This window comes from Lathamus discolor, chromosome Z (genome assembly GCF_037157495.1).
Source record: "Lathamus discolor isolate bLatDis1 chromosome Z, bLatDis1.hap1, whole genome shotgun sequence".
Lineage (NCBI taxonomy): Eukaryota > Metazoa > Chordata > Aves > Psittaciformes > Psittacidae > Lathamus > Lathamus discolor.
Genome location: NC_088909.1, coordinates 11,215,516 through 11,280,523, shown reverse-complemented (window position 1 = coordinate 11,280,523; position 65,008 = coordinate 11,215,516). Strand labels below are relative to the sequence as shown.

At 39.0% G+C, this 65,008-nt stretch overlaps 1 protein-coding gene across 1 annotated transcript; it reads right to left on the bottom strand.

The window, feature by feature from the left end:
- Positions 1-4,277: 4,277 nt before the first annotated feature.
- BEAN1 (brain expressed associated with NEDD4 1) lies at positions 4,278-59,355 on the bottom strand. Its single transcript, XM_065661878.1, has 7 exons — positions 59,217-59,355; positions 58,168-58,241; positions 47,709-47,846; positions 34,913-35,005; positions 22,454-22,660; positions 19,801-19,945; positions 4,278-6,756 (listed from the first exon to the last, which is right to left on the bottom strand). The coding sequence occupies exons 3-7, from the start codon at positions 47,731-47,733 to the stop codon at positions 6,417-6,419; spliced, it is 810 nt and encodes a 269-aa protein (XP_065517950.1). The 5' UTR covers positions 47,734-47,846; positions 58,168-58,241; positions 59,217-59,355; the 3' UTR covers positions 4,278-6,416.
- Positions 59,356-65,008: the final 5,653 nt, after the last annotated feature.

Below are 65,008 nucleotides of genomic sequence, written 5' to 3'. Positions count from 1 at the left end.
GGGTTGGCTGTGCTCTTAGCAGGGTGCCTGGAGGCAGCTGTGATCTCTTCTGGCCGTCTGCAAAACTTTACTGACCCAAACGAGAAGGGTGCATTTTATGTTTCTGCTCGAACCCTTCCACAGGGGCAGGATTGCATCCTTTCAACTTTGCAGTTTTTGTTAACATACAGAATAGCTGTGTTTTGTTAAAGCCTGGTGCGGTACAGCAGAATGATGTAAGGCATCTTGCTTTGTTACTGGTTGTTTTGCTTCTCAGTCAAGTGTATTTACATAAACAGTAAATACTGAGTTGTCTCATCTGTCTAGCTATTGCTTTACTGTTATTCTCTGAATTAGTTCCCTAGTACAGCTACCAAGGGTGGAATTTTTTTGTGTTTTGAAAGCTTGCTTTGTGAGAGGGGAGCTTAATCAAGTCCTCGGCATGCGTGTGTGTGTGGTACTAAGCTCCTCACTGTTAGTGGGGCAGGGATTTTGCCCATGACCCAAGTCCCCGGAAGTCCCCTGGCAGTACCCTGAGCTATGGGGTTTTCCATCTTCCTCCTTCCTTCTTCAGCACTATTTCTGAAATGCTTTGCAAGAAATTTTGCCCTTTTCCGAGTGCATTAATTTTGTTTATTACTGATTTCAATCTCCTGCAGAAATCCTGCTAGGAGCCATGACAAAATACTTTTAATTTTTACGGTGTTCTTCCACTGCTCTGTTATTTGAGTTTAAATTAAAACAAAAAAGTCCTTTGTGAATGTATTGGGTTCATTTGGAGTGTAAGAGAAGACAGAATCTATCAAAATTATTATTTTTTTTTCCTAAAAGATTACAGCAAAGCAAAAACCTGGTCATTCATCCTAGAAGAGAAGAAGAATTCCATAGAAAGGAATGGCCACTTCCAGGTGTGTATGAAACCTGTTGCCGTTTCCCTAGGATTCAGAAGTTCACAATGTCAATACCTGGTGAATTGCATCAGGCTATATACCTGACTCTGTTTCATTGCAGTTGGGCAGAGGAGGGTTATTGAAACCATATTAATAGGAGATACAGAAGAACAAATAAGGGAATCAAGACACTGGACCCAAAACACAAATGGACCATCCTGGGTACTTCTAGGTTCCTTAAAGCTTTAATTTTATTTGTGACTCTCCTGGACATGGAAGCTATTTTTCTTGTTACTTTTTCTTGCTTTAATGGAAGTGAGGTTATATATGCATATGGACCTGTCTGAAATCTGAGCTATGAATTTGTTGTATTATGAGTTCAGCAGCCAGTGTTCAAGCATTCATTACTGTGAGCTAAGTAAAAGGGAAATGAGTATGAACTTTGCTGCCTGAGAAGTTTAAATTCATGAGATGCTGTTGGGAACTCAGAAAACATGGATTTAGTTTCTGATCTATTTACAATTCCCACTTCACATGAAGCTAGAGCTATAGGTGCTTGGATTTAATTGTGATGAAAGTTTTCACTGAAAGCTTTTTGCTGTGACAACAGTATGGTGTTAGAAATGACGTAGTTCTCAGTGGGTCACTAATGTGGTGTGGGCTAAGAGAACTCTCTTTTCCCAGACGGTATTTGCAGATCATCTAGGATTTGGAAAGCCGCTAATATTCAGTGACAGAAGTACAACTGCCAGTTCCCAGGCTGTGAAGCAGTGTTAGACACTGACAGACAGTCTTAAAGAGAGGACATGGAAAGCTGCACTAGGACAGGACTGAAACTTGGCCTTTCCCTTCCCAGTGACATGTGGAATCTTTCTTTCTCTACAGTGTATAAAATAACCAAGTCTTCATTTCCCTTCAGTTCTAGTATCTCATTTCTACATGACAATGGAGAACAGCTTTCTATTCACTGTCATGCAAAACCAAGAAAAATAACACCTTTTTCCTTTACTCTAGGCAGTTGGGTTTGTCAGCCTCCTTGACCTGTAGACCTTTGGTCTGGATTCTGTTTCCTAATGGAGCAGTAGTGAGTGGAGAGCTATTTTGAATGGTTTAGCACAAATAGTGCTGTTTATATGCCTAGGCTGCAGTTACTCACTTTTCTTCATTTCTTTTCCTTGGAGTGTGACATTACTGGCAGCTAGTTAGCCCCTGTTGGTCTCAGTGTAGTTCTCAGACATTCTCCTGCAGTCTAGCAGGTTGCTTCGTATTGTGTGCTTATGAATTTGAACCTGCATTTCTCAAGTGCAGGAACTGTGTTTGTTTCACTGAACTGTACCTTGTTCTTTCCAGGCTATTTCTGTCTCTTCAAATCCCAGTCCTGCCCTCCTGCATACTCCTGCCTCTCCTATTTTAATGTAATTTGCTGATTTTAATAGGTCCCCATTCTCTTTCAAAGCTCTGAAAACCAGCAACATTCAGTATTTTCATTAGGGCATAGGTGATCTCAACTGATGCATTGTTTAAAAGTAACACAGAGCATCCTGTGTGATAATTATTAATTTACAGAAGTCTGTGGTTATAATTTTATGCAGAGAGTATTTAACCAGTTTAAGAAGGGCAATGGTTTGTCAGACTGTACTGTGACCAGTTAGATCATTTTGATGTGGTTTCAATTCAGGAAATACACTATTACTCACCTTGCTGAGCTCTCAAATTATCTGTTTGAATATTTCTGGGAATATTGGCCTGTTATTTCCTTTTTTTTACTCTTTTTCCTAGGTGGTATGTTGCCATTTTCCAGTCTTCTGACCATAGTAATTTTCAGAGGTACTAATGAATGTGTTTGTGAGGGTTTCTGATGCTTTTTGAAATGCCTGAGAGTACTTCAAGGGTAATAATTTTCACTGCAGCAGCATTGCAGAGTCTTCTCTTTCTGCTTTTGCTGAGCTGGGCTGATCCTGCCTTACTGGTCTCCCTGAGCAGGAGAGACCTGACTGTTCTTATTGCTGCTTATTCCTGTGATTTCTGACAAATGTAAGATCCAAATTTCAGTGGCTGAAGCATGATGTTGTGTAGTCAACAGTTGCTCAGTTGCCCAACTAACAGGAAGCTAAAGGCTATGGGTAGTACCAAAGTCATACTGACACAATAGAAAGCACAGAAGCTGTGTCAAATACACATACATTCTTTACTAAAAGCTTTGTGTAAAGATCAGTACACTAAAAATCTAAGCAAAAGAGTTTACAGAAATACAGTACTGTTACCACATAGCAAGAAACAGCATATCCAAACAGTTTTCTTTCCAATACTAGTGATGTAATGCATGAAAGGCCCATGTTAAGCCTGTTTTAGCAGTTGTATTAAAATTATGCAACAGTTTACAATAGAATCACAGACTAGTTAGGGTTAGGGACCTTAAAGCTCATCTAGCTCCCAGCCTCTGCCACGGGCAGGGACACCTTCCACTAGACCAGTTTGCTCAAAGCCATATAATCTGATAGAAAGGAGTTTCTTGAAAGGGGCATCAGAAAACATTCTTGTCAACTGTGCTGAGATTTATCCAGGATCTTAATTATTTTCCAAGAAATGAAAACATTTTCTTTTTGCATCATTACAAGAAATCTTAACACTTTTCCAGTAGTAGCATTGGAAGCTGTTAGACCAGCTTTAGAGGTGTGAACTTCTTTCTAGCATCGTCTATTTGCAGAGGTATATGGGTTGGATTTAGAAGCCTTTTTCCCTACAACTTTGTTGGATATCACCTAGTTAAAAAGATTAACAAGAGCAGAAAATTCTAAGCTACTCTTGCAAGTGATTGTAGTAAGATACAGCTCAAGGTAGTATGTTCTACTTTAAAATCACAGTTTGTTTTTTCAAGACTTTTTCATAATGAATGACAAGACATACACATTTAGTGCTAAATTGGAAAAATGTTACAGTATGGAAGTGTATGTTTTGTTTGGTTTCCAAATTTTGATGTATTGGTCCCTCATTGTGAACTAGAAGGCTTCACTTTCCAATGTGGTATACCACAAGAGGGAGTAGATGGCTGTTTGTAAGCTATGCTGCTACATACAATGTAGATCACAATGCTAAGGATGCTTAATTTACAAAGTGAAGAATGACTTACATTTTTCTATAATATTAATAATGGATTTCTATCATGAGGTAAAATACAAATCCCCTATTTTCATGAGGACTACTTAAAAGCAGCTTAATTTGTAAACAACAGATAGAAAGTTAGCAGAATAGCATAAGATCCCCATCAAGTTAAAAGGCAAACAGGTTGAAAGGAGTTCCCAACATGCACAGAAACTGTAAGCATATATAACAGAATAGAGGCTTGCCTGACAGAGGTGAAAAGTCCTCGCATATATAACAGAATAGAGGCTTGCCTGACAGAGGTGAAAAGTCCTCTGCGTTAATCTTCAGAACAGCCTTCAGGTTTACTATGTTACAGTAAAACTCAAATTTTTGGAGGGGGGAAATTACATTTGCCTTCATTAATACTTACTAGATTTCTCTTTCCACCTCCCCAGTAGCAACCTGAAGTAAGCAGGTCTGGTCTCAGTGCCTTAGCCTGTTCTAGGCAGGTCTCCAAGAACTGCAGAAGACACAGCTATGAAAGCATGTTCTATCCTGCATAAATAAACCCTTGTACTTGCCTTCACTTTTTATATTCCTGCCAATAAACTGGTACATTTTTATGGCGGTTTTACTTTCTCACCCCTAATAGATGGTGTAGAGTTTTGATTCTCATTGCAGGATACTTTGCATACCACAAAACTGTGTACACTAGTACTTTACACAGAGGAATAGTTCTATTAAAGATACAAATAAGGAATACAGCCTACATTCTGGAAATCCCTGCCAGCAGTTTTGCAATGCTAAACTGTGATTTTTGTTGTTGTTGTTTTGGGTACAGTATCCTGAGAATATTGAGTATCTTGCTGAACTGCAAAAGAATTCTCTTATTTTAGAAAATACATATTCACTCTCATCTACTTAGCAAAAAATGCATCCTTATCTCATAATGTGCATATCACTCAGTAATAGCATAATCTATACAGCAGTAAGAACCATATAATTAGTTTCTATCTAAGTATTAATTATAATTGTGTCAATCTTTGGAATGTTGAACGATGATTATAGTTGAAAATTATTTGGTATTTACAGAAAATCTAAGTGCAATTTTAATAATTTGGATGATGCTTCCTTTTAAACACAATTACATGTTTACTGTACTCATTTTTACATATTCTGTAATGGGGGTAGTAAACTGAAGTCCATTTTATCAGTGTGAAATTGTTATTTTTTTTTTTAATCAGTAAAAATACCTCTGAGGGATTAGTGGCAATGATCCTCTGATAGCTCTACTAACTAGTACTGGCTGAAGGTGGATTTTAGTCCTTACGTGGGGGTACAGTTCTTGTGTACCACGCAAGATTAAACTCTCACATTTGCAGCTTACATCTGCTGTTCAAGCTAGTGTGGATCTCCAATTTGTATGCAGTTATCGAATGTGTGAGAAGTCCAGGTTTAAGAACAAAGGCCACAAAGATTTGTGGGTAGCAAAATTTCAGTGGAAAGGATCATGCCTAATAAAAGAGGTTTCTGCACGAAGTGAGGTTCTCTGTTACTGTGCATGCCAAGTCCAGCATCTATTATTTACATCATACTGATGCAACTACTAGACGCCAAGGTACTTTGTAACGCTACAGGCTCCTTTCTGAAGAAAGAGACCAGTTAGTGCCTGAAAACACAGTCATGCATAGGGATTGACATGAAGCATCTTCTGGGATTCCAGACAGTGTCCTTCCCTTGGCACTAGCAGGTTCCTGTGTAGGGCATGCAGCTTCCAGGTCTGCACAAAGCTGTAGTACAGCTTCTGTACTTCTGCCAGGTGGTGTTTTGGGGATCCACTGCCACCTTGTCATCACTTGCTTCTGGTTTCTTCTGAGGAAGCCTTACAGCAATCTTTGCAATGGTCTGTAAAGCTTGGTACTGGCCAGGCTTTTTTTTTTTTTTTTCCCCCAAAGAAAAAAATGCCAAAATAACATTCCTTTTCTCCTGTATGGTACTATTAGTCATGCTTTGCAGGCAGTGCCTCTGTCTACTCAAAATACATATTTAGACAAACAATTATTTTAAAATGCCTTGTTGCCAAGACACTGAATGAAATGTACTACAAAGACAACAAAATACTATTTCTTCCGCTTGAAAACATGCAAAGTAGCATAAAATCAACAAGTAGTCTTGAATGGGTAGCATGTATCTACATTAAGAGTGGCTGATTTGTGTTTTGAAATGCTTCAAAAAGGTCAGATGCAGATTGTCACTGGTTCTCTTTGATGCTGTGAGATGTCACAGAACTTTGAAGCCAAAAAGGGAAATTTAGGTAAACTTTCAAAGTTTTCTGTAAAAAATAAAATCTCATTGCAACCTTTTTAAAGATATAAAATAGGTAAAACTTTCAAAGGTTTTATTTTTCCATTTAAACGGGTTCTGTTGGTTCTTCAGAAGAGTTGAAGGAAAGAGCCACTTTAATTATATGACCTGATTCAGAATGGCTTGATAGGTAGGTGAAGAATTTTTCAGCACTTCAACTGGAACAAGTGATACGGGGGTATTCTGTTGACGCACCACTGTCTCGTACCGCGAAGTAGCCCCCAGAGCAAGAGGCGACAAAGAGATGGAAGAAGTGGGCCGCTGCAAGTTCTGCAGCCTGACTGGACAATTTGCAGCACATGCAGACCCACATGCTGCTTCCAGGCCAATGTTTATAGATGTTTCATTTCTTCGACAAGGGTCCGTAACAGAATATGGGGGAGGATTATCTGGGGGCATATACATTTGTCTTGCTCCTGGCCCCACGCATTCTTCATAGCTGAAAGAAAAAGAAAGAATTTTTCATTAGATTCCTGTGAAAAATGCCACAGTACATTATTTTCAGCATAACTTGGGCAGGTAAAGTGAGAAGAAAAGGATCGTCTGGTGTTTTGTTCTTCAGCCCATGTTCTTGCTTACCCTGCCGTGTGAGACACTGAAGAACACTGGCATAGCTACAGGTTAGGCAGAGAAGAGATTCAGAGCAGCCTTGCTGAGAAGGACTTGGGGATGTTGGTTGATGAGAAACTTAACATGAGCCGACAGTGTGTACTTGCAGCCCAGAAACCAGCCGTATCCTGGGCTGAATCAAAAGGAGTGCGACCAGCAGGTTGAAGGAGGTGATCCTGCCCCTCTATTCTGCTATTGTGAGACCTCACTTGGAGCATCGTGTACAGTTCTGGTGTCCTCAACATAAAAAGGACATGGAACTGTTGGAAAAAGTCAATAGGAGGGCCACAAGGATGATCACAGGGTCTGGAGCACCTCCTGTATGAAGACAGGCTGAGGAAGTTGGGGCTGTTCAAGCCTGGAGAAGAGAAGGCTGCGTGGAGAACTCATAGCAGCCTTCCAGTATCTGAAGGGGGCCTATAGGGATGCTGGTGAGGGACTGTTCTTTAGGGACTGTAGTGATAGGACAAGGGGTAATGGGTTAAAAAACAGGGGAAATTTAGATTGGATATAAGGAGGAAGTTCTTTACTGTAAGGGTGTGAGGCACTGGAATGGGTTGCCCAGGAAAGCTGTGAATGCTCCATCGCTGGCAGTGTTCAAGGCCAGGTTGGACGGAGCCTTGGGTGACGTGGTTTAGTGTGAGGTGTCCCTGCCCATGGCAGGGGGTTGGAACTTGATGATCCTGAGGTCCTTTCCAACCCTAACTATTCTATGATTCTATAATATTTAAAAGCACATCTCCAAATACCTAAAGATCATTCCAGAGGTCTTGGTGAAAGTTCAGACCACATTCTCCCACATGAAAGTAATATTTGTGGCAGGGCCATTCAGCTGAAGTACCTGGGGATAAGGCCAGTTCCTTACAGCTGATCATGTAGGAGCAAGATGACCAATGCGGTGGGCTCCCACAAACCTGTGCATGCTGAAGCTCCAGCACAGTGGGGGTTCATTCCTGCTCTCACATGCATATAAGTAACTGAGTTAAAAAAATGTCTGGGGAAGAAGGAAGTGGTGGTGCTGTTCTGGTCTGAAAAAGAGCAATGGGGAGCTTTAGATGAAGTAAAGTTGTCACATTAAATGCAGTCCTCCTGACTCAAAGGTCTCTGGTGCTCAGCCAGCTACATGTGGTGGGTTGTTTGGGTTGCAGATCTATGCTGGCAGGGTCAGCAGGATTTCTTGCTAAGGTGCAGAGCTGTGATGAATAATCTTGACAGACTCGTGCTGGTCATTCAGAAACTCTGGAGACTACCCGTTGTGTTCCTGCTGTGAAGGAGGAATGCAAGACAGACCGAATTGTGGGGTTCCTGTCAGGAGCCAGCTCAGGTCTATCCAGGCTTCATAGCTCTGTGTCACCAAGCTAGAGCCAAACTATTACCTCCTCACTCTGCTACCATGCCCAGTGCTTGCTGTTCTGCTGCGAATGCAGACAGGCACCTTAGATTGGAGTTTGGACTGCAAAAACTAGTAAAAAAATGAGCCTACATAGACCAGTTTGTCTTTATGTTTTCCCATGATCTGTGTTGCAGGAAGAGGATCGGAGTGGATGGAGTGGGCATAAGCAGGTTCTCTGTGCATTTGTACTGTGCTGCACTGGCACTGCCCAGCCCTCTGACCTAAAGGGCTCTGCTGGTATGGCACTGCGGCCCTAGGGAGGGCTGAACCAGAGCAGGTGCATCTGGTCTGTTATCTGGGTGGTCCACTGTCTGGCTATCCTAGCATCACCTGTTCACAAATTAAAGCTGACTCCAGTTCTGCTACCAAACCAGCCTAGGCCAGGTGGTATTGAGGAAGGTCCTGTGTTCCTGGCTCACGGGCTACAGGCAAAGTGAGGAAGAGTCATAACATCATGATCTTAAACGCTGGACCTGCTTTGTGGCTGCCTTTAATTGTGGCAAATCTCTCAGTTCTGAAGGAGGGAGTGTTTCCTGTAAATAACCACTGCCTACTCAGTTAACCTGAAAAACAGTTCTTCTGGAGCCAGACAAATTAAGAACCCATTTCCTCAACCACACTAACTGCAGAGCTATTAAGATCTAGGATATTTCCTGAAACTTTGGATATTTAGCATATGCCTTCCCAACAGACTGCAGGCAGTTATTCCGCCCCCTGTAATTGCATTTCTGCGAGGCTAAACCCAAGATAATAAACCTTACTTGTAGATTGTAAATGGCTTGTGGCAGGGCAGATTGCATTGGTTAGTGTGAGCTCAAATCTACTGCAAGTAGAAAAATGTTTCTGCTGTTCTCATTCACACCTTTCTCGGAGCACTCCTGAGGATTTTGATGGTATTGTTCTTAGAGTGATGGAAGTGGGTTGGAGAAGCGAAAGGCAAGAAAATGAGATCTTAGTACTAGGTTACTAAATAACTCAAATATCCTCAGGTGTGTTTATTTTTATATCCCTTTTATCTTTATATTTATGAGGACAATAGTTTTGAATTCAGACTAAAAATTTCAATTGCCCCATCAGAAAGAATACTATTTAAAACCAACTCTGTTCTAAAGATCCTGAATAGGGTTGCTAGATACTTCAGAAACAAGTCCCAGTACGTAGGAGGTTGAATTGCTTTTATCTAGCATAGATAAACGGATAAGGGAAAAGATTTGATAATTTCATAGATAATTGAAAGGATTTCAGTCCAACCTCTACTAAACCCATTGACACTTTCAAGCATACCTGATATTCCTTTAAAAGATTTTAGTCCTTAGTCAGAGATCAAGGACCTGATGTCCTTAACTCTTCATGAACTCAGTGAAGAAGAGCCACTCTTTGCAGGATTACTTACTATAAGCTGCATCTTTACTTAGGTTTTGCTGACCCAAAGCCCAGTGAACTTATTTAAAATCTTTCCACAGATTTTGACTAACTTAATCAGGCTAATGAAGAGCACCTACTGGGTCCTGTTACCACAGTAGAGTGAATTTCAGTTTTTGAAAGGCCCACAATGAAGTTCAAGGTGAAAAATGCTAAATCTTTTTGCTGAGATGTAAAAGGGAAGAAACATTTCTGTCTCCCAGTTCTGGGTTTGGGCCCAGTGCATGGGAAGTTTGCAACTCACCTAAAAAAGAAATGGGCAGAGCATGAACCTTCTACTTACTGTTATCTGATCATCTGCATTTCTTTGCCTTGCATTTACTTTAATATCTTTCATAGACTGCAGCTGAGCTCTGTAGAACTAAAATGCTCAGTGGGATAAACAGTGAAATGATCTTTTGTGAAGGAGGCTTTTAAGCATCAAGGCAAATGGGTAGCAAATTATGGTTTTCAATACCTGTCATTTTAGTGTTTAGTTCCAAATATCAATTATATTAGTATTAGGGCACTTTTTCTTCATACATAGAATCATAGAATCATAGAATAGTTAGGGCTGTAAAAGACCTCAAGATCATCTAGTTCCAACCCCCTGCCATGGGCAGGGACACCTCACACTAAACCATCTCACCCAAGGCTTCGTCCAGTATGTACGATGGATAAAAAATAATTACCTCTTTTCAACAAACTTGAATGTACGTAATATCCCCCCCCCCCCCTCATTCTTGGCAATTAAGATCACATTTTAAAATTTGGATATAGCAGTAAAGAACACATACCAGATTTTCAATTGGGTAACTTTTTGGCACCTTCACAGCTGATCATTGTGGCCAAGGAAACAACTACAAATCATTCAAGTAGTTGTTTGTTTTTTAAATAACTTCTTATATTTCATTAGCAATTTATGATCTTGATACTCAGTTTCCCATAATCTCTTCTAAGCAGGGTGTCTTTGCTTGTAATGCTCACACTGCAAATAACTATTGCTATGATACTGGTAATGGAGGCTGCAGGTAAGGTTTCTAGCATTTTCTATTCAGGATAGAAGGGAGATGAATTAAGGTTATGCAAGCCACTTTTAAGTTTGTGGGCTTTCCCCCTAGCTTCCAAGTGTTGTGTGTGTGGCTTTTTTTTCTTTCCTCTCCTCTGTTTAACAGCCTCAGTAATTTGGTTGTGCTTTGAGTGCTAGTCTAGAGGTATTCCTGTAGTATAATTAACTATAAGCATTAATTTTATTTTGCAGTCTCTCCTTCAAAGAAACCATAATATGTAAACTTAGATAGCTTTACCAGGATTCTAAGCAAGTATTATAAGAATTAATACACAGTTCTACAGGCACCCATTGTCCAGGTCTGCTGGTGGCTGGAAAATCATTCCTCAAAAGAGGAATTTAAAGAATTACTTATTAAAAAATTATAATAGGAATAATTTCTTGCAGTTGATTACCATGTATTCAAGTGACTGATACTGGACTAAAGCCTTACTGTTATCTTAAAATAAAGTTTCATGTTTAAGGAGAAGAGGCGAATGCGCTCTTGCATTTTACTGCAGTTGAGGTGTGTATCATGAACTAAGTGGTACTTGCAAAGTTGTCCTGCAGTGTGGGTTCTGCACTTTCTGGCATACCTTTTAGGTTTCTTTCCTTTGCTGCTGTCTACATATTTTATTATTTTTTTTTCGTGCCTAGTTTCTTGTCAGAATAACTTTATTGTCATTGTAGACTATGCTATTCAGTTTTTAAGGGATAATTATATGAGGAAAGGCAAGGAGGGTTGATGTCTCTTATCTGCCTATTGTCTTACCACATGTAAACGTGATCTGCAAAGAGAAGAATGTTGGTTAAAAAATATAGCAGCTCTTCAAGCTGACCTTGTTGACTCAGAAGGTTGAGGAAGGGGAAATAACTTCATGAATTTGTCAGGTCTCATTGCAATAAATATTAGGGTAAGCTTGTTGCTAAGGAAACCCAAAAGCTTATTTAACTAGTTGTCATTCAGAAATTATGACCCGCTCTGGGGAAAGAAGAAGGTTCTGCTTACAGAACTTCTTAAGATATAAACAATAGCTAGTGAAAAAAAGGCAAATCTGGGGAATTAATTCTTCTTTGTGAAATAGATGTCATTTTGTTTACTCTGTTCATTTGTTATATGTTCTGACTTTACTGAAATTGCTCCTGTTGCATTGTTTCTATTTTGCTGGTGACGGACTGTCTTCTTTTAATAATGGTAAACAGAATCACTAAATCTGGAAAATACATGTGCTGACAGATTTAAGCTTTGATGAAAACTACACAGAAGATATTTGTATGATGTTGTTACCTAAAAGAGGAAAGCTGAAACTAGAAAAATACACTCACTCTGTAGAAGAAGAATCAAAGGAAAAAAAAAATGATGTGCTTGATGCCTAAACAAATAGTTCAGCTCATGATGCCGTCTCTGATCATGCAATGTACTGATGATGCTATCTTTGATCGTGCAATCTATTAACAGCTGGTTTTGTAGGACAGCAGCTTGGGAATCTGTCAGTGTTTGAGGTGTTTTTTCTTAGAATACATCTATAGTGATGTTACACATCTTTGGTGATGTATAACTACCATGAGGAAATGTATCATTTTTGACAGAACTGGTCTTACAGAAGTCATGAGATGAGATATTTTTCTACATTTATTTTTGACACTGACAATTTCCATTTGAGAAACTAGGTGCATTTCAATTCTGTAACTTTCTGGCACCTTCACAGGCCTGCCTACAGATCATTGTGGCCAAGGAGACAACTACAAATCATTCAAGAGGCTGTTGAACTACTGACTATATTTTGAGTTTTCTTTTGCATGTTTTGTCAGTGATTAAAAAGTGATTAAAGCATTAGTTTAATATTCAAATATAATAGCAATCCATTCCATATTACTGAGTGTCTCATTCACTTAGTTCCATTCTTGAACAGTGACTTAGAATAAAGAGCCAGAACATCCTTCTTAAAAAAGAAACACCCTGAACTGTTGCGGCCTAGTAACTAGGAGAATGGTAGTACAAGAACAAGCAAATGTAGTTAAGTGGCACCTGCTTTTATGCAGTTTCAGTCTTCTTAGTTACCGTGTTAGCATGAAACCAAAATCCATTTATCTTTGGGCCTGGATAATATATGAGAATTTTCTACTATGATCCCAAAATACAGTGGGTGAGCGGCTAAGTAACAAACATGTAACACCTAGAGGAAGGAAACAGCCCCAGCATCAGCCAAGACAGGGCCCTGAGGAATGATCCAAAGCTCTGCAGTATTGTCTGGAAATGTTTGGTTGCACAAATGTGGCTATTTAAACAAGGAGGAAACTCCTCTTAAAGTAATTTGAAGGAACCTCTCTGTTTTTAACAGCTGTAAAATAACACTGATCTCCTAATTTAATTCACTTCTGAGCTCCCAGAGGTGTAGGAAATGCATCTCCAAGCTGCCCACCTTATCTTGAAATAGGTAACTATGAAATGGTTTCTTTTTTTTTCTATCTTAAAGATTTTAAATAGTAAAAATTGTAACCCAAGGTATTGTTCAAGGAAACATCTAAGGTTTGAGTAACTTAATCCTTGAAGAGACAGGAAAGCTAGAATGATTTTTTCCCTTGCTTTTTTTCTGTTCATAGTTGTTTCTGGAATTTCTGAATGCACATAACTACAATAAGACTATTTGTGTGCCTGTTTGTGTTCATGAGCACTAAAAGTCTGGGCCTTTATTCTGCACTATGTGTCAAGGTAATCTTGAGGAAGTTGTGCTCTTTGATGAATAAATATTCTAGATGAAAAATGAAATTAAATGTAAACCATGTTTTCATGAGAACATACACCAGACAGCATTTGAAACATAATTGTGCAGCTTTAAACAACTAAAATACATATTTAAAATCAAACAAGTAATTCTGTGATGAAGGTTTAGAACTAGATTATTTTAAGGTCCTTTCCAACCCTAACTTTTCTATGATTCTATGATTTTCTGTGGTACATTTTAGCCTGGCAATAATTTTATATAGTTAGAACCACTTGATCAAAAGCAGTGTTAGGTTTCTGGATTTGGGAACCATTATTCAGTAAATGACAGTGAAGCTGTGGACCTTGTTCAGTAATAATAATTAGTTAAGACAAAATAATCTCTTGTAACCTCCCAAGCCATGGAGTTAATTCACAAACAGGTTTCTAAACAAACAATAGCATTCTTTACATGTCAGCAGGAATGCTTGGCACCTGCTGATATTTGAGGGAGTTTGCCATGTGACATGTTCTAGAATCATATTCCTAGAAAGAGCTTTGCTTTAATTATTCTAGAAATGAATTCTGAGCAGGTGAAGGAATTACTAGCTGCAACATGCAACAGGCTTGTGTTGTTGTTTTTTTTTTTTTATATGTACAGCAATAGTACATAGCAATAGTTTGCACTTCTAGAGTGAAACTGGGACAGATGTAGAGAAAGGCTGGTCAAACGAGACAGCCTCCCGGCAGGTATTTTTAATGACAGAAAGTGAAGGGAATGTTGTGCCTCACAACATGCAGGCTGAGGTGTGAGAAGATTTTTGACTGAACTACAAGAAGCTTCTAAAACGAAAGATATGGGTATTTAAGATGAATGGAAATGCCACAAGCTGTCAGAAAATGGCTGTAAACAGATTTAAGCTGGAAATAAGAAGGTTGCCATAATAATTAGGAATTAGATCTGTCCATAGGTATTCTGGAATGAGCATCATGGGGACAAAAGATCTTTACAAACTCTGCAATGGAATAGGTAAATTTCTATTAAAAATGAGTACTTGCAGCAGCAGAGGTGGGATTGGGTACCTGCATAAGATCCTTTCAAGCCTATGTTCCTCTGACTGAAATGGCTTCCTGAAGGATGATCTGTTAGTAGAAAATAGCAAGATGAAGGCAATATGAGGGAAAACCTGTCCATAGAGTGGACAGAATTTGATGGTGCTGCCACTGATGTGTCATCAGCTGAGAACCTCACTAGGGCAGGGCTCTGTTTGGAGATATACCAGAGGCATCTGAAGTACCAGTCTGGATACACTTGTTGGAATCTGACCTCTCCAACGGCTGGCTTAACCTCGGGCATGAAGACAATCTACCTGTGCTCACTAGATCAGCTGTGAAATGCAGATTTGGGGTAAAAATCCCTTCACAGCAGAGAGGAACTAAGTAACCAAGAAGAAATTAACTTGTTTCTATACATAATATTAATTAGGAGTAGCTACAGGATGTGAAGAGAAAAGCTTTTGGGGATCTAGCTGCTCAGAATTTGGAGTTGAAAGAGTTGAGAGTTTTATCTCATGTCATGATTTTCAGTGGATTTAACTGTTGTATTTCCAATAGTATTTTTTACTTTACTGACCACAAATCTCAGGATGTTGAAGTGAAATCTGAACTTAACCACAAACATCCATCTTATGGTTTGCCAACTGTCATTGGAATGTGCCAAAAACTACTAACCCTGCATGCTTGTAGGAAAAGTGGCCTTGGCAAAGGAATACAGCACAACATAGCAAGTTGTAAGTTACTTTCCAGAAAGCCTAGTTCTGTCATTCAGGAAAATCTGGGAAGCTGGTTCAAGCCTTCTTCCCTCTGGTATGGGTAACTTGCATTCTCAGGAGTGGGGGAGGGAAAAAATGTCTTAGAAAGTACCTTAAGTAGTGTGTTTGTTTTTTTTTTTCTTTCACATTTTGAGAGAAATTAGGGCCTGTCTTTAAGACATGAGCATTTCCTTTCGCCACTTTAATTTTTAAATGGATTTGCCCATTTAAACAATACAGACTGAACATGGGTATTAAGGGTACTGGAATTTCTGAAACCTAAACCACAATTTTCTATGGAATTGGTCCTATATAGATTGGGCAAAATGACCAGATGAGGTAGAGTGAGCACACTTAATCTTGCAGTCTCTTCCCCCCAAAGTTTTTAATGTGAATACTAGGATAATGGGTGACTAACAGGTTTTTATCATACTGTGCCCTGCAGGACACATTTCAATGTGAAACAGAGAGGGCTTTTGTGGCTTCCATTAAAACTATTCCTGAAGCTAAATCCCTCCATCTCGCTCAGGAGTCATTCCTCAGTGATGTTCAGTATTAGACAGTCATGAGTCACAGATGAAAAACGTGATAACCTTGGTTGCCTAAAGCTCTGTACATACCATTAATATCCAATCACTAAAGAGTAAAAAAGCACTCAGTTGAGTAGGGTGAAATGCATTTCCTCTGCCCAAAAGGTGAAAAGCTGATAAAATTCCTTGTGTGCCGGGAACCTCAAATCTCGTTAGTGTTAGGATTTTAGAGACTCTCATCAAGAAAATGCAATAGTTTTTAATTTACTTGGTCCTTGGTTGGTACTGTACTTCAAGCCATTTAAAATATGTAAGATCAAATTATTTTTAAACAGCTTTCTTATTACATATGTATAAAAAGATAATTAGGAAAGCTCACTATAAGTGTCTGTGTTACAATGAGCTCTAGGCACAGTGAACATAAGCACGAGCTTGTGATTTCTATCTGTAAAGGTATTATCCACACAGTGCCAACAGCATGTGTTTGGGATATGTAAAATGACAACTAACGGCCATCTTGATCAAACTTGATCTTGAAATTGCTTAAGTTTTCATGCCCACTGTATTTTGTTTTTATATTTCCCTTTTACACCTCATATAAAATCAACCTGACAAATGCTAACACAGATCTGAGATTCATTAGGAAATCATTAGTTATCCTAAAGGGATGTTTATGGTTAGTAGCACTGTATATTTTGGGCTGTCAAGACAAATTGACCAAATAGCTTCTCTGCAGCCACCTTCCAACTGTGGCAGGCTAATGTCAAACCTCAATGCATGGTATTCCTTTAAATCCACTAAGAAAGTGGTTAGTGGAAGTGTCTATGGTGATAATCTAATTGAGCCTCAAATGAAATTTGTGATTTAGATATCAACATAGTTAAACTATTAATATCCCAAGGCATTTTTCATAACTTATTTTCCCAATTAAAGTTTTTATGTAAGTAGTATTTTGTATCGGACTTTCAACTGGAGAATCGACTCTCTCAACTGGGTAGACCTGAACAGTTGGTGCTCTCTTGGCCATAGAAATGGGTACTGTTAACTGTGACTCTCCTTCATCAGCCTTCCCATAAACTTCTTTTTTCCACTCATTTCATGGTTTAAAGCCCATCTGTAAAATCTAATGAAAATATTCAGTACTGATTATAATCACACCCTTGGCCAAATAGAGATGGTGTGCTTTCTCCTTAAATCATTTCAGAAAGTATCATTTTAGCAAAAATAGTACGCTCAAGAACACTTGGCTCTGTAGCACCTGGTACACAGTGTTGTAATACTGTGGCCTTTTGCATTAGAGCAGGATGGTTAAATGAAGTTAATGCCTTGGTGTCTGTTGCAGGACACTAGTTTTCACTCCTGAATTCCTTCACTTCAAGTATGTTCAGTGTTATTTTGCCAAGACAGTTGCTTTCCTTGCTGCTCTTCATTCGTGTTCTGTTCATGCTACAGTTGCATTATTAGCTTTTGGGAATACTAGTTTAGCTTTAAATAACGTCCTGCACTGCATGAATCTGAAGGAGGAATAGCCAGAGCTACATTTAAGTAAACATACTCTTCAAAACACATGTAACAAGATTGACCCCAGTGAGTTAATATTTTACATAGAGAAGGTAACCATGTCTTGTTTTTGCTTCAAGGCCCCGTCTGGCAGTCAGTTTTCCTGCTGTTAGCACCTATCAGTCCAGATAATCTCCATGCTCTACTAATTAGAAAAAAAACACTTTAGGTTATGCCATTGTGGGGAGCGTAAAGGTAGCTATGCCAAAATTTTTCAGGCTCTTATATAATGCAGTGTATTCATACAATGCTTTTCAACAAATGGTTTTCTGAAAGGAAAGCTACAACGGACTTTATAATGTATCATCTGTAAGTGTAAATGTGTCTCTGTATAGCTTTGCTTTCAGCCATCTGCTAAGCTCTGCTTTTCCTTACTTTTTCACCAAGTTGAATTGCTAAGATATAAACCAATAAGATTTTGGTGACTTGCCCAAACTACTTTTTCTAATATTTAACTCGGGTAGCAGTGAGAAAATAGCACATTTGACCTGTGATGCAGAACTACAATTAATTGGGTAGGTACTTCTTTGCGCATGCCAAATTGGATCTTGGGCCTCTCAAGGACTCTTGAGGAAGCAGTGGTTGGACACCTTCATGTCTCTCTGATCCCAGTATTAAGGTCCCAGAATAGTTTCTTAGAACAAGACAGGACACAAGATTTTTAACTTGTGCCAGGCTTATTGCAGAAGAAGCTGGAGAATTTATAGGGAAGCACAGATTACCTAGTGCCATCCTGTAATACTGACATACCTCCTTTCAAACAGAGAACTCCACAGAGGTGGAAAATTCTGTTTCCGTTTCAAACTGGAAATGGAAGCAACCTATAGTTTAGTCTTAGGAGACCTGTCTGCTCAAGAAATTCTCAGAGCTTGTTCTCAGAAATGTGTCTGACTACCCCTCCAAGCTGTTGCTTGGGTGGCAGCTGGCAGGCTTGTATTAGTAAAGACTTGTGGATGTGGGTCCAAAAAACAGTCTAAATTTTTAAGTGGATTTATATGAAGTTCTACAAATTTAGACGCCAGGCTCAGAATAATTTTTCACATGTGAGCTTTAAGCTAAAATATTTACACCATCTCTAAAAGCCCATTTATTATATAGTTTGACTTTGTAATAAGGGGTTGCTTCTAGACCATGCATAGAATTGAAAAAGCAAAGATCTACATGTTGTATGTTAATATTACTGACTTGCTGTATATTGCATGTGTGTATCAGTTGGGAAAACAGGTGGTCTTATGAATATATTGGTTTAACTCAAATCAGAGTCTGCTTAAAAGAAATAAAAGAAAAAAAAAATGGAGGGTGTTATGGCTGTTTAACCGTTATTTGGTGTTTGTAAGATACAGCTCTACAGAAAGCCTGAAGTGATGTTCTGTTTAAAACAATTTCTGTTGATTCTTTGGAGGGAGTAACTGAATTCCTTCATTTATTAAGCTGAAGGTGCAGCAGCCATACATAAGGGATAGAGATGGCCTGAAGTACAACTCCTATCTCTCACGATGGCCATTCTTGCATTGTGTGAATGCTGGCACCCAAATGTGGAAGGAGCTGCTATATAATTTCTGGAATAAGTGTCTTTGGAAAGAGCCTCTTACAGTGATGTTTCCTCCCAGGCAATCAGAACTGTCTGATACTTGAAGGATGCTCTTCTCTGAAGATGCTACTACAATCCTGGCAACTATGGCTCTCCAGAGCAGGTTTGGGTTAAACAGCTAAAATGGTATTTGTCATCCTTTGCAGATTACTGATACAAGATGACCAATCCCAAATAATTTCCTCCTTATCCTAAATTAGGAGATCAAGTACAGTTACTAGGTATGCTAGAAAGGTGTGTTTTCTTCGGTCCTGCTTTTTGATAGAATAGGGGAGCTAAGAAAGCTTAGAAGTCTGCCTTGCTAAAAAATATAGGAAGGTTTCTTGTACTTCTTCCTCTTCTGCCCCCCCCTTTTTTTGTTTGTGTTTTTTTGTGTGTTTTGTTTGTTTTTGTTTGCTTTTTTGTTTGTTTTGTTTTGTTTTTCCCTGATCTGAAACTGATCTGAACAGTCTCAAGGTCAGTAATAAATGTAACCTGGAAGATCCTGAAAAAAAATAGGTATTTTTTTTCCTGGAAGTGAAACTTTGACTTGTAAAATAACTTCTTTCAAGGAAATATGTTAATGAGTGGTTTTACTTGTGTGTTTCATTAGTATGCCATCAGTATGATAAATTTTAATATGAATCTTACTAAATAAGAATTGGCTGTACACACATTTTTAGTAAAGATACAGTCTGCTAAGGAAAACTCATACTCAAACTAAACAAGGTAGGTCTATATTTAGAGTTTGTGTGATCTCATTTTTGTAGTGGGTATAGGCTTAGCAGTTTTATTTTCTTCTTTAACCAGCTGTGTACATGCAGGACTGTAACACTCATCCTTAGAAAAGTGCTTACCGTGGAGGTGAATCGGAATATATGACGTTGACCACACGCTGACGTGTATCCACACTGGCACCAAGCTCAAGATTTGGGGGATACTCCTCTATGCAGGCAGCTCTCAGCTCTCCAAAGGAGCCACCGTAAGAGAAGCCATCTGGAGCTGGAAAACAAGCAAGAAATACTTGCTGCTTTTCTCCTCTGTGGTTTCTCTGAGGCAATACGACTGTTCATAACACTGCCATAAATCGGAAAATAAAATCTACCAGAGGCAGAGGAATTAGTGGAGTTCTGGAACAATCAGGTTTCGCAGGACATTTCTACTCTTTTAAGAGCAAATTAGCATAATCTGTAGACAAACTATGGTGTTTCAGCTATGGCACTAAATATTCAGTGCTGCCCTACAAGATGCAAGTGTCTAAAGCTTTTCTTGTGCCTCAAAGGTTGAAAAGGAGCATTGGTTCTGCTGCATGCAGCTTCAAACAGTAGCAGCATTGCTGAAGCTCCCAGGAGCTGCAAACATTGAAACCTTGCCAGTTCTTGCAGGTTTTTAACAGAAAGCCTGTGTGTTTGATTATAGGTCTGTTTCTTGAGAAAAAGCTTTTCTCAATAAAAACACAAAAAGTGGAAACCGTGGAAAATAGTAGAGAAAATCGTCCTCCTGCCTGCTTCAGGCCTTTCTTAATGCTTGCATGCAAGAGCTTCATAGCCCCACAAAAAACAAAAGTCAGTGCTATTTTCTGTTTTAGAGCATAGTTAGCTAACGCTCAACATTCCAGGGTAAATTTCCCTAAGAATGTCCCAAAGTGTGGAAATACAGCAGTCTCTGCTCCCCTGCCCTCTGCAATTGTCTTCCAAGTAAAGTGATCCCTCCTTTTCGCTTGATGCATTAAAATACTACCTGGAGAGGATGGCCAGCTTCTAAAATGATACTGAATTAGCAGAGTCTCTCTCAACAGAGGGCAGAGGACAGGATTCACTTAAACTGCCTATTCCTCCTTCTGGCAATTTTCATCGCTGCCAATGTGTTCTCGAGGAATTTACCAGGACTAATCCAGTCTGTCATGCACTGTGCTTTCCTCTGGCTTGATGAGTGAAGGAAGCCAACCTTGTAGTGACTCCCACTGCTCCCATGCTGGCCAGCAGACTTGTGCTGAGATACTAGGATAGCTTGTGTTAATGTAAAATTTTCACTTAGCTAGACTGGCTCAATTTATTTTCAGATAATTCTTTTGAATTTCCCTAAAAATATCACCATGGTTTTCTTTTTCCATTTCCATTTCTCTAGCATTGACAGTTCTAATGAGTAGTTTGAAAATTGTCCTTTATGTTTTCACCTGGCTTCAGGGTTTTTAAAGGGGCTGAAATTAGTAATGATTGAATTTTAATGCTATTTTATCATGCCAAAATATTTCTCTTCATGGGTAAAACCCCGTAATGCCAATTTGCATTTATCTAGTTAATCTCAAATTTAGCTACTGAAAAGTAGGAAAAATAGATGTTACAATAATAGTAGACATTAGTTTTCTGGACATTTTTTTCCCCCTTTTTACCATGGGAGTTTGCATTTCACTTCTTTTTGAGTCTGAAATTTGTTCCTAAAACAAAGATGTTATTCATTTATCTAGATGAATGCTTCTGGAAAAGCCAAAAATAATTATCCCTGGCTCCAGGTGGACAAACTGATCCTAGGAAATGTGTTTCTTTTAGACACAAAAATACTGGTCCAAATAATTAAATGACTGACTTCAGTGGATACTTGATATACCTTAGTGAAATCAAGATTTAAGCCAATGCTTTTTTATGTAGCTCACTACTATTATCTATATAAAGAAAAAACCTCAACAATATGCAAAGCACAAAACCTGCAGATACAGGAGCCTAACCATAACTGTTGTTGCTCCACTCAATTCATTAACCCATTTATCTTTTGAATTTTTACTAGCTGAAGACTTAGAGTATCTTTTTGTAACTGTTTTTTCCTTAAATATAGAAATAATCAGATCCTGTCATTTCCTTGACAAAGTGGCTTTTAACTTCTGGTCAGCAAACCCAAAATTGGCCAAAAATAGAATTCTGTAATTAACTCCTTCCTATTCCCAAACCCTTTTGAGGTACCAGGGGTTTTGTTGTGGAGGGAGGAATTAGGGGGACAGCAATTTGCACTTTTTTAACAGAAAACTAGTCTTTTTTAATGATGATGACAGTTGTAATGACATTCTGATGCCCTGTTGTTCTGTTTATATCTAGTTATTAACTTGAGGTCAGGGAAGTAATAATTGCCCAGTCACTGTTGTAGGTTGTAGGAAATTGAAACATTGTTGGCTTTCCAACAAATACAAATTACATTATATGCTATACCAAGGCTATAATGGGATATGAAAATAAACTTATCAGGAGTCTAGCAATGGAAAAGAAATATTATACTGTATCAATGGAAAATAAGCTGTTTAAGAAATGTTGTTTTATTGGCCTTGCATGGAACTTGTACTATGTGAATTCAGTGCCAGGACAAAGATGCTATTAAACTAGAAAGCTGCCCATGACCTACTTATCCAATTTTTTTAATTATATTTTTATCCCTTGCACAGCAGCCAGATGCTTTTTGTTGCCTATAGCACTAGATTATTAATAAAGTTAAGCATTACCTTGCTATAACTAGTGATCTTACCATAAAAAACATCTGTTCTCGGACGCCGGCGTCTCAGCCGCCTTTCCTTTCGCAGACCGCCAACAATGATTGTAATGCAGGACAGAAACAGCACAATTCCGATCACAACTCCAGCCACCAGAATGGGTGAAAAAAAGAAATGGGTTTCATTTCCATGATCACCGTAGTTAGGGAATTCACTATCTGAGTCGCTCTCGTTCACGACTTCTGTACAGCAGAGAGAAAGAACATGTCAGCCATGAAGAAAGACATTTACAAAGTGTGGTTATACAGATGCCAAAACTAAGGGCTTTTAAAGCCCTAAGAGACAGCCTGAGACAGATCAATTATATGAATTCATGCTTTTATGGACAACCTATTTACCAGACTGCTTTCTGGAGCTGGTAGTAACTGACTCTGGGAGAGTCATTCAGCAAATGTTTCCCTGTTACTGGGAATATCCTGCTGGAGCTGATGAAGTTACATAATTTTGATTACTTATTCCTGGAAAGATTCTTTGTATAATTATGCTGAAAGAACTGAAGTGCACAAGGAGCAATGTGAAAAGTCAAAAACTTGGGCTCCACCTGGAACAGAGAAATTGTGTGTTGTTATGAAGTGTGAAAAGCCTCCAAGGTTTTGCAGACAAGAGTGAATCGGAGGGGCATGCTTTCATTTGTGGAATGAGTTAGCATAATGAGAAACTGATCTGAAGCAGAGGGGTGAAGAAACTCAAGTGAGGCACTGGATTTTCATAAGACATGGCTTTTTATTAAGCAGAAGCTTGGGCAGTATGACCTTAACATCTAATAAATAGTCAAAATAGAAAAACCATCTTAATGAGACTTAAAATTTATTCATTAAAAACCTGAAAGTAAGTAAGCTTAATTTATTGCCTGTTGGGCTCCTCATGTTTAAATAGTAACCCAAGGATGGAGGCACATCTGTGCTTCATCTGTGCTAGTATTCAAACTGGCTATCTGCCTTACAGAGAGGTTAGGTTTGGTGCAGTGATTTATCCTACCTCTAGTTTGGCCTAATATTGTGTAAGGAAGGAGCTGTGTGGACAGGCAGACCTTGCCTTACATGTTGTGGGGGAGTAGGTATGTCCTATGCTTCACCAGGTGACTGCAGACTGAGCTGAGCTCTACCTGGCTCTGTGCCTTTGTTCTGCCAAGCAGTTCTACACAGCAACATTACTACTCTTACTTCCACCCCATTTTGATTTTTCAGTTGAAAGGCACTCATGGTGTATGTGGCAAAAACTGTAACTGCTTTCCTCTGTTAACAAAAACCAACAAACCGTCAAGAGATATTATTTAAGTTCAATAATAAATCGCTTAAGGGAGAAAAGTCAGAATACCTCCAGTAATTTATTCCCAGGTCAAACAAACTTTTGAGACAAGCTAAAGAGAGCATCAAAATTTAAACAGTAAGGTTCCTCTAGAGAACCAACTGGTGATACATGGTTATACATGTGAATTAATTGACCGCAGATGTGTTTATGAGGGGTTGTGCTGCTGATGGGAGGGGAGGTAAATGTTAGAAATTATGGGAAGGAGCCTTTGGGATTACAGCAGACAGAATCCCCGCTTAAGCAGAAGGCTCTGAGTGTTTACTTGTGGACAAAAGTTTGTCATGGAGTAAAGGTAGCTACATTTGGGCCTAGGTCTTGAAAACAACTTGCAAACCCCACCCATTTTCCTTGCCTTAATCCATAGTTTATTAAGACAACCCCAACCAACCAACAAACCACAATCAGACACTTCCTCCAGATTAAAAGAAATCTCCCACTAACTGCTCAAGATCAGACTATGTACTGAGTAAATCCGGAATTTTATTGATGCAAGAAATTATTAGAGATGCTGATGTATCAAGACTAGCTTTAAATGTGGCATGGGCTTATTTTTATATCTGGCTATATGGCAGTTGAACAGGTAAATAATTTGTTTCCTACAGAAACTAAGGCTAACAATATTATGGTCTTTTGAGTGTTTTCCAAAGTGATTATATGCTTTTGGAAGTGCTTTTTGTATGGATAGATGTTAGCAGATAGTTTTCAGCAATGTGTTCCCCACACTTTTCCTTTGGGATATACCACTTAGTGTCTTGCAGTCACAATAAGCTTTAAAAAAATGATGGCTTCTGGCCAATGTGTATTATTATTGGCTCATGCTTGGCATTAAAAGCACTGAGTAGAAATAGAAAATAACTGGGGAATTAGCATGTAGTAGAGCTTTTGTTAATATTTTAGAATCACTTGACTGTTGGTTGAGAATTTTTATAAGCGATTAAGATAGCCAGGAAATGTGTGAGCTTTTACAAAGCATGTTATGCCAACAGAGAAAACTGGACTTTCTGAAAATTCAGTTGGTTCTGAGGCATTAAATCAAAAGGGTATGAAAACCTGTCCTACTTCATACTCTTAGCACAAGCAGTTTATGGGCATGGGATATGTTTGAGGGGTAAATTCTGCTGATTTTGCAGATCAGGAACAGTGCCCACTACTGCGTACACCCAGTGGCTTTCCACAGCCTTGTTTATTCAGGCTTTTGTAAATTGTGCCTTTTGAAAGATGCGAATATCACAGCAGTGCCAGTTTGTTTAAATCACAGTCGGAGGGAATTGACACCTGAACTGAAAGCACTTGTGGATGCTTTACTGGTCATTTTGGCTGACTGGCAAAGCTAAAAGGGAAGAATCAACTTTGTTGCCATCTTGGTGAGAACATGAGCCTGTTCCATTTCTTTTTTGTGTGTGCATTTGTATTTTTGTTTTGGTTTTGTTTTTTTCAGTTGTGTATGGAATCCAGCTTGTATCTTAACACATGGACTAGTTTGTAGGTTCCTGTGGTGTCACCCAGTGTGAGCACTAATATTTGGTCTTATTTTGCTTTATGGGAATTTAACAGATTAGCAGGGACTTCAGATAGCAGGTGCTCTCTCTTACACTCTCCACTTGTACTCGAGGTGATATTTTTTAAGTTTCAAGGCAGCTCATTTATCTAGCATGTTCTCAGGGCTTTAGCTGTTCCAAATGTTGTTTTTTTTATCTCTTGTTTCTCACCATCGTGACTCTTTCTCTTTTTTTACGGTCTTAATCTAATTGAACCCAGTCTCTAGTAAAGACAAGATCTATTGCAATATTGCTCTTATTAGAAAGAACGAATAACTCCCATTAGCCTAGATCCTAAAACAATATGCAGTTGACAAACTTCTCTTATGGGGTTATTTTTAATTTGACACTAAGTCTAGTCCTACGGACTTTATACTGACTTACTACTGTGGGAATTGCTCAGGTGACTAACTACTACAGAATGAAATACTATGTTGATATAAATTCTGTGGGTTTCACTTTTCGGGGTTGGGGAGGAGATGTTTACATTACTTTTGGCAAGCAAATGCCTTATAAATTTTTCTCTTCTTATCCAAATACACCTTCTTTTGATAAGCTGTACATTTCTGTATATAAAAATGTGATGTGTTTTCATTCAGAACAGAAGCATCTGGAAATGTATGTGAAGCCCATAAATATAACAGCAATAGCAGAGTGCTAATATTTATTTTTTTTTAAGGTAAGCTGTATTTTTTCCACGAAACAGCAAATGGTAAACAATAACAGGCATAAATATGAATACTTTATATCTAATCCTCTAAATATAAATTACACAGGATACAGAAACCATTGTTTCTCTGCAGTTATGGGCGTTGCGTAACTAACCAGACATGGCACAAACAGAATGTGCTGGCTGTTACAGCGGTGAATACAGTGCAAGGGGCACATATGGCTGAGCGAACACTTAATTTATGATGAGAGTACTAGTGGGAAATTGCCTACACTGTCTATTCAGTGTTAGACAATAAGTTATCAATCTGAAAAATCCCTTAAATATCACATTATATTATTTTGCCCAGCGCTCCTGCATCTCAACAGACCAACTTGTGAAGTAGCTCCATGTAACTGAAGGAGGTGTAGTACAGCTCAATTTCCTTGGCATATATTGTGTTCTCTCCTTCTCATTAACCTGTCTTTGAAGGGGACCCTTTTTACCCTTTCTAACTTGGTAGTAAGTAATGTTGAGGTTTCAGCTGTGTCAGATCCTGTCAGAGGGAAATGTTTTGGTGTGCAGCTGTGTTATGGAAGCTTGGTACATCCAAGTTACAGCCCTTCATTAGGAGCAGCTTCTCTTTTACTGAAAAGCAGTTTTTTACCTGCTTGTATCTCAGATGAAACAGAAATGAAGCACTACATGTAACTCCATACTGACATAGTCCTGGTTTTGTTGTTGTTTTTGTTGTTGTTTTTTTTTTTTTTTTTTTTGTTCTTGCTGTTTGTTTTTGGCTTTTTGTGGGGTTTTTTTTGGTCCTCTGAAGGCACATCAGAACTAGTGAAGCCTTAACAGTCTCTCTAATTGCCTTTTTTTTTGTTCCCTTTAAAAATCAGAGATAATTTTAAGGCTGGATCTTAGCAAGATAACCAAATCTCTTCCTCTGGTTTCTTTATCTTAATAAAGATGATAATTCATATTATCACTGGAGAGGATGAGACATGGAGTGGCTTTGTTTCCTGGGCCGAAATGTGCCTGAACAGCTTATGAAGAAGTACTGATATCTTGTAGTGGAAGGACTTTGTGTGCAGAATTGTACACCAGTACATCCCTGCCAGCCTCAGTTAAGCCTTGGCTGAGGACAGAATGAGGTTAGTGATTTCTTGCTGAACTAGAGCTGACACACACTGACAGAACAATGTTGTAGTACATGCACACCCTGCGTCAGTACAAGTTGTTTTGTTTGATGATCTAGCACCTCCTATTGCTTTAAAATATGGTATGTTAACCAAAATGAATAGGAGGATGGTCTGTGCAGTGAATAGTGCATTAAATGCTTTGATTTTTAAATAATCGCAGCAAAGTGTCTCAAATACTAAGGCAATTTAAAGTATGTTTCTGATATCCTTATTTTTATTGATCACTGGTGGGGAATATGTGTTGGAATATGTGGTCTCTTTATCAAAGGGAAGAAACTGACAGATGGCAAGGAGCTGAGAGGTCCCAGTGAGGCACACTGGGATAGATAAGCTATATTAGTGGAATTGATGAAGATTTTGTTGATCCTGCCTTTATGAACAGTTCCTGTTCAAAGATAATTTAGTCTGCCCAAGAGTGACCAATTGGATTCTGCACTTGCTGCTGTACTGTGAAATAAGCCTCTGGCTGCAGCTGCTATCAAGCTGCTATCACACTGCTCACTTCTGTAGCTCCCAGGCACGAGTTCACAAAATGAATAAGCTAGGTGCATTACAGAAACAAGCTGAAAAAGGTTTTTGGATCATATGCCCTGGTTTTGTACAGAGCATCACTGTAGCAAGGGAGAAGGGGATATTATTCAAGTCATTGAATGTAAAGGCCCCATATGAGCTGAATCTTTAAAAAAACCCCACAAAAACAAACAACAGAAAACCCAAACCCTCTGCTGTATTCAAAGCTATTACGTCTGGATCCTGAGGAAGGCTGTAACCCCTCACACTAGATAAATGCCAGGATATCATCTGCTTATGGGGCTTACCTTGGTTATCCCAAGTATACCCCAGGAGTGACTTTAGACTGAAATCTGTCCTGTATTTGATTTACACTTACTTACACTTTATTCAACTCTTATTTTATGCAAGCAACCTGCCAGTTTTAAATGGAATTGCAATTTAACAGGTTTTGATTTTATTTTTAACCTTTCCAATCCCTAGATGTAGTGAAAGTATTAAAAAAAATCAGTAATTCCAGGAAAGGAAGAGCTGATGAGGAACATAAAAGGCACAGCTCAGCTCTGTCAGCCATGGTATTGAAATCAGCACATTTTCCATGGTACTTTAAGTTTCTCTGCATCTCACACTGCCTCTTTGATATTTTTTGCTGCATGTTCTAATCATAATTATAACTTTTCACTGATTAACAGTAAAAAATCAAAACTTTATTCAGATATGAGACTGATACAGACATTTCAGTTTTATCTGATGCACTCAGCTTAAAGTGAATCTGGAGTATACTTACAGGTATAAAGGCTGCCCATGACCTTGAGAAGCTCATCCAAGGCAGAAAGGGTGGCCTTTCCTCTTGGATATCTAACTCTACCTTTTTATCATGTCTGCTGGCTATCAGATAATGACTTGTCTCTTCTTGCATTGACATCCTTATTATAGAGCCAGAATGAATAAGACTGGATCACCAGCAGCCTGTGAATTGAGAATGTCAGAAGCAAAGAGAATGGGCCTGCATAGGGGCTCAGAAAATAAATCTTTTCAGATGCTGTGGCTTTAGGGTATTATGTTGATGTCACAGCAGCATGTATAGGTGCTGTTTCAAATTAACAGGAAAAATCTTCCCATTTTCTGATCCTTCGTCTATTTTATCAACATGATAAATACCACTGCAGTGAAACAAATCACTCTGGAAGTATAACAGCCCACTTTGTGATGGACAATATATTTCTTCTCCTATTTTCTCATATACAAACAACATTGTACTAATACAATTTTATAAGCGGGACATGAACCTATTACTTCTTTCAGAAACTCTGCATTAGGACTTGGAAATAAGTATCATGAGAATCCTATTTTACCCATTAAAGTGAAGTTACCTTCATAAGCTGAGATCCACCTTAGGTTGGTAGTGACTGACTGGGGCAAAAGCAGGGTTTTTTTTGTGAAAAACTCCGGTATTTTGGCACATAAACTTCTCACATAGCATTTTGGGGGCAAAAATTAGCAATATAATATTTTATCTTTTTATTCTGAGAGGGGAAGGTTTGAATAAAATGTAATTGGTAAATAATTCTGTATTTTAGAATGTCTTCTCCATAGGAGGTTGAGCTCTGTCTGCCCTGCATATAATGGGACCTGCTATAGGGCAGATGACAGCTCATGGAAAATACAGCTCTGGCAGGAAACCTAATCTCTACTGGGGGAGGGAGCTCAGGGATGGGAGTCACAAGGGACGAAAAAAAAGCTGGTTTTTTTCCACAGAAAAGTTCCATTCTTTACAAACTTTACTTTCCACCTCCACAGAAAAAGTGAAGGCAGTGATGAAATTCTTGCTAGCGCTAACAGTAACAACTGGTGAGCAGCTGACTTGTGTTCTCTTGCTTACTGTATGTATTTAGGAATTTGTAAATCAGCTATCCACTTCTGATTACTATTAAATTGGCTCAAATTTCTGATCATTTTTAAATTACAAAGTTTTGTATTTTCCTTGTGTTACACTGAACTGCTAGATTGGCTCTATTAACCAGCATATTTCAGCAATTGTTAACCTGCTCATGTTATTTGAAAATCTGGAAAAGAGTTAATAAAGATACCTGCAATAAAATTCTGAGACTGAACTAACAACTGAACTTCAGGAATCATATCCACCTTACAAGAACCTCAAATACTCCTTCTACAGTGCTTGTGGCTATGTGGTGCTCCTCAGGAATTTTCTATCGAAATAATTCTATTTCTTTTTCCAACTTCATCCTCACTCTTCAGTAGTAGTAATCTACTAAGAAAAGAATATGTAGAGTAATGATTGACACTTATTGCTTAGGAAATAATGACAACTAAAATACTGATCTAGCTAGTTATGTAAGGAACTGGGTGGGTGCTAAGACATAAACCTGTTAACAAATGCTGGAATTCAAAGATCTTTCTTTAAGGGGTGATATCATATATGATATTTCACAGCCTGTCTTTCCAGGTGATGTGATTTAAAAAAAAAAAAATTAAAACAGTTTTGCAGTGTTGTTACGCACTTCCATACGAATTATGGTGTTGATGTTACAGGCTATACAAAGCCTTTAGTATAATTTAGGTTATCGTTTGTATCTGTGAAAGCTACAGCAGTATCTGCCTGCATAAATCAAGGAGTTTTCTTATACCATTAAGAAGCGATTTCATTCCCTCAGATTTTGTTTGAATAGGACTAGGACTTCTGCTTAGACACCTGCAGGAATGTCAGTAACAGCAAATCAGATATTGATTCCTGGGATGATTTCGGTCGCCTAGTCTTTTTGTTGCTAAAGGAACAACCAGAATTCAAGGACACTGAAGGATCTGTAGAAAAAACCTGGGAAAAAATCCCTTTCTTTAAAATCCCTCTTGCTTATTATAAAAGAACCGTTTGGTAAGAGGATTGGTATATTGGAGTACAGGACTTGCTATACAGCCAAACACTATTCCATATATCTGCTGGGCTGCTTGGTACATGCCATGTATTCTGCACTCTCCCATATTTATCTTTGGCCAGCAGAACTGAATTGGGTTTTTAAAAAAGTATTTAAGACATTCAGCTGCCTTCCATATACAGCTTATTTTATAGGTTCCATGTAGTTCCTTGTAAATAATTTTATGTTGGTTTGAGATGGCAGAGGAAGGACATAAAATATAAACCAACCACCTACCCCCCCCACCCCCCAAGCCAAGTAGTCATCTGTAGGAAAATACATTTATTCACCTTTCTATATCAACTGCAGTGTGTGTATATATGTGTATTTTAAATATAACAATGTAATTTCCAATTCAAGGCTAATTTGGCAGAGGGTAAACATAAACAGCTGATAGAGATGAGGTGCTACACCTTCCTGCCTGCTGGGAAGTTGGGAGAGGTCCTGGGTTGCTCCCCAAACAGAAGACATGCTAAGAAGGACTCTCATTTGCAGATGTCCCGAGAAACATCTGTGTGTGCTGTACCACCTTCCCAGCAATCAGAAGTCTAGGCTGTGGGTAGTCCTCCCTGTTCTTAGAACTAAGTTATTTGTTAAAATATGGTCTTTTACATGAAAGGGACCAGAAAATGGTTTGGTCCAAGAAGATAAGTGTGCCCTGCAGGGGTGGTTCTAATAAAGCTATATAAATGAAAGCCCTTTTCTGGGATACTGCCTGGAATAACATGGAGAGGGAAATTCCATCCAGCTTTCACCTGTGTGTTCACATCATTTTTTTTTTTTTTTTTTGTATCTTTAATGTTAAAGGTCACTAACTGTTGTTCTTGCAGTTTATCAGAGAATTGTGATTTCATCTCTGGGACAATTTGTCATTTTGGATGAGGCTGAATGATCTTCCTTTGACTATTAACCCACCACTGCAGCACAAATTGACCTTTGATTGTTTCCTGAACCCTGCTGTTAACTCCTGACGTGCCTGTATACAAACCTTCCTACCTCCCTTACTTCCATTACTATTCCTATTGGAAATATGTCTGTTAAATTGTTCCTGTTTACTCACTGGAGGAAAAGGAAAAAAAAAAAAAAAGAAAAAGGAATCTTTGAAAAATCTATGGGATTCTTGATGGAGAAACTATTATCTTGGCTGGTGTAAAATCCCCTTCCATCCCCTTTCCAGTGCACGGGTAAATACATGCAGAAAGATACAAACAACTTTATAATAGAAAAGGAAGTTATTTCTGTCCCTGATCACACATAACTGCAAAGGGATTTTCATTTACATACCTGCTAACAGCAAAGACTCTCACAAGTGTCAGTTAACAAAAAAGAATCACACCCCTCACTCACTCCCCCCACAAAAGACAATACCTCCCCCCCCCCACAAACCCCCCAAAAGGAACCCCTTATTCAGTTTTCTCTTACCTGCTTTAATTATTCATTTTAACTATGTGCTGACAGATGTGTTGTTAGGCTCCTTCTCATTGTTAGGTCAAGAGGATTCACATGGTGTGACCAGTTTAGATGACTCAACTCAACCTAGTTAAACGTACTTCTTCTCTACCAAAAAGGTATATATTACATTATATATGCAATATATAGGAGAACTCACAATGTCCTTCAGTGTGAGGGCATGTGAAGAGTTCACATTAGAAGAATTTATCACCATCCCAAAACAGATTGCCAAATATGTACCAGATATGTGAACTGCGTGCACCTGCTCTTACGTGGAGGAATATTTGCATAACAGCTGGATACAATGCAACTTCAATTCTGGCATCTTCAATTTCTTGTGCATGAACAACCAGATTAAAAAGCAGTCAAAGGTTAAGAGCAAATTTAAATTTTATATTGTTTACATTAGTAGACAGTGATTTTCTTTGTAAAGAAACTGACAGCATGAAAACAGCTCCTATTTTATACAACACAGTAAAATTACAATGTGTGAGCTGGAGAAAATTGAATGCTATTCTGAAAAAGGCTTATTCATGAAAGTGATGTAGCACTGAAAGTAATAAAAGGGGGAAAATGGTGCTCCAGGGTTACTAAAGAAATATCAAATCCTAGCAAGACAACAGTGTGTCATCTGTACTGGACACTATCTTCATAATGACCTTGCAATTAAGGACTTGGGAGAAATCCCTGCCAACAGCAGTAGAGTCCCAGAGCTTTGAACATCTTTAAAAACCTGGTCCTTTTTCCCGTGAATGTAAAGAACCTCAAGAGGTATCTTTTTAAGGGGTCCTAATCAAGAGTGGCGGGGGTGCTTTGATACTGTACTACAATGACAGGTCATTCATGACTCGAAGCAGGAAGAGGTAAATTGGTACAGGAAGGTGAGCGAATGTGGTTTGAAGTTAAGTGGGGTTTTTTGGTTTGGTGGTTTGTGAGAGTCTTTCTCTGGTTGGTTTGTGTGTGATTTTTGTTAGTGTTTTTTGTTGTTCGGGTGTTTATCTTGTCTCCTCATCCCCCCAGTGAAGGTATGAATACTGCCCAAAAATGAAATCCCACCTTCTAGATAGCTTCTGTATTGCTATTAATTGGAGAAATGTGCTAGAAATGCTAAGTATGGTAACTACTGTGTTTTATGCAGCTACACCTACAGCTTTATCATATTCAGCCTGTGCATGTTGTAGTATTACAATTAGTTCTAAAGACTGTACCGAGTATCACATAGTGCAAGGACTTTCACTTTAGGTCATCTGGTCTCCCTTGTGCTAACAGCATATGATACAAGAATTATCGTGCTGTTTGGATTATTAAATTGATGTGTTGCTTGTCAGTACTATCTTGTTAAATCCTTCTGGGGACGAGATCAGAGTTTGTTAACGAGCAGCTGCTGCACAGTTTCCTGAAACACCAGATTTTAGGGTTGGGCCAGGGAAGACAGGGTTGATGATAAAAACAGATGGCCTCATTGCTAGCAATATACCTGAGCCTGCAAGCACTAAATGCTTGTGAAGGTATGGGCAACATCACTGATGCAGGAAGTGCCTAGGCTGTTCAGTGAGCTTTTTGGTTCTACGGTCACTGCTCCTGTTCATCTCCTGTGTTACTTGGAGATAAATCCTCTGTGACAAAAGATTAGAGATAGCCTAATAATGTGTATGTTTGTTCCTCAAGTTGCCCTTTATCAATGTTTAGTTACCCAAAAACTGCTAAGAGAAACATGTATGTATCAACCATAGAAAATTACTGTGACTGAGATAAAAAGTGACGAACAATGTTTAATACATTAATTTGCAATATTTGTCAAGATGATTATGGACTGCATGAATTATGTGCCTATTTCCTGTGATTAATTTAGCACAAGATTTTTTTTGCTCTCTCACTGACTAGGAGCTAGTATCACTGATGAAGTACAGGGTACCCTGTAATTTGTTTTGCACTGCTTCTCCTCCATCCGAACAAGTCTTCAGTTCATGAATAGGAGGAATCAATAAAGTGTCCAGTCAAATTATCTTGTGCACTGGCTCAGTTATCTGCTTATCTCTCAATTGTTCCCAAACATAAAATTACAAAGAAGCAGACACTTCACCGAGGCAGAATTCCAAAGGAGCAGGATGCCAGTAAGATGTGCTGGGGGAATGCTGTCTTTTCAAAGCTGCATTCATACCACTTTAACATGTGCAGTGTTCATGTACATGCATAGTGACCATGAGAGAAGATCAGATGAATTATTCGTCCATGCAAGCATCTTAAAGTCAGGAGCATAACTACAATCATTATTTGTAAGCTTACCAAATTAGATTTGAAATGACTCTTTTGTTATGGTTGTATCTTTCAATTAAATTTTTAATTTTCTCCCCTGAAATTCTGGCAAATTGTTTTGATCTTAGTAATTTTTTTTCTGTAAACTCTAAAAGCAATTTTAAGCAGAGAAATACGACTTAAAGGTTTTGCCTCATCCTGAAGTAACAACTTTTAATTCTAATTAATATGTTCCCGTAAAGAAACATATTTCTTTACTTAATATATAATTTTCTATATATTAAGTATATATATATTAATATATATTACTATATATATTAATATATGTAGTTTTCATTATTAGTATTGAATTACAAGAATAAGTGTGGGAGAACGGTTCCTGAAACTTGGAATAACATGTTGCTGATCTGTCACATTTGCTTTAGGTGTGGCTTCTTTAGTGTGACAATAGCTTCCTGAGTGGAAAGAGGAAATCACGGAGGAGATGTTAAGGAGATCCTTAATATGGGATGGGATCCTTATTTTCAAAGACCATTTGTACCAGTTGTTTCATTAAGCTTTGTCCAAGTAAAAATACACTTACTTGTCCCAGTAGTTAACATTGAAGAGCCAGTGAAAACACTAATACCTCTTCCATCTGCTACAGTACCTCTTCTCTGCTCCTCGCACAGAACAGCTTAGTTCAGGTGGACAGGAGAAAGATGCAAGAAGGTCAGTCACCAGGCTGTTCAGTTAGGTTGAAGACTGGGTTAAAAGGATTAGCTGTGTTATCACAAAAAGCAGTCCTGGCTGCAGTAGGCAATTTGGGGCTCAGAGGCTTGGGAAGAGAGGAGTGGGTTGTAGCCATGGGTCCCATCAGCATGCACACAATGTTTGTATGAACCTCTTTCTATGGTAGGGATGTGGTGACATTTGTGATAGATGTCTTTGAATTAATGGAATATTTCATTAGTCTTATTTACTCTATAGACACCATCCTTTGGATTCTTACTCAAGATAATTTAATAAGAATACATCAAACCCATAAAACCCGTGTCTGCCTCCTACAGATGTGTATATACATATATTATCACAAATAGTTGCTGTGCTATGATCCCAAATCAAGATAAATATGAAGTTAGTTTGCCTAATGTCAGCCTTCATCTTACCTTTCACTTATCATCCTTTAATAAAAAGCTTTTCTTACCCTTGTTGGCACTGTCTACTGATAAAATTAGTCTTTTTCTGCAGCTTAAGCAGACTTCAGCAAGGTTTTCATGTTTCCATGAAGTGGTAGGAAAGACACTGACTTTAAGGCATGTTATACGTCCATTTGGTGAATGCCAGTTTGCCTGTCCTTCATAACCGAAGAGGAAGGTGTCGTACCTATCTGTTCTGACTTGGATAAAACAAGTGCTAAAGGGCTGAGAGCAGAACTACCACCATACAACTCTGATGCTGTAGGTGCCCCATTCTTCTAAGTAAAGCGTGGCAGGGCATTCTGGTTCCAATATAACGGGTCACATGGTTTTTCTTAGGTTACAGAAGGAAAATCTGTGCACTTATTTTTCATTGTGTTAGCTCCCTGTTAGGATAAAATAGTGTCCTACACAACAGGGAGATGTGGTGCTTGCTAGACTTGGCAGTGCAATGGGCAGCTACATGACCAGAAATCTACCACCATTATAACCAACATACTTTCTTCTGTCCTGCCAGAAGAGATGATGTATCAGGAACTTGGTATCCAAAGTCTAAATGCTAGTTCCCCTTTTCAAAGGGAAGGCATGGTATTAGTGCCAAAGAGTAGTGTGTTACCCAACACCCCATCATTAGGGTGTTAGGATCTCTCAGGACACAAGTCCATTTCTCAAGCACCAAACAATAAACAAATTCTGCACAGTTTAACACATCAAGACTGCAAACCTCCCTCCCCCTTTTTTTTTCTGCTTGTTCAGTCATGAAATCCTATGCTGACCTCTTCATACAAGGATGATCCAGTTTTGTCAGAACAACTCTAGTGTGCCTGTGTGTCTACTGAAAGGGCCAGCAGTGTTCAAATTGCATTGCAGTCCTCTCAGGACTCTCTGTGTATTTTGGTTTTATCCTGAGGATCTTTCCTTTCTCCAGACAACAAAAATGAAGATGTTGCATTGTACCTAAATTGTTCATGCATTTTTATCATCAGGTGAATTTCTTGTCCTTCTTGTTAAGTCATGTTCCAGACAGTATTTCCAGAATGGGGTTTCTATAGTACTTTACAGGCCAATGCTGTCTACTATCTCCAGTGTAGTACTCAGGGCAAGAAAGTGTTTGGAGCCCCAACAAAAGCTTGTGGACTGTCCTTATTGCATCTTACTGAAGTGACGAATCTCTTGTATTTTTGTTGAGTAACCTTTTTGCTTCTGTACCAGCTATATACTTCTACGTGTTTCTGTTGTACTATATAATATACTATATTCTTAGTTATTGAGAATCAGGATTCCTGCAGCAAAATATGTGTGAAAAACAGCTGGCTGACAAGCACAGGGATACACACTTTATTATCTTGGTATTAAACTAGTTTCAAGAAAGAGAAATGTATCTCTGCACTGTTGACACTGAGCCAACAGTTTCTGTCTGAGAGGAGGAGAAAATACAATGATATTTGTAATTCCCTGTGAAATGCAAATAAGTTCTGTGCCTCTGTCTTCTGAGATTACTTCCCTGAGTCAGTGGAGTTCATTTACATTTTGGTGACATCTGCAAGAATTTTGCCAGCACAGTTTATTACTGCAAACATTGTGTCAGTTCTGACATTGCTATTTCCTGGGAGAATGGCTGTTTCTGTTCTTAGTAGCAGACTTGCAGCTTCACTAGCAGAGGCACACAGAAAGCAATGCCAACCCTAACCGTTACTGTCCCTCTGGTTGAGCACCATTCCCCGGGTTAAGCCACCACAACTTTTCATGGCCATGGTTTGAAGCACACTGTGTGAATCCAACCCTACAGCCCTTCCCTGCAACAGTTTTATTCTGGAAGCAGGACTGGCACCCTGACCTTGCAGACATAGGACTGGTCCCCAGGCCTTGTTTCTAAAGTGGATGCACAACCAACCACATTGACGCAACTCAGGAGGGCCACACTACAGGCAGATCCAGCTCCCAAGCATGTAATTCAACTTCATCCTGCATTCCTGAGGCCAGATAACTGAATCCATGGAAAACAAATGCTATTCCTGTAATTTCACTAGAGGTTGTTATAAAAGGATGCTTACTTCCCAGCAAAGAATTTTTTTCTCCCCATGTAAGTGTTATGGCAAGTGCAGCAATAAAAAGGATTTACTAGTGCTTTAGGTCAGAAGCATCATCTAAGTTAGATCCTGAACTCTTTAGTCTTCATTTCACATATCACTGGTTTGCACATTTCTCTGGCTTTCCCATGCAGAAGGATTGACGGGATTATTTCTACTTCTCTCCTCAGAGAGGGTGTCATCGGGATTTCATTCATTTATAAACATCATTTACTATTTCTGTGAATTATTGTTGTTTATGAGAGTCCCTGATGATGCTTAGTAAGACAGATCAGGACAATACTTTGTTGTCTACCATTAGATATTTTTAATATTTTTTTCCTACCCTGCTCATATATTTATATATAATATGCATTTATTTGACACTTTTTTCTCTGGAACAAAGCCTGGCAGCTATAAACACTTTTCTTGCAATGTAATGATCTGAACCAGCCTCTTCTCTTAGTCACTCAGTTGAAATCAACAAGTTTATTTCAGTCATGACTTAAGGCATATTTGAATTTAGGATTTCAAGGAGGCTTAATGCCCCCTGGTCCTGATAACTGTTCTCTATTTACTCTGTGTTTTTCAAGTTATTCACAATTCTACTGCATAAAGTGTTTTCCACTAACTCACGTTCTGTAAAGCTAATGTACCAAAAAGCTGGATTCTGCTATTTATTCATAAAGAGGCTGTGGACAGAGATGTGAGATCTCAATTCAGAAAGGTGCTTTATGTGCACAGTTTATGCACTGTAAATGCATTCTTGATTTTACTCATACAAAATTTTCCAATTCAGCAAGCACTGAGATGCATGTTCAAAAACTGTTTTACTGATTTACATTGTGGGAACACTATTTGCCCATCTGATGGGATCTTTTCCTTCTCTTGCTGTTCTGAAAGCTTGTATTGTAGAAGTGTTATAATAAAGATTACTGAAATTCACGGACTTCATGTCATAAATGAAGGAAAAGTCTTATCAATATAACTCTTTAACTGTACTTCAAAATATAACAACAATACTAACCATTTCACCCTGTGAAACTGAACTAGTTGTTCTTTATATCCTGTCAAATAGGCTAGTGTTATTGCCTCTACCTTGAAAATAGCTTTATTTAGGAGAACTGAGCATTTTCTAAGCTCATGGAGTGGTGGGGGGTGTGTGTCTTATTGTCAGAATGACTGCCCTGTTTCAGGAAGACCTAGCACTGGCATCTTTGCTTGATAGTACCTGATCATTCCTTTCTTAAGGTGACTGATTCCCATTAGCCATTGGTAATGTCTCTAGCTGGGAGACAAAGGGTGCCAGAGCCATACAGGCTTGCCTTTTATATTTACTGTATGCCAGAATTCCATGCTTAGTTATTTTCTAAACCTACTATTCTTTTAAACTATGTTGTCAAATTAAAGATGCATAATACAGATTAAAGTTTTGCTCTACTTAACAGCTACTTGAGGGCTACTTCAATTATGTCTCGTTTGTTTCTCCTTACAAAAGTTGGTAGCATGCTAGTAGGATTTTTCTGTTAGGATTAACAAACACTGACCATCAGCTGGCAGCACATTATGCATCAAATAAAACTTGTGTCAGCAAACACAAGAGAAAAATACCCTGAATAAACATAACAGCATTGGAAGAAGTAGTCTTCCAAATTAATCTTTAGAAAGAATAAATAAAGGTAGTAAAAGAAGAGGATATTGTTGTCATTAGTTTTGATAATCCAGACTAAGGTCTGGACATGTTTATAAACAAGTCCAGCAATAGCATTCTTGTTTGTAATAGGCTGCATATTGTAACAGGAAAAGGGTAGGTAGTAATTTTCACAACAACTGAAGTTCTCCTAATAAAACATAAATAAATTTCATAAATACCCCAAAGAACTGAAATCTAACTGGGGGCCAAAGCATCTTCTTGTGACTAAGCAAGCAAAGACTCTACTCAGAGAGTCTATATACCTTCCCTGAAACTGCAAGGACTAGGAGAAGCCTTGATACAAATTTGCAACGAGATTATGAAATGACAAATCCCCTTTCTTCAGTTGGAATAACTTTAAAACAACATCTAATGAACTTAATTTTGAATGAATGGAAAAAAAAAGAATGCATTCATTAGGTTAAATTTAGTATTTTCAGTGACTGTTGTTACTCTATAATCTCAAGCGCTGTTATGTTCATGTAACAGCTGTTTAAAATAACAGTACTATGCCTCCCCTGAAATCTGCTTTTCTGACAGGAAGTGTCCAATATCAGAGTCTGGACAGTATTCTAACATACTTTCCTCAGCAGTCTCATGACAAGATTATGTTAACCAACTTGGTTGACTCTAGGCAGGATTCGCTAGAGAGAACTTCCATTAGGCAGGATTTGGTATTTTATATTTTTTTAATGTGATTTTATATAAAGAAACTGCATAGAGAGTGATGGAGATTATTAATCCAAATGGCCTGTGGTACTTACTAGAAAGGCAATCTGTGTAGATGCAGCTTTTAGACCAAACATAAACCTGGCTCTGGTTAATATGAGCCTTGAGTAAAGTCTTCGCAACAAGAGTTATTTTAAGGTTTTGTGCAGTGTTTAATTACTTTAATAATAAACAGAGAGGTATCAAGTGACAAAAAGACACCTAATTTCTTTGGTATAAAAGACTCCAGTCGTGTAACCCTTGGAGCAAGAATTGCACAGGTTCTGACCCTCTAGCTTCAGTGGGGCAAATTCTTTGGTTCCAATTAAAATGTAGGTTTAAATATGAAGCAGAATTTTAGTCTTTAGTACTAATTTCTCATGATTTCAGGAAAGTGTCTAGATAGATAATATAGCCATGAAAAAAAAAAAAAAAGCTCATAGGTAAGTTGAGACACTAAAAGGTAACTAAAATCTTTGTATACTTGTAAGCTTCTGTGCTAGAAGACTGGAAAAAGAGGAGGTGAAGGCAGTAGATCTGAAGTGCTACAGGCCAACACTGTTTTGCTGAGTGTATGTTCTGAGAAATGATGTATGGTTAACCCTTGACAGATTATACATTTGATTTTCTCTTGCAGCAAGGGAAATATTAGCCTGTTTTCTCAACTGGAAACAATCCATGCATTGCTTCTCAGGACAGATTCCCTTGAGTACATGCAATACAATATTTTTGTTAGGACTTAGCACTGGTTCTATTTCTGATTCAAAAGGATTTAACAGCAAAAAATCACCTTCACTCAAATTAAGAGAGCACAAGAAAGAGAAAGGGGGAGGAAGAGCGAGAAAGATAAAAATGCATTTTTTTCACATGGTGATTCTGGTTGACCAATACAAGAAGGAACGGGCAAATATATTCATACTGAAAAACACTTCAAATAGTTCATGTTCTTTCCCACTAGGCTGAATTTCATGGTAGCTGCACATTAAATGAAATACTTTTATGTCAGTGTTTTGCTTCTTAAATGCAAAAATTAAGCTCTCAGAGTAAGCTAAGGAAGTAACTATTTTGTCTCTGAAAGCCAAGATAACTACAGAGGGTAAAACCCTCCATCAGTAGATACTGTGGATGTTGATTTAGGGGATCCAAGATTTTCCTGATTCCCTTCACTTCCCTGAAAATTGACTTTATTGTGGCGAGCTGCAAAGTTTTTCCCATACATGCGTATAAATTACTGTAGTCTGTCTTCCCTTTAGAATCAACATTCTGTGTGTAAGCCCTCTGGAATCCTTCTCACTGTCTTAAGTAGGAAACATTGAATGTCTCTGCCATTTGCTCATAACAGGACAAGTAATAATGTCAAGAGTTCCAGTGTGAGCGGAGTTCCCACAATAGTGGTGGATATCCTCAAAATATCATGGCCTCATTCTTGTCTTACAACAGTGGGCCACCAGAGATTTCAGTGAGCTACATGATTGTAAGAGTGGTGTAATACTCTTGAGAAAGAGCTCTCACTTTTGGTTTCCCCCTTGTTAGGTATTTACTTCTAAATCTTTTTCTTATAAATTCTTTTTCCTTTGCCCTTTCCACTTCTGATATCCTGCTAACCTGCATAGCTGATACCAAGAAATGCCTTTATTCTAAATGAGTAGTGATACCAAATGGCAGTGGTTACCGGTACAGGCAGCTCCCATTATAGACACAATTGTGGCTGATTTTATGAATGCTGGAACAAAAGGTTCTCATTTTATTCCCTCCCAATGCCTAAGTACGTGAATCTTAAATATTAGGTTACGTATTAATGACACAGGGGCAGGAGGTGATTTTTAAAGTAATTTCCCTTTTACTCTATCATTAGTCTGCTTCCGTGGTTGTTGTACGGTCAGTATTTTAAGAAGCAGATCTTGTGTATTCCATTTAGCGGCTGACAATAGTGAATGCATGGGCATAGTGAGCATGCGTAAGTAACAGACTGAGGAACTTGGCTGTTTATTTCTGTTTAAATAATAAAAGGCTTTCTCAGACCAAAAAGAAAATTGCTGGACAAACTTCTAATGTGTACACCATAGAAAAGCCTTTTGTCTTTGTGCAAGAAGCACAACCTTCCTTCATGCTTTTGGATTCTATAATCTGAAGTGGTGTGTTTGTTTAAAGGCCTGAATAGTCAGTCACACCAGAACTGCTAGCTTAAACCTATGTTGCATTAGAGAGGAACTAATTCAGTTCAAAGCAAAAAAACACATGCTTCTATGATGCATTTTAAAGAACTCTAGTGCTGACAGAAATGATTGACCAGTTTTCAGATTGATGCAATAATTTTCTTGGGGCGATAGCAAAGACACCCCTTCGTTTTACTTTGGTGGCTATGTTTTATCCTGGTGGTTCTGGGTGACTGTCCTGTTGTATTAGTTGATAGCTGAGATTGAATTGCTGTTTTATTCCAGCTTTGCCAAATGAAGTTGTATGTGATCAGCTTCCCTGGGAATCCCTGTATAGCTGCAGTCCACCAAACTTTCTGCAGTCTCAGACGCTGATAACAGACTTGCTTGTGAGTAGAAACAACTAAGTACCTAAGTCCTGACTGTGGGTACTTACTGGGGAGTGAACTGTTTTTTGAACTGCTTTTCAGAAGTATCTGAAAAGGTTCTAACTTTCCAGTTTGATGCGTGTTGGGGTACGTTTGAAAGTAAAACTATTGTACACCTTTTTTGATGTGGCTACAAAATATACATGTGTTCTTTATGGTCTGTGTGCTGCATAAGCACTAGGTGTTGTATAGAAATAGTACTGTTACCACTCTTTCAGCTTTACTAAAATGTATCTTGGGTTTCTAGAAAGCCAGAGGTGGGTGAAAGAAGTGGAACAAAATTAAAACGGAAGGAGCTAAACAAAATAACACAGTAAAGCATGTTACCAGCATTAGAAGTATTTTTGGACTTTGGTAAACATTCCATATAATGAATTTAAGAAATATACCTCTGCATACTATGTGACAGTATCACCAGCTGCTTGGCAATGTAATTAATTGATCCTGTATAAAAGTGCTTGGCTAATTGCATGGAAAAGTCTTGCAAGTAGACTCAGAAGGTTCATTTGCTGTCCTGTTGAGTACTGTGCAATATGCTGGTGTGCTTAATCCTTCCATTAGAAGAAGGGATTGTGATCTGAACAGCATTCATGGACAGTTCTCTATATACTACAATATATAGAGAGGACCTCTATACAGACAATAGGAACTCCTGCACTCAAGAATTTCTAGGCTCAAGAAGTCACCTTGAACCTGCTCTCTTGGGGTCAAGCTTTCAGTAAGCTACGCTTCAACCAGAACAGATGCCTATGAAGATGCCACCATCTTCTTTTATTGTTTTTATCCTTTTGCTAGGGATTACCCTCCAAGTAATTCTTAAGACTCACATAAAACTTCCTAATAAGCTTCTGGCAAAATCTGAGGAGCTGATTCAACCTCCCCTAATTAAATATAAAGCTAACCTCTCCAGCTAGTGTTGTCTTTAGCACAGATTAGGGAGTACTCATTTTAAGCAATCCATCAACTGGTTTATGAGGATGATTCTTTAGAGTTAGTGGATGGAGGTGAGCTGCTGTAGTGGCGCAATCTTTAACAGAGCTTGCCCTGGAAGAAAGAGGTGGTCTATATACCAGTTCTACATTATGGTTTATGATGAGAATTATAAACTTCCACCCCAATGGAAACTCATTTTAAAACATCAGCTTTGCATCCACTGAGGTTTTTTTAGTCAAGGTAGACCATATTGTATGGTATCAATTTGGACTATAGCTTTTGTTTGAGTTTAAAACAGGCCCAGCCAACATCTGTCTTTTTCCTCCTACTTTGCAGTTAATTCATCATAACTACAGATAGTAATAAGCTGTACTGCATGTTAGTAATGTGCACTCATAAATACACATACTAGTGATGACGCTGCTGACTACCGAAATTTTGACTCAGAAAATATTACTTCAGCTTTTGTCCTTGAAGAAACAGAAATTTAGCAGAAAGTAAAAATTTTCACTGGGAATTTGTGTGAGTGTGGGGAAATGCAGATGTTGTCTCTATACATATGCAGGGAGATGACTACTATACATTTTCTACTAGGGATAGTTTTGATAGTTGTAGCTTTATAGTACGCTACAGTCACCTGCTGTTAAAAAAAAAAAAAAAAGTGTTAAGTGACTTTAAGTGACTTAATGCGACTTATCAGAAGTTTCTTAGGTTTTTGAAATAATCAATGAAAGTAAATTTCTACTATTCTCATATGTATATAAAAAAATCCTTTTCAATTAAAAAAAAAGACAATCCCCATGTCTCTGGAAACATAAAAAAAAAATCTGTGTTTTTAATCAATTTCCTTATAACAGCGTGACAAATTGTTCAAGAACACACAAAGTAATAGATATGATTGAGAAGGGCTTTAAAGATGTCTATTACTACTGCTTTAACAGCAAAACATGCAATAGGGAACTACACTTCCTTCTCAATACCTGTTTTTTTGTTACTTATGGATTTCATATGAAGTAGATGAAGTTTTTCTTGGCCAAAATAAAAAGAACATTAGATTTCTGAATGGTGGTGCCACTAAGTGTAAAGTAAATATATCAAATTTAAGGTAAGAAAGGATAATGGTAACTGATATGTAAAAGCCTGGTATTTTCCTTCATACTTTATGGCTCAAGGGTGCAGTACTTTAAATGACTCTTGCCTTCAATGGGCACCACAAGTTCTTAGAATTTCTGCCAGGAAATTCTAAAATGTATCAGATTGAAATAGACAGAATGACCAAAAGTATTTTCTAACTTATGGGCTAAATGTTTAGTACTACAAAAGCAGAAATTTAGAAGTAACAATAACTCAAGCGGAGTGCCTCTATCTCGTACACACACAGAAAGAAAAAGAGTAAAGATGATACATACATATTTATATATATTCACACAGACCCTTATATACTTATTACAGAATGTTACCTATAGATGAATCACAAAGTGATCTTTTTTTTTATTCTACACAAGTACTTTTTAATGTGCTCATTTAGTCATGTCATGTTCAGACATGATGCGAATGCAAACTACATATGGAAATACAACTGTCAGCTTTTAAATTCTACCTGTCCCTGCCTTGTCCGTTATTACTGCGTAGCAGTGCTAGTCTGAACAGTATGACACAGAACACCAGATCTAATTGTCTCGTCATTCTGTAGAGATTTTCTGTTGGTGCTGATTTTCTAGAAGGTCTTGCTGTTATTCAGCAAAACCAACACATGATAGAGGTGCTTTGGCACTCATCTTGTCTGAACCATTTATGTGTCTGTGAAGTATATATAAAGTGACAGATGGTAGTACCTCGATGGATGACACTCTGCTCTCAGGTTCATCTCTGAAGAGCAAATCAGACTTTCCATTGAGAAATAATGAATTTTTCCTCTAGGCAATTTCTGCTTTGTGTGCACTGTAACCATTGCAAATGACCTGTTAGTTTTGTGTATGTGAGCTCTTAACTACTCTAACATTTTCAAACCAAATGTGTGACTACTTGACTCCATTACAGCCAGCTGTCGCTCTAGGTTTTTTTTTCATATTAGCAATTGAATTGAGAGCTTTACATTTGGAAAAAAAATATGTTTGCATATATAGAAGGACAGGGAATTGCTTGAAGGAGTCCAGCGCAGAGCCACAAAGATGATTAAGGGAGTGGAACATCTCCCTTATGAGGAGAGGCTGAGGGAGCTGGGTCTCTTTAGCTTGGAGAAGAGGAGACTGAGGGGTGACCTCATCAATGTTTACAAATATGTAAAGGGTAGGTGTCAGGATGATGGAGCTAGGCTTTTTTCAGTGATATCCAGTGATAGGACAAGGGGCAATGGGTGTAAACTGGAACATAGGAGGTTCCACGTTAACATCAGGAAGAACTTCTTTACTGTAAGAGTGACAGAGCACTGGAACAGGTTGCCCAGGGGGGTTGTGGAGTCTCCTACACTGGAGATATTCAAGGCCCGCCTGGACAAGTTCCTGTGTGATGTACTGTAGGTTACCCTGCTCTTGCAGGGGGGTTGGACTAGATGATCTTTTTAGGTCCCTTCCAACCCTTGGGATTCTGTGATTCTGTGATTAAAAAGAGTTTGTTGGTACTCACTACTTACTTTATGCACGCCTTTATAGAAGGGCAGAAAATAACACACAGTATGTGTAAGTTGCTGAAAGGATTTCATGTGGTCTGGGCAAGACACAATATCATCAAAACTTATGTGCTCCCATTATATCTTCCACAACCACACCAAATATGTTTTCTCAGAGAAAAAAAATAAACCACATGCCTAGCCCTAATCTCTGCTGATTAGATTAGGAATTAAGAGCATAAAAACCTGAAGTCAGCTAAATTCAGGTCATGTGTGTCCTCCCATGCATGTTAGCTATAGCCCTTCTGAATTCTCAATTAAAAACTGAGAATCTTTTGTGCTGCATGGATCTGACCTGAATCCTGCTCTACTTAATGGACTGTGATCAGTTCTACAGATTTCTTATGTTGTGTAAGTGCTTGAACTGCACTCAAAAGGCAAGTAGTGGGTTGTCACAAGCAGGGATCAGTAAGACTAAGCAGGTAAGGCAGCTTGCTGTCTACACCATGCATGTTCGAGAGAGTTTTAGTCTGCATTAGCACTATCTTGCTTCCATGCATCTGAATGCTCATTAGAGGATGGAGTGTACTAGGCACACTCCTGAAACTCACCTGCTTCTTTACTTTCATCTGCTAGTAGCTGTGAGTCTGCTCTCCCTGCTGTAACTTGTGGTCTTCTTGCAAGATTTCAGCTATGTTCTCCAATGTACATTGTTAACTAAAAACCCCAAGTCTGGAAATATTTCTGGCAAGTAATTAGTGACAGCAGAAGGTTATCAGTTCTGTCTGTAGTGCACTATAGAGGTCTAAAAGTCATTAAATCATTTGTCATCTTAGATTTTGCTAGTTACCACATGGGTATTTTACAAGGAAGGTTTGAGATAAAACTGTATCTTGACATTAACAATTAAACATAACAAGCAGAAAGTAAGAACAGAAAAAGCTGAGATGATTATATCACCAAGTGTTCTAGAAAACAGCAGTTGAGATTACAACCCACTTTTTGTGTATTTGCAACAAATCTGGGTCTAAAACAAATGGCCAAACTATCTGCACTGTTTATTAAAGTTACCCTGTGACTCCTTTAAATGCACTCTCTGACTTGACAGTAATTCTTACTTCTCTGCTGCCCAAATATTATTTCAATCAGCTGGCAATTTGTTGATTCACATTAATATTTCCAAATGCAGAGTGCTCAGCCAGCAGTCACTGCTCTGCAGAGCTGCCAGCGTCTAATTGTTTCTGGCAATGGTGACTGCCTTTTTTAGGCCCTTTATTTATTTATTTTTCTTGTCCCCCTCGACTGGCATTTCAGAGCAGCAGCCTTCACAATGCATTAGCTTAACTCATGTTGAGCTCAACCAAATCTTCTATTCCCACTACTGCTGATATTTGTTCTACTAATCTACTTGGAATCAGCATGCAGTGCAAATGGTTTAGACATACGAATAAATAAATGTCTAAATATCCATATCCTTGCAACAGCAAAACCAGATAAAATGTAATGTTTATAACAGTACATTGCTACAAACACTGATTTGGTAAGCAAATGGATTCACATTTGTAGGCTGTTATGTCACAATTTAGGGAAGTGAAGGGTAACTTACTTGAGCATATCAGTTTGACAGACATGTAGTCTCTTTCACAGTCCTTTTTATAGCGACAGAGCAACCAGTTTAAGAGGCAGAGCCTGTCACCACACTGTAGTTCTTCTGTTCTGCCACAAGGCAGAATGCTCTGTTCATCTGAAAGGAGGAGAAACAATGACTTTGATGTAAATTATGAGGATGACTTTGTGTAAAGAACTCCTTTCGGAGCAACAAAACCACAAGACAGCTGGAAGTTAATCTTCCTGCCTTTGAAACCCCTGGCTGGAACAAGACATCTCTGTCAGATTTGAAAGGGTCTCAGACTCAAACAAGTATTTCCTATACTGTTGTTGCTGATCATTTAAATAGTGTTCAAGACAGATGAGGTCTAGGTGAAGCACACCAAAGAACTCACAAGGGTACCATGTTTCTGAGGCACCTAGCCTTCTGACTGACTTACCTGCTTTAGCATCCAAACCAAAACAATTCATCGTTTCCCCAGCTTAACCCACAAAATGGATAAATGAGGGGGAAAAAAGGCAGATCTGATATCTTGCATAAACCTGAAGGACTTAGCTGTAAGTATAACTGTCTCACAACCACTTTCCAGTTTGTCAGCTAAGGGTGGGGGCTCAGTCTGATACAGTAAGGAAGGATTTTTTGAATAATCTTAATAAAACCTTGGGTAATTTTCTGGAGACAAACTCAGGTTTGGCTTGAAGAGACATTAAATTCTATATAGTGGGGTCTGCAGCAAGCCAAATCTTTGATTGGCTCCACAGTTGTGGCCACATCCCAGGACTGCTGTTAATTCTAGAAGGCTGAGTAGAAAACTGAATCACTTATCTCTGCCTGGAGATGGGATAAAAAAAGAGTAGTTTTATCTTGTTCTTTGGTAATGTACAGTGGTTTTTTTTCTATTTATGCATACACATAAACAGAAATTTCCTACTGTCAGAGGGAGAGATGATACCAGCCTAAGCCCTGTAACCTGTGGGGCACTGGAACAGGTTGCCCAAAGAAGTGGTGAATGCTCCATCACTGGCAGTGTTCAAGGCCAGTTTGGACAAAACCTTGGATGACATGGTCTAGTGTAAGATATCCCTGCCCACGGCAGGGGGGTTGGAACTCGATGATCTTAAGGTCCTTTCCAACCCAAACCATTTTATGACTCTATGATTCTGGCTTAAGAAAAGCAGAGTTTCAGCCTATGCCAATAATCATGTCTGCAAAACATTTGCACAAGAAGTGTGACTGTTGGTGGGAGTGTCATCACTTGTCATTATTGTAACAGGATCACCCCTTCCTAGTTACTTTGTAATTTATCTTTTATCACATTTCACCAGTAGTGCTATTGACAGTGATCTTGTCTTGATGGTAGGTAAACTGTTTTCTGACAACCGCATCTGGGTGTGTAAATGTATATACACTGACATCATCTAGTTGCACACTTTTGTAGGGCCTTCCAAAACAAGAAAAAGAATTAAAATAGACAGAAAATAGGTCATTAATGACAGAATAAAAAGTTTTTAAGTTTGTCAAGGAAGACATTTGTGTAGGCAAACTCTTTGGAAATCCATTTTAAATTTCATGAGGGTATTAGAACTGTATCCAGGTTACTTTATGTGAGCAGTCTAAAACATTCCAAATACAGGCAAATAAAAGATCAAGCCCAACTTGAAAAACACCCTTGAAAGTAAAGGCAGAGAGGGCTATTGTGCATATTAGTACCCAACAGAAGATGAACAGTTCTGCTACATCACCTTTTTGTTTGCTCTCCAGTATTTTTAATGTGGAGCCGTTTTGCCATCCTTTGTAGCTGCAGAATCATGGAGTTTGTACTAATTGTTTGAGATTTCCAATTCTCCACACAGCTGCTCCAGTGGAAGATGTCAGTACCCTCAAATGTGTTTATAAATATGACCAAAACTGAGGGAGGTGGTATGGTGGTTGTTTTGGGGTTTTTGATAAAATATTATAGAAGCAAAAGCTAGGCTGTGGTACCAATACAGCCATTGTGTAAATAGGATCAACTTTTGTTAACTTTAGAGCAGTTACGCAGTGATGGCAAATACCAAAAAGGAATTCACCGGCAAGAAAATGATGCAAAAGATAAAAATAATATATTAGCAAATTAATTAATTTGTGCTGGTATGCATCTCACATATTTGTCTCTCCCATAAAGTCTGTTTAGTTTGTAATCTACTCTGCAGTTGCCCTAATTATTTTAAACCTGTTTGAACTTCCTCCAGTGTACACCTCTTTGTATCTTTTTTGTTCACTGTTCCTATTTTCACTAGTTCAACACCATTCTCCTCTATCACTGCTATGGTTTCATCACTTGTGAGATGTAAGAAAGTTTTCTACAGTTCCTGCCACATAAAATTCCTATTTTACTTTTCACCGCTTTGGTCACCTGTAGACAAACACTGCTTCTGTCTCATCCACAAAGTCATACTTGCTTTCTGTTTCTGCTAGTTGCTGTTGAACTGTGTAAGTCACTTTGGGATACAGTCTTTATGAAAATGCTAGAAAACCACTGCAATGCTTTATTATCTTCAGGGAGAACCATTAGGATTTTAAGCTATAAGAAATTATATGGGCAGATCCAATTTTGTATTTCCCAGATGTAGCAAGAGCAAATTATGCCTTTTCTGAATCTAGATGATACAAGTCTTCCATCTATTCTCAAGGGGAGCTGCCAAATAACAAAAAACTCTGTGAAGACTTAAAATGTGTAAAGGCTTTTTTGAGGAAGAAACTGAGGCACAAGCCTATAGTTGTGCAGCGGGCAGGGACAGAAATAGGCATCACGTTTAGTGTTGTACTGACTGAACAAATAACGATTTTAAGCTCTGTGCCATGAAGATTCTTTTGAAACTGATAGTTTCATTTGTGAGAAAATGGCATGACTTTCTGAGATGATGTTTCTGTATCACTAGAGGCTAGCACAAAGTATTTTGTCTTCAAAGTATGTTCTACCCTTAGGTAATGCTGATTTGAAAACAATTTCTACTACAGGTGACAGAGAGCTAACAAAGACCCTTTTGGAGAAGCACTTCCCAGTACTAAGCCCATCTGTTCCTAAGTGAAGTGTGCCACACGATGGTGTGCTGATAGTTTTCAAGGTTTGTATTCTAGATCAGCACAAGTTTGAATGAATTTCTGAAGTGAAAATTACTAATCTAAGAACATCAAAATGATCATATCAAATTTAGGTTAAGGTGCGATATTCTAGACATGTGATGCATAAAACTAATCCACAAGTTGAAAATTAATCTGCACCATTAAATTACACAAAGTAGTTTACAGCTATTGTACAGTATCCAAATTTGTATTTTTCCCAAGTTACTACCTTTTTTTTTATTCATATGACCATTGAGTTGTGTCTGTTAAAGTGGGTATTCAGTTCTTGCAGCAACCACCGAGTCTTGTAATGCCCTCATCAGCCACCAGCAGGAACTGTTGTCTGCAGCAGAACCCTCTGCACTTTGTAAAAATCAGTCTTTGTTGCCTGCAGTCTGGCTTTCAATCCTTTTTAGCCAGCTGTGCTAAGACAGTTGTGGTGCAGAAGGATCCTGCAACTCTTGAGCATGACGAGAGGGTAAGAAAATAAACAACACGTGGCACATTTTAGCTGGATGCTTAATGCTCTGCTGTGCTTGTATGATTTAGATGAACATGGCACACAAACCTGTGCAAAACACAATATAAGGAAACATATTCTTATCTCTCTGGTGGCTTCATGTGCCCCTCAATTCCTTAGTATTTTTGCACTGATGACAACTAAAGAAATATAACCATAAATCACAGGACAGACCCAGACACTATTTCTATACTGTTATGGTACCTTGATACTACCTTTAGCCCTGCATTTTACCATGCTGTCCTCGGCTGTATTTGGGAATCATAGTTTTGCATGTTTGAAATTCTGGGGAAGAGTTCTTATTTCTTCGTCTGTAGATGCTCCAGCACCACTGAAGCATGATTTTGTGTCTCCAACTTCGGGAAAGTTCCAATTTATGATTGGCTTCATTCAGTAGGAACTTTTTGTTTATAATCAGGACAGAAGTACAGCTCTGAACATAGGTTTGTTTGGGTTTTTTTTTCTTTTTTTGTGGTTTTTTTTTCCTTATTTTATTTTAGACTTCTGTCAGTTTTTTGACATCTTTCAGGTTGCCTAATAGGATCAAGTTGCAGAAGTACAGTTTCCAGTCATGTTTCTTTTGAGGATTGTGCTGTTCTATGTACATACAAAATCTTTTTTGGTTGTTTTCTGATTTTGTGCTCCCCTGAACACTGGGACTGATTGGGATTTCTGACTGGGATTGATGCTAAGAAATTTACTATACAGCACATACTCTAGCACACATGAGCATGAATATTTTGTAACTGCTTCTTCAATCTATTATTTAATGTCCCATATTCTTTCTAAAGGAACATCTGATTCCACAAGAGTGTTTAATGAAAGGAGTGTGATTATTAGTGTAGCTTAACATACTCTTTGTGCTACTCTTTGCTGCGTGTGTGTTCTTTAGCACCAAGTTCCAGGCCAAACCAGAAGTCACTTTGGATTCACATTCCTCACCTGATGTGTCTCTGAGGCAGAGTTATAATTACAGTACTAAATGACTAGACATTGTTGGGCTACTTGTCAGCATGGCACCTGCAATAAATCAGAAGTGTTAATTTGTCATTCAGAGCTTTTATTGTCTGTTCAAGTCTGCAGGGTTTTTACATTTGTTTGCTGAGCAGGGAATGAAGATTGCATAATAGGCTGCCTACTCACTGCATCTTTAGAGGCAAGTTTCGGGCAATACATAAAGATGACAACAAGGAAACATGGTTTACAAATTTCTAAAACCTCTAGTCTCTTCTGCATTGGGATTTCTATGACCTAATTCTTAAATAAAATCTTGTATTTGCCAGTTGTTTGAGCCAATGACTTATGCACTATATATATGTTTGGAGAGTGAATGGCCATTGTGTATCTCAGAAGTCTGACTTGTAAATAACCCCAAAAGACTAAATTCTGTTAATAAGAGGAGATGGTTAAGTGTAGATTAGAAGCAAAGTTCAATATGAGCTTGTCCTAGTAAGACCTAGTCTTCCAACCAGGACTAAATAGCTCACAGTCTGCTGGATGCTGTGCCAGGTACTGTATTAGCCTCCCCTTGAGAAGATCTTGGATCTCTTTCATAAAGCTCATCTCTCTAAGATCCTGAGCCCTTGGCTCTAGAAACTTCTGATTTAACCCATTCTGTAAGTAGGGGCCTGTTTTTAATGTTTAAGTAGAAGCAGCCTATTGAATGATTCATAGTGACTCAGAAAGCTCTTCTACTGTCTGAAGTGTTTAACTTTCTGATGCAAAATATCTAATTTTTCTATATCCCTTGGGTTCTTCAGTGGAAGGAGACCAACCTGTGTTTATGATCTAACTACAAAAACTATACAGGCCAGCTGTAGCTACTTTTCTCTCTAAGGAAGTGGGAACTGAAAGTTGAGGATAAGTGTAACTTCGGAATAATTCTGTCAGGTTTTAACCTGATGGATGACAACCCCAAGAACAAAGACAGGCATGGGATTGGACAAAGATGGAAAAAAAGGTACTACAAGAAAAAACAGCTAGTACAGCTAGCGTGTTAGTAAGAGTCAGAGCTAAGTAATGGACAGATACCAGTCCAGGAGCCAGGACAGCCTTACTTTCTCCTTAAATAGCTATGTAATATAAAGCAATTAATTTTTCTGCCAAACTTTTTTCTCCACCTACCTGTTGTGTTATCTGGACAACTGCACACCTGCAATCTGGATGGACAAGGCCAATTACCTTGTGCAAGACCTAGCTCAATAAAGCTTCTGTCTTAGTTGGGTCTTTAAAGTAGAAGTAATGCTGTAACTGTTTTGCAGCTAATTTAAACTAAAGCTAGGATGCTGAAAACCTGTAAAAATCAGATGCTTTCAGAATTGCTTCTCTTAAACCAAGAAACTGGAAAAGATTTATTGCCAACAGGAGAAATTCAAAAGTAGAAAAAAGAAATTAAAACTGCATGTATTTCACGATTTCTTTTTATAATGCTTATACAAAGAAAGAAAACAGTTGCTGAGAAGTAACACCTCTTTTTAATGATAGAAGGGATTAACATACCTGCCACTAAAATCAGCAATTAAAAGATAAGAAACTTAGCGTTAAAGAGGCCAAAGAAACAAAGTGTCATAGAAGCACTATTTGCCTTAAGAACAGAGAGTGATCATGCAGCTTTGGCTGGAGTGTCCTCCAGTGAGTTCCCTTCACACACAGTCCTTGAAGACTGTAGGAGTCACAATGTCACATAATGTCACTGTTTTTAAAAAACAGTTTGAGGGATTTCAGGAAGTTCTAGCTTGTATAAGATATGTACTAAGTCTGGAAGCTAGAATCACTCTTTGTATAAATGCTGTCAAAGCCAACTGAATTGCTTGCTTCTGCCAGCTCTGAATTTGTGGCCAAATTCTGAAAGCATCTGAGGACACCAACTCTTAAGTAGGCTTTACAAAAGCTCATCATTAATTAGGTGTCTATATCTCTTTGAAAGATGGCCTTCATATACATGTCTGGTCATCTACTGCATTTTTAGGTGCTTGAATGTATAGCTCAAATAATTATATACTAATTAAATGTCAGACTGCAAGAGTTAATACTGCTCAGCACCTCTAGAACCTGTTCCCTCTAAGCCCACTCTTCTGAGAGGTTTCTCAGTAGGGCTGCTTCTACTGGTTTGAGATCCCCTTCAAAAACTAAAGCATCATTTCTATGTATATTTGATAGGGAGCGCGCTTGAACTCTAATCTGTATTTTTGCATATAGTTGCAAAGGAATGAATTCTAATCTATTAATCTCTCCACTAAAAAAAAAAAAAAAAAAAAAAAGGAAAAAAATCAGGAATGGGAAGTAGGAGTTGGGAGAAGCTGCTGAAACCAAAACGTTTAGTCAGTAGTTACAGTGGAAATGAGCTATTTGGGGTTGTCAGCCTACATCCTCATGAACAATGAGAAATTTTCAGGCTTGGGGAGAAACTGATACTTTCCTGGTGCAGATTCCAGTCTAATAAATGAAAAGGTAAAAAAATAATTTTTGATGTAACAGATGATTTCAAGCCATCATAAAATAAACTGATGCAGAAGGATACTGACGAAGATATGACTTATAGGGTAGAACAACAAAGCATTCTGAGGTGGGGTTCTGCAGGCATTTGAACATCCTTCCTTCTGCAGCTGGAGTCACTAAAGCCTGAAGTGAAAACTGTAGGGAGATATGGGGTATGGTTTTAAGGAAAGGGAGATGGGAGTCTCTTTGATGTCTTCAGAGAAAGTCTGCATTTTGAAGAAGGAGAGGGAGGAAATCAGTGAAGGAAAAAGGATCAGATTATTCTGGGCATTGAATTTTGCTGCGCACTTGGAGAAGAGGGGGCAACTAGAGTGTGTGCTTCCCTTGCTGCCTGGCATCACAGACCTACATAGTTTCTGGCATTCTCTGGTAGGGAAGAGACTGGTGATGGATGGTAGATGCTGGTGCTTTGATCACAGACACTTCTCAAGGCATCCCACAAGTGCAAAGGAATATACTGCTGTGGTGTGCAGAAATCTTGGTGCAGATCTATCAGTCTATCTCTTAAATTTACTGGCATAATGTACTCACTCCAGGATTCCAGCTCACGGCAAAGATGTCACGCACAGGCTTGAAGCAATATCATCTTTCTGTATTTCTCAAATCTGGTGCAGCCAACAGAACCATTGTAAGATATTTGCACAAGTCCCAGACCCTCCAGTTTCTTCATACTTTTCAACTGAGGCACTGGGCTCCAATATGAATGTGAGGTCGGTTCACCGAGTACTGACCTCCAAACACTGTGTTAAACCAACTGAGTTAGGAGATAATTCTGGGGAAAACACAGGATTTGCTATCAAGAACATGAGCTACAGAGTCCCTAGTCTGCAGCAGTGGAGAAAGTGTTTTATTCTTGCTGTGTACAGAAGGATTTTCTTGCTTATGAGTACAAGTCTATTCCACCTTCGCCCCATCATCCTGGGGTCTCAGAGCACAGCTGGCAGCCAGCTGTGCTGTTACTGTGTGAGCCAAATGCTGAGGGACAGAATCCAAAGTGTCTACTGAAAAGCCTTATGGACTTAGGTCAGGATTTTCTGCATCTTTCCTTTTTAATAAGTATGTCCCTTTGCCTGGCTTAAGTGGGCTTTCATGTAGAAAGAGGAGAGGCAAAATATGAACATTTTCATTCCTTGATATTTGTGAGACAGTGCTGTTTAGCAAGAGTAACTTTGTAAGCTCTGTAAGGGTTATAACATAGGAATCTTAATGCTGGATTTTAAAAGGATGTCTGCATATTTTATAATTTGTTTTTCCTGATTCATGCATCCAAATGGGTGTTTTGTATACCTCTGGACATTCCTTGAGCTCTTAGATGTAACAGCAGAGACATAGTTGAATACAGTTATCATAAAGATTTACTAATACTTAGATACAGAACTAATAGTCACTTACTCTGAACTGGTTTACTGCAACAGTTCTATTACAAAACTCCACTAATGTAAAGTTAGTACAATACAGAGTTGTCTTGCCATGAAGTGGTCACTCAGGGAGGGGCAGTGGCAGGGAAAGTGTCAGCTTAAGGGTCAAGGAACATGAAAGTGAGGAATGGATAAGAAATTGTGTTGTTCTGATATGAATCCCCAAATTAAACATATACTGGCTACACGTGTAATGAAGTGCTATGAAATGTCATTTTGTGCATAACGTAAATCCAGTAGTTGCGTGGAAAAGTAACCTGAACAGTATTTTTGCACTATTAACCTGTAACAATGAGTGTTACAAGTATTCTTGCCAGGTCTACAGGCAATTCACTAACAGGAGCAGACTGCCACATGTAGCTATACCGATGCAAGCATTTACAATTTCTTGGATTTTTGTATTGTTACTATGTATTTTCTATGACTTAGGTGATGCCAGTTCATCATTTATTAGGGAGCTGGAGAGGGAACAATTTTAATCAGCAGCTCCTGATTTTGCACTTGCTCCTGAGCCCAACTTTAACATGTTTTTTTCTAGTTTAAGAGATTACCAGGCAATCTCAAAGACACCACTTTGCATCTCCTTGTTTTTTCACTGTCTTCAGCTTTATCAGCCCAGCTCTGCTCCCAGTTACCCGAGTTATCTTCAGGTTAAAGCTTACGTATACCTAGTATTGACAGAGTGAGTAATTCCTTCAAGTTGGTGGGTTGTGGCGTCAAATGTTAAGCTTGACAGTATTTCTAGTCACGACCAATGGCAGCCGCCTGACTTTATTGTTCCTTTATGTATGTTCTTAAGTAAATAACATAACCTTTACCTGTTCTTTCTTTAAACTTCACGTTTAATCATACAATTTCTCTTGCCCATGGTGGGCATCTTAGCTTGAAAGCTGTTACTGAAGTAATAATTAGATTATTAGATATTAGGAAGAAATTCTTCCCAGTGAGGGTGCTGAGGCACTGGCACAGGGTGCCCAGAGAAGCTGTCTACCCCATCTAAGGCAGTGTTCAAGGCTGGGCTGGAGGGGGTTTTAAGCAACCTGCTCTAGTGGAAGGTGTCCCTGCGTGTGGCAGGGGGTTGGAGCTGGGTGAGCTTTAAGGCCCCTTCCAACCCAGATCAGTCTTGGATTCTGTGATTCTATGACAACCTACTTACAACATTTCAGCATGGCTTTTCTTGAGCTAAAGTACTTCGTTTGAGAGATATCTTGGTTGTTTTAATTGTCGTGCATATAGTTTTACCAATGTGCATTCTTTCTTCTAAGAGACTGGTTATGCTGCTCTGCTTCCCTGCACACATGTGGTTTTCTGCCAAAACAGTGACATGGGCAGAACTGGCTCTTGTAATGTTATATTTCCTTTCAAATAACTTTCATGTAATTACTACAAAAGTCAGTCATGAAAAGGAGAGTAGAAGGAAGTCAAGTGTCAGGAATCGTTTTATTTCAATGACTGGAAGTAATTTTTAACTATACCAGTTTCACTACTGAGTGCCAAAATGATACAAATTTTGACTGATGTCAGTGCACTCAGTTTGTAAATGGGGGTTTAGCAGTAATATGCTAACTTCTTGTTGTAGGAGAAAATGCTGAAAAGGAGGATTTTTTATTTTTTTATTTTTTATTTTTAAAAAAGGAACTATTGAAATACTTGTACCTGGCGCTAAATTTTATGGTCCTCTTTCAGACAATCCTCTCACTCATTTCTGTGAGTTTTGTCTGTATATAGATCACAAGATTAAGTCAATTTCTGTTAACCCAGTTGTTTTCTTAGCCAGGAAGCTGTTTGCTTTTTAATGGATTGATGTTTATCTGCTGGAGGACTTTAAATATAATATTCCTACAGCTGTACATGGCTGCAAGGCATGCTGTTAATGCAGTTAAAGAAAAAAAAAAACCAAACAAGGACTACTTACAGAGATTGGAATAATTGCTGGTTATTCCAATACGGATGGAGCTTCCAGGGATGAGGGTAGATGGAGGAAAATAACTGAGGAGGTAAAAATCAAAGGGAAAAAAAAAAAAGTTTCTTAATAGCAATTTAGCAGTTTGGTTTTGTTTTGCAACCAGCTGTCAGTCGAAGAAACACTGTGGTGTTAATGTGCACCCACTCTTGGGAGCAGGAGTAGGCATTTCAGACTCTGAGTATATACATAGATGTGGCTTGAATGGGGGTGAAAAACCCAAACAAGTTGTTGCTCCGTACTTCCCACAAATCACTCCCATTCAGGAAACAATACTCTATATGACTTTAATGCCCCTCAGATTCAAACTTCCCTCTATACACACCGATGTGTTACATAAATATGCTAATTATTGTTGTTAAGTTATTCCCCAGCCTCTGAAACAGGCACCTACCATTGTAAAACAAAATAACTGTTTCCCAATTTAAGTGCACCTTGAATACGTTAGGAGGCTGTATGTGTCAAACCGGCTTGGAATACATTTATTCTAAAATTTGATACACATGCTCCCCCTATGCATTTGGGCTTTAGTATTTATAACTTGTGCTTCAAAGACTTACACTTGTTTGTTGCAGGCAACAAAACAACACACACGAGTAAAAAGGTGTCCTCAACAACAAACCCGTTAGATTTCTTGTAAGAGGGGCTCGTTTGCTTCTGTAGCTGCCCCAGTAACACGCGAGCTCCCGGCAGTCAGTCGGTCAGATGTAGTACAGCTTCCGTACAGTTTACACGCAGCGGCAGCACGCTGTTCCCATGCCCCGTGCCACGCCGATGGCCGCGGCTCTTGCCCCTGTAGCCCGCATCCCGCCGCTGACCTGCCCCGGCGGGTCTCCCCAGCCCGGCGCTCCCGCCCCGCACGGCGCGCCCGGCACGGCTCGGGGCTGCTTCCCGTTTCTCTCGGAAGGGGGTCTCCCGAGTACCGGAAAGTTTCCGCAGAGCACTGCCCGGCCGCGGCCGAGCCCGCCCCGCGCTGCTGCTCGTCGCTCAGCGCGCCTTACCCCAGTGCGCAGCGGTGACCGGTGCCTCCATGCAACTCCGCCGCGGCTGGCTGGCGGGTGCGGGCGCAGCCGGGAGACGAACCCCTCCGCCGTCTGCTGCGCGCAGGGCCGGAGTGGCGGCGGCGGCTGGACGGGGTTGAAGCCCATTAGCGGAGGGCGGGGGCAAGCGGCTGACCCCCGCCCCATGGGGGCCGGCCGGCGCGCCCCCTGTCCTACCCTGCCTCCCCCCGCGGCGGGCAGGGACCGAGCCGGGGGCGGTGGGGAGGGCGGAGGCCGAGGAGTGCTTCGCGGGGTGCTCGGGGCTGCGCGCATGTGTGTCTCTGCCCGGGCCGGGGGAGCCGCTGAGCTCAGGGGGTCTGGGGGAGCCCCCGAACACGGGCTCCGCGCCTTCCTCTCCCTTCTGCAGTCCCTGGGGAAAGGGAAGTGTTAGGGAGGCTGCGGATTTGCTGCTTAGATGAGGAGCCGGAGGCGGGTAACGGCGCTGGAAAGCCGAGTCCGGACCAGCAGTTTGGCTGAAGGGGAGGGTACTGCCTGGGAATGAACACGAGGGGATGGACCGGATTAGAGGGAGTAGTTCGCGGTGTCTGGATGCGGGCCAGGACAAGAACGTAGTCCAAGTGAGGGCTAAGATCATTTTGCATTAGCAAGATCCACTTGTTACTAGGGGTCCTGGCAACGTATCTCGCTGTGAATGACAAATGCCCTGGTGCTAGAGGCAGTGAAGACGGGGTTGCGGTGGGTACTAAAGTATATGAGCTTTCATAAGTGGTTGTTTACCTCTAAGAAAATCATATCATTAGCTGCTTAGGTAGACAGTGCAAGGAAATAAGGTCTTTTTGCATGTCGTGCCAACAGCTTGAACTTTTTTAGGAACCAAGTTACATTGGCAGTTTGTTTCTCTTGTGCATCTCTTAGCCGCTGAAAGCACTTGCAGAGTGGTCCTACTGATGCTGCGAGTGAGAGAAATGGAAATGGACGCTCACGAGTATGTAGCCTGCCGCCTTTACTTCCCTGCCCCTTGGTGGCTCCGTTGCCCTGAGAGCAAGTTCTCTCATACTAAGGCAACTTTGCTGTCAATATGTAGGCTAATTTCTCCTTGGTTCAGCAGTGATAGGTTCAAAGTTGTGCTGAAGTTTGGGGTGGATGGAAAGCTTGTGAACTCTGCTCTTTCTGTAAAGTTTCTGCCACTGATGAGCTCCAGCTCGCCCCCCCCCCCCCCCCCCCCCATCCTTTCCCTTTTTTTCTTTTTAATTCCAGGCAAGCAGCGGGCGAGTTGAAATGAAGGTTTACTGGAAGTTCACAAGTGTGTTTCATTGTGGCTCAAGGCTACCTGTACCTTTTACCAAGACTGTAGTGCCTTGGTTCTTAATTAACACGTGACTATCCTAAAGTCCCTCAAAATGCTGCTGCAAAAGTTATCTTGTGATTAATTTCTTCAACCCCTTAAAATACTTGATTCCTTGAAAGATGACTTCTCTATAATTTCAGTAAATGGAAACAATATGGCTTCGTTTTAGGGTTCCTTGTTGTTTAATTACAGTGTGAAGTTGTGAATCTATGTATGCATCAGAAAAGCTGATTTTCTGTGTGCTGTTTTTTTTTGATCTGTTTCCCCTTGGCCTCATTCTGCAGGTGTAGAGTCATATACGCATGTAACACTGCACTTAAGGTTATTAAAATATTATTTCCCCTTTAAATTTCAGGATTTCCAGTGATTAGCTCTTCGTCAGGTTTGGTAATGGGTGTCTTTCCCAAAGGGCACCTTACATTTATCCACAGTGTCATTAAATCAACTTTAACCCTGACAGACTAGGAGGCTTATGTTTGACTGCAAAATCTACTCTTAGACAATTACATAATCTGGCCAAGTGGGGGAAACACAGAGACTTTAATGACTGCCTTGAAATACAGGGGGATTGCTCAGTGTTTGGCCGTTGTGAAAAACACCCCTGTCCCAGCCTGGCTTTAGACCTTTTTCCGCTACAGTCTTGTCCCGTGCCTCCAGGAGCAGTTGCAAATACTTCTGAAGTGGTGGACATTTGTTTCTGTACAACACGTGGTCCACCAAAACCTACAGAAACATCACTGTAGTGAACAGTCACTTCCCTGGTACTTCCTGGTGCTCAGCATGCTCGCCTTGAATCTACTGAAATGCTGGAGGTTTTGCTCACTCTCCCCATTTCCAAATGTGCATCATAAGTGGGTGGAGATGGGGCTGGGTTTTACTCCTTTATCCTGTGTGGTTTTCAGCTTTTAGGCATTCCTGGTTTCTCGTTCAGTTGTGCACTTCAGTGTAACCTGAATGTGTTGTGGAATTCAGAAACAGACTCTCATTTGCACATTTAGAGCAGTATCCCAGCAACTATGTATTGTATTAAGGTGATATTATGGGTAGTTTACATTGTTACTTGGTTCTTTTTGTTGCATCTGCTTTTCTAGAAAAGTAGATCTGTATTACAAAAATTTTCCTCAGAAGATCTGTATTACAGAAATTTTCCTCAGATAAATGATTTGATACATAGGGGTTTGTTTATGGGCTGTATTTAGGAGAGCCAGAACAAAGATAAGCAATACTCAGAATTTCTGCTGCTCACGGCTATTTACATTGGTTAGCTTGTCTTTCTTGTACCATCATGAAACCAGGAGGGCCAAAGTAGAGTCAATCTGCAGTGGTTATGGATGGAACTGTACAAAGTCACTGTCCTTGGTGGGTATTTCTAAATTAATTGATAAGAGAAAATCAGTGACAAACCCTTGCTGAAGACAGTTTTATTCTTGGATGATTTTATACTTCCTTCAATCTAAGGACTTCATTATGAAACTGTACCACTAGTGCAGGCTGCTCCAGAGAGAGCCCTCAGCTCAGCTCACCATCTCCTGTGGTTTGACTGAGATTCTTGGAACCCAGTGGTGATGCTGAGGTGTGGTAGCTGCTGTGCTGCCTACATGGACTTCTTGTGACAATTTTGTAAGGCAAAATTACTTTTATTGCTATAATGAGATCTCTTTTTGACTGATTTTTTTTTTTTTTGTGTTAGTAACCAGACATTTGGAGGATGCTGTTTATGCTTTTTTATTTTTTTAGAGAAAAAGTGGTGGTGAAATAACTGTCAGTTTGATTAACAGTTATTTTTAGATAAAATGCCCCAGGACAAGTAAAATTGATTAACTGTTGTTTATAGGAACAGGAAAGTATTTTCTGCGTAGAAATTTGATAGGAGGCATCTCATGTTTTCACAGCTCACCAGGTTCAGAAATGTAATAAAAAGAATACTTTGAAGAAAAAAATTTCAAATTATTGCCTTTTGGAAAAAAAGGGATGTTCATTCTGCTTTCTAAGAAATTTACTTAAAATAAGAAAGTAATTTCTGCATGGAGAGTCTTCATGCCTAACTTTTATTTTCAACTTAATTTTTGTGAAAAGCTTCAAATTTTTTGAAAGTATTTTTCGGATATTTTTAACATCCCTTTCCATTAAAGAATGGAGCAGCAGTAAAAATGTGCTATTTGTAGGCATAAATTTTGGGCACTAATAATTTTTTTCCTTCATTTCCATCATTCGATAAAGACCTTTTCCACTGATCTCAGGGAGCTGTGGAACAGCGTAGGTTGGATGGGTCTGTGGAGTTCACCTTGTTCATCCTCTGAGTAGATGCAGATCCAGTTAGAGGAGATTGCCAGAGCCTTGTCCACCTGAATTTTTTAATGGAAAGAATGCAGTTTCAAAAATACGAAGTTAAGGTGTTACGTTTTTCAGCTAGCATTTATAAAACAGGTAAATTTATTGTGAAAAATATTTTCTACAGGCTTAAATCAAGTGATCCAGTTCTTTAGGCACAAAATCTTTCAAGAGGCAAAATAATTTAAAATTCTTAGTAGAGATGAAGTATATCAATAACAAAGATTTTACAGCAGCACCAAAGCCCAAAGGAAGAATTCATATTCCTTTACATGCCATGTAAAGAAATGAGATCTAGAATGAAGAGGCTCTTCATTCTGCTTCTATAGTTGCTATGTCAAGAAAGTGTTCTGAAGGAATTTTATGTCATGCCCAAATTCTCAGGGTCTATTTTACCGATTTTTAAAGCTACCAACTGTCTTTTTCTTTGGAACAAAAGATGCTCTTAGGCTTTGGGATGGGACCAGATATAATGTCTCATCTATTCACCTGCTTGAAGACTTTTGAGGAAGATGGTGAATATGTATGTACATGCTAGGAAATTGTTGGGTCCAAGGTTGTTACTGAAAAGCCAATATTTCCCCTACCTGTCAGTCTGTGACTTCAATCTTCCTGGTGCCTACTGAGTTACTGTTTAAGGATGTCAAATGGAAAATTTGATCTCAGTGTTCTTTTCCCTCTCACTCTGTGACTCTGTAATTTAATTTATAGTTAATTATGCAATTTATTTTGTGTTGACCTTTCAAGGACCTTAGAGCATCTGACAGTGAATGCAGAGTATCCGTGTTGATTTCCAGGAGTCCTTGTATCCACTTATCAAAAATTCTAATGGTACTTTTGGAATTAAAGATGGCCAGTGTATTACCAAGAAATAATAACATTTGTGTTCCTGGAGATACGTAATTTTAAATGTACACAAATACATAAAAAGAAATACTGAATTATGTCATACACAGCATGCAAAATTGGGTAACACCACTACCACCAGCAATAATAGTAATTCTGCATGTCAGAATATTACAAAACATTTTAGATGCTGTAGGTCTACTCTGATATAGGTGTTGCACTCGGTTCTTAAAGTCCTGCGTTTGGATGATTGGATCCACTTGTTGTCCCAAAAAAATGATAACCTGCTCCTAAGGTGAGCGTTATCCGTGGTCTCGGGTGGAGCCATGCCTGAAAGCTGCATCCTCGGTGCAGAGGCCACATCCTGTACAGGCAGAACTTAGTGGAAGTGCAGAGTCTGGCTTTTCATGGGAAAGGAGACAAGGAAAATCAAAGGAAGCTTCATGCTACAGACTAGTTTCTCGACTATTTAAAAGATTGTTCATCAGTGTAATGCCAGTGGAGGTTAGGAGGTTTATGATTTATTTTTTACAGAGGGACACTAAAGTATTTGTCATTTATTATCACTAATCTTTTAAAATGAGGCTTTTGATAGACAGCTGTCAGGTGAAAAAGGCATAGCTTACAGTATTGTTAGTGTAGACAAGCATATGAATCTAGCAAGGAATTTGTTAAGCTAAAACAGAAGTACAAATGAGAAAAAGCAAGTATAGCAGCAAAAAAAAAAAAAAAAAAAAAAAAAAAAAGTGAGCCAAAATTGACTTTATCTTTCGGAAATTACTGTGTACTACCAAGAAATACATGGTGCACCTCGGTGAAGTACAAATGCTGTAATTCACTGTCCTTTGTGTTTTACCAGTGATACACAAACCAGTACCTCTCCATTTTATTACTGTTTTATTTATGAAGTGTTTGTGAATCTGTAAGACCTCTGGAAAATGGTAAAGAATTTATAAATGCCCAAAGGCACAAAGTTCCTCACTGAAACTGGGAACATTTTTTATACTAGTAAGGGGGAGATGCAGGCTGGAGATCAAAAAGCTTGGGTATGTACCATCGGGCTCATGAAACCCTTGTGCAACTTACACCTGGTTTCATTGGCATTGTGCATGGAAAAGTGAGGGTAAAATAAGACCCTGGAAGTAATGCTCAGTTTTAGGTAACGGTGAGGCTTCTACCTGAGAGGAGTTGCTGTGAGAAGAACTTGCACAGAGGATGACTCTAATGCAGCTGGATTTTAGATGAAACTAAAAAAAAACCCATCAGA

What these genes read in the sequence shown, in the direction of transcription:
- BEAN1 (XM_065661878.1), bottom strand. Translation starts at nt 47,733, where the DNA reads ATGTCTGTCAAACTGATATGCTCAA. An exon ending in AATGTTAACTACTGGGACAA is followed by an intron (nt 22,661 to 34,912) that starts GTAAGTGTATTT and finishes TCTGCTGTACAG; the next exon opens with AAGTCGTGAACGAGAGCGAC. An exon ending in TATTCCGATTCACCTCCACG is followed by an intron (nt 6,757 to 19,800) that starts GTAAGCACTTTT and finishes TTTTTCTTTCAG; the next exon opens with CTATGAAGAATGCGTGGGGC.